This window comes from Salvia miltiorrhiza, chromosome 5 (assembly GCF_028751815.1).
Source record: "Salvia miltiorrhiza cultivar Shanhuang (shh) chromosome 5, IMPLAD_Smil_shh, whole genome shotgun sequence".
Lineage (NCBI taxonomy): Eukaryota > Viridiplantae > Streptophyta > Magnoliopsida > Lamiales > Lamiaceae > Salvia > Salvia miltiorrhiza.
The window spans coordinates 24,456,613-24,528,123 of NC_080391.1; the positions used below are offsets into that span (position 1 = coordinate 24,456,613).

General features: G+C 38.5%; 6 protein-coding genes and 2 pseudogenes across 8 annotated transcripts; 2 read left to right on the forward strand and 6 right to left on the reverse strand.

Moving 5' to 3' along the window:
• The first annotated feature begins 9,520 nt into the window (after positions 1-9,520).
• Positions 9,521-18,354, forward strand: LOC131024178 (ABC transporter B family member 28-like; annotated as a pseudogene).
• Positions 15,594-16,678, reverse strand: LOC131024177 (uncharacterized). Its single transcript, XM_057953680.1, has 2 exons — positions 16,069-16,678; positions 15,594-15,999 (listed from the first exon to the last, which is right to left on the reverse strand). Exons 1-2 carry the CDS (start codon positions 16,528-16,530, stop codon positions 15,781-15,783), a joined length of 681 nt encoding a protein of 226 aa, XP_057809663.1. The 5' UTR covers positions 16,531-16,678; the 3' UTR covers positions 15,594-15,780.
• Positions 18,355-20,767: 2,413 nt separating the features above from the next.
• On the reverse strand, positions 20,768-25,393 carry LOC131024180 (sorbitol dehydrogenase-like; annotated as a pseudogene).
• Positions 25,394-26,828: 1,435 nt separating this feature from the next.
• Positions 26,829-33,409, forward strand: LOC131024179 (uncharacterized). Its single transcript, XM_057953681.1, has 6 exons — positions 26,829-27,086; positions 28,718-29,118; positions 30,834-31,095; positions 31,217-31,413; positions 32,346-32,533; positions 32,941-33,409. Exons 2-6 carry the CDS (start codon positions 29,024-29,026, stop codon positions 33,225-33,227), a joined length of 1,029 nt encoding a protein of 342 aa, XP_057809664.1. The 5' UTR covers positions 26,829-27,086; positions 28,718-29,023; the 3' UTR covers positions 33,228-33,409.
• Positions 33,410-33,828: 419 nt separating this feature from the next.
• On the reverse strand, positions 33,829-34,612 carry LOC131024181 (dehydration-responsive element-binding protein 1D-like). The gene has a single exon (XM_057953682.1). It carries the CDS (start codon positions 34,536-34,538, stop codon positions 33,948-33,950), a length of 591 nt encoding a protein of 196 aa, XP_057809665.1. The 5' UTR covers positions 34,539-34,612; the 3' UTR covers positions 33,829-33,947.
• A 2,354-nt stretch (positions 34,613-36,966) lies between these two features.
• On the reverse strand, positions 36,967-37,950 carry LOC131024182 (ethylene-responsive transcription factor ERF025-like). The gene has a single exon (XM_057953683.1). The coding sequence runs from the start codon at positions 37,760-37,762 to the stop codon at positions 37,220-37,222; it is 543 nt and encodes a 180-aa protein (XP_057809666.1). The 5' UTR covers positions 37,763-37,950; the 3' UTR covers positions 36,967-37,219.
• Positions 37,951-41,764: 3,814 nt separating this feature from the next.
• LOC131024183 (uncharacterized) lies at positions 41,765-43,214 on the reverse strand. 2 transcript variants are annotated; one of them, XM_057953685.1, is made up of 3 exons: positions 43,047-43,214; positions 42,419-42,602; positions 41,765-41,988 (listed from the first exon to the last, which is right to left on the reverse strand). In XM_057953685.1, exons 1-3 carry the CDS (start codon positions 43,047-43,049, stop codon positions 41,870-41,872), a joined length of 306 nt encoding a protein of 101 aa, XP_057809668.1. In that variant the 5' UTR covers positions 43,050-43,214; the 3' UTR covers positions 41,765-41,869. The 2 variants fall into 2 exon arrangements, with proteins under 2 accessions (XP_057809668.1, XP_057809667.1); XM_057953684.1 differs by having other exon boundaries at positions 42,419-42,617; positions 43,047-43,186.
• An 8,994-nt stretch (positions 43,215-52,208) lies between these two features.
• On the reverse strand, positions 52,209-62,309 carry LOC131024184 (probable disease resistance protein At1g58602). Of its 2 annotated transcripts, XM_057953687.1 has the most exons (3): positions 62,123-62,309; positions 55,932-57,002; positions 52,209-54,355 (listed from the first exon to the last, which is right to left on the reverse strand). In XM_057953687.1, the coding sequence occupies exons 2-3, from the start codon at positions 56,929-56,931 to the stop codon at positions 52,569-52,571; spliced, it is 2,787 nt and encodes a 928-aa protein (XP_057809670.1). In that variant the 5' UTR covers positions 56,932-57,002; positions 62,123-62,309; the 3' UTR covers positions 52,209-52,568. The 2 variants fall into 2 exon arrangements, with proteins under 2 accessions (XP_057809670.1, XP_057809669.1); XM_057953686.1 differs by lacking the exon at positions 62,123-62,309 and having other exon boundaries at positions 55,932-57,234.
• Between the last annotated feature and the right edge of the window lie 9,202 nt (positions 62,310-71,511).

Here is a 71,511-nt window from a genome sequence, read left to right on the forward strand (position 1 = left end):
TTTAAAACATGTGAGAGTCGGCTTTTTATCAAACACATGGCGTGCTGTTTCATTTTGGTTTAGATGTTCACCGGCGGTGAGGTTCGGTGGTTTGGTGGGCATTTTGCGGGTGGTGGTGACTGCAGTTGCTACTTTGGTTCGACTGTTGTTCTCTTGGTTGGTCAGGAGGTGGGCGAGTGTTTGGCTGTCCTCTCGGTTTTCTCGGCTGGGCAGGAGGCGAGTGTGGGTTTTTGGGGCGAGGCATGGCCTTTTTTCAGGTTTCGGGTGTGCTCGAGCCTGGGGTCGTGCGGGTCGATCCCCGTTGGTTGCTCGGCGTTGGCTCATGCCTTCGGCCTTGAGTTTCTTAGCCACCAATTGGACTGTCATTGTAGAATTGGTGGTAGGTTCTTTAGCCCCGTTTTTCATGTTGATTTTTCTGGTTTTGTTGTGGGTGGCAATGGGTTTCGGATGCACTTAGGGGTGATGGTCAGGTCGGAGCTCCTGAAGATGCGTCTACCCATTGTCGTCCTGTGGTTTGCTGCTTTTTTTAGCGTTTTTAGACGGATACTTTTTTTCCTTGCTTTTGGTTATATATATTGGTGAATCAACTACCAACACCTAAACTAGAAAGCAGTAAACGACACCGGATTTACGTGGTTCGGTCGAGAAGACCTACGTCCACGGGGTGTTTTTGGGGTTTTTTCACTATACTCCGAGAGAATTACATTTTACAAGAGATGAATGAATAATAATGAGATGATCCCCCCTAACCTACTACTAAGTCTCTATTTATAAGCATGTAAATAATCCTTAGGGCCTCAAGCCCATTCCCTAAGATAATTGGGCTTACGCCCCTTTAATACATTGAAGGGTAAGATAGTAATTTCGGTTTTACGCGGGAGATCTCCCCGCGCTTTTAGTGACTCCTCTGGTGAAAATGTCTTCTCTGGCGAGGGCGTCTTCTCTGGCGATGTTGACGTCTCTGGCGGAGGTGACTCCTCTGGTAAGCACAACTCCTCTGGTGAAAATGTCTTCTCTGGCGAGGGCGTCTTCTCTGGCGATGTTGACGTCTCTGGCGGAGGTGACTCCTCTGGTAAGCACGACTCCTCTGGCGAGGATGACCTCTCTGGCAGATACGCCTCATCTGGCGAGGATGAATTCTCTGGCAGATACGCCTCCTCTGGCGAGGATGACTTCTCTGGTTTACACCATTTCCCTACTATGCACATATCACTCCTCATCAACCACTCCCCCCCTAGTCTGGTTGAACCGGGTATTCTTCGTGTTCAACCAGCGAAGTATCGTTAAAGCCAGCGCTGCGCTGTTTTCCTTAATCCCTGCAAATCATGAAGACATAAGAGTTTTAATATTATAAGAAAGCAAAGATAAGCATTTTTCCCTTGACTTTGGAATTGTAGTTCCAAGTTAGATTTCCTTCTTGTTTGTTGAATGTTGACAAAGATAAATAATTTCCATTTCTTTGGGCGCATAAGAAAACCAGCGCTGAGAATACCCCATATTGAATACTTTGCATAGATAAGCGATATGAATGCTTTGTGTTAGATAAATCAGAAGACCGTTGCAAGAATACCCGAATAACATAGGAAAACCCTTGTTGAAGTGAGAAATATGATACTCTGATCATGTGAGAAAACCCGTCATAAATATTTATCGAGTCTGAACAATATACCCTGTTGTTGAGCGCGTAAGAAATCCAGCGCGTGAGAAGACCAATAGATAACAGTGGCACGCCCAAGAGGCGGCTTATTCCTCGCTGAGCAGCGATTAGAATAGATCAAAACAGCCCATAGAGCAGAGACGCAAAATAGTGTAGCCCGTAGAGTAGAACAGAGAAATACCCAGCACGATCAGAGCAGAGAAATGTTTATCAGCTCAGAGAACTGCCCGTCAGAACAGAGAAATACATATCAGATAAGAGAAATTCCCATCAGAATAGCCCGGTCAGAGCAGAGAAGTACCCCAGCCCGATTAGAGCAGAGAAATACCCTTTCAGAGCAGCCCGGTCAGAGCATAGACATGCCCTTTCAGAGCAGAACATTAAAGTCATGGCGGAGCATTGAAATCCCGACAGAGGATTGAAATCCCGGTAGAGCATTGAAATCCCGACAGAGGATTGAGATCCCGGAAGAGCATTGAAATCCCGACAGAGGATTGAGATCCCGGTAGAGCATTGAAATCCTGACAGAGGATTGAAATCCCGGAAGAGCATTGAAATCCCGACAAAGGATTGAGATCCCGGTAGAGCATTGAAATCCTGACAAAGGATTGAGATCCCGGTAGAGCATTGAAATCACGGACGGTGGCTGAGCATTGAGATCACGGACGGTGGCTGAGCATTGGGATCACGGACGGTGGCTGAGCATTGGGATCACGGACGGTGGCTGAGCATTGAGATCACGGACGGTGGCTGAGCATTGGGATCACTGACGGTGGCTGAGCATTGGGATCACTGCAGAGCAGTGAAATCACAGTAGGGCAGTGAAATCACGGCAAAGCAGTGAAATCATGGTAGAGCAGTGAAATCACGGTAGAGCGGCGAAATCACAGTAGAGCAGTGAAATCACGGCAGAGCAGTGAAATCACGGTGGAGTATTCCTCAGCTGCTTCCCTCCTTTGTATGCATTCCTTTGCTGCTTCCCTCCTTTGCTGCTTCCCATCCAAGCTTGAACACTCTGCGCGGAGCATGGAAGACCCGGGGGGGTGCAACCAACTTTCGCGGCTTACGATTGAAAGAACACCCTGCACGGAGCATGGAAAACCCGGGGGGTGTAACCAACTTTCGTGGCTTACGGTTAAAGCAACCTCTGCGCGGAGCATGGAAAACCCGGGGGGTGCAACCAACTTTCGCGGCTTATGATTAAGTGCTATCTCTGCGCGGAGCATGGAGGGCCCGGGTGGCACAACCAACTTTCGCGGCTTACGATTGAAAGAACACCCTGCACGGAGCATGGAAAACCCGGGGGGTGTGACCAACTTTCGTGGCTTACGGTTAAAGCAACCTCTGCGCGGAGCATGGAAAACCCGGGGGGTGCAACCAACTTTCGCGGCTTATGATTAAGTGCTATCTCTGCGCGGAGCATGGAGGGCCCGGGTGGCGCAACCAACTTTCGCGGCTTACGATTGACAGGAACCTCTGCGCGGAGCATGGAAGGCCCGGATGGCACGACCAACTTTCGCGGCTTACGATTGTCAGGAACCTCTGCGCGGAGCATGGAAGGCCCGGATGGCACGACCAACTTTCGCGGCTTACGATTGTCAGGGACCTCTCTGTTCTGGTTGGGTGTGACCCCTCTGGTCTGGTGAAGCATGATCCCTCTGTTTTTCCCTTGACTTGCTGAGAAGCAATTTTTGAATTTGAAAATTGGGGACTACGGGTATACACCCTACTCCCCCCTTTGGTGACATGTGCAATACTCTGTTATGAACATGTTAAGTGTGTGTGTGTTTGGTGCTCATGCTTGTGATGATTGTGAGAGAGTTAGCACAACTACAGTTCCCAAGCAACATAATTCAAGTTGCATTTCAAGCCCTAGCACATATGCAGAAGGTGTGCAGCTTCGTTTATTAATAATGCCATATTTCAAGTCTAAGCACATATGCAGAAGTTGTGCAGCTTCCAAGATGATGTTGTGATTACATAAATCCCATCAAAGATCATATAAGTCATGGTTTTGCCCAAGTAAAGAAGTAGAATATTTCCCAAATCCCTATCATGCTTACATGTGCCCATAAAATACCATAAGATCATAATTTTGCTTAGTGATAAAGCATAATACTCCCCCATCATGCTCACATGCTTCCACGAGATAAAGTTCAGCGAAGTACCTGAATTACCACTTACAAGTGGTTTACCGTTTTCACGTTATGGCGGTTCCCATATTTTGTTCAAAGCTTTCCCAAATTTAATTGTCCTGTGCTACAAGATCTCTTAGGCACATATATTAGTATAAATATGAAAGCCCCTTTAAGACAGGGCTGCAAAGAGAATTCGAACCCTAGATTATATAATCCATTGCCACAACTTGATTTCCATATTCATATACCGATGAATTCATTCAAATTTTCAAATCCCATCAAAGATCATATAAATCATGATTTTGCCCAAGTGACAAAATATCACATATCCCAATCATGCTCCTCCCATTGATAGAGTTCAGCGAAATACCTGAATTACCACTTACTAGTGGGTTACCCTGTTTTACATTATGGTATTTACCATAATTGTTCAAATCATTCCCCAAATTTGTTTATCCTGTGCTACAAAAATTCTTAAGCACATATATATATTAGTAAAATATGAGAGCCCCTTGGAGATAGGGCTGTAAATCAATTAACAAGTAAAGAAGTGTACGCTTTGCTTTTCCCAAGCAACAGTGCCGCCCTAAACATTTATTCCATCGAATAAAAGTTGTGAGAATCCCCAAAAATGACACATAAATTAGGGTATTTGTGTCCCAATGGCTGAAGTTCACAATCCTGAAATCACGATTCTCAAAGAGAAAGTATAATGAATAAACAATAATTATTCATCAGTGCAGAAGATATGAAACCACGAATTCAATAATGTCGTTAACCCAAAACCCATGTCACGATTAGTCTCTTTTTTGTGAGTGTGTTCAGCAACCCTCTTTTAATGCTGTAACATTCCCCAAAAGTTGAGCTTAGGACCCGAGCAAGTAACTAGCGGAGCTGTCATTTGTCCCCTTTTGTCAAGAGCTGCCACGAATAAACCATATTTGGCTCAGCTAGGCAATCGTAGTGTTCTCAATAGCGAGCAAATGTTGAAATACCCGTCTTGGTGGTCCTGAACTCACAATGTGAAATCAGGGCTAAGTTAGTCCAACAAAATGACAAAATTAATCCCCACAATCAGAGCAAAAATCATAGCTAAATCACTCCCAAGTTCAGAGTTATATCTCAACAATATCAAGTCCCAAAAACCATAATAACATCATAGCTTACCAATAAAGTAAAATTACAACAATAACAAGCTCAAAAATCCCAAGAATCAGCACAGGGCAAATGATAAACTTAAAAAAGTCAATCGCTACATGATCAAAGTGTAACACGTTTTGTCACATCCACAAGATTCAGCACCCCAATATTCATATACATGTACATATGTGATATGCTTGTCCCTAATCAATACATAAATATCAATAGTTAAAAGCCTATTCACAGCCCCTATAGCCATAAATGTAGTGATAGACATAGCTTTTTTATTCGCGAATCCAAACAAGCTAAAAAGCAACCCAAACACACAGACAAAAATAATTGGAAATTGTGAAACAGCGGACAAATAATTCCCAAACTTTTCCCAAAAACTTTCCTTAGACAACGCACAATCACACCACTAATTTCCCAAAATAACTTAACAAAATTCAAACCGATTTAACTGATTTGGTATCAAATTAGTATTTGAACAGAGCAATTTAATCTCAATTTAACAGAATTTCGTCCACACAAATTAACACATATTTGCGACATTATAAACAATGCACAGAAATCCCTAGGCGGAGAAAACAATTAACCAAGAACCGGGCATCCCTCCAACGATTTTATTTGAATCCCAAATTAAGAACATCTAAATCCCTGAACTCACTAAATCAAGAAAGCAAAGTGATCGAGATTCATGTTTAACAATAACAGCAACCCACATCAAGCGAATCAAAAATCAAGGTAAGTATATCATAGATCCCACATTAGAGCATAGAAACATCGAACACTTTTACAATAGCAGGTAGAGAACTTAGCTTTTGGTGGAAGAAAATTGTTCTTGTCCTATTCAGCCGAGCTGAGAGAGCCGATTGCCTTGTTCCTGCGCTGGCGTGGTGATCACTGGCGAAAGGTGGGCGGCTGCCTTGGAGTTCGTGGGCGAATGCTATAGACATCCTCCTTGCCCGATATTGGAGTAATGAAATGCCCTCATTGAATCGAGAAATCAGTGGCCGCGCCAGCGAAGCGGCTGGTTTGACTGAGCTACATCTCAAAGAGAAAAGCAACGCTGGAAAAAGCGGGTCGTCGGCCTCGCCGGACTAGAGGTTGAGTGAGGCTGGCGATCCTTTGGGAACGGTGACAGAATCTGGAGCTTAGGGACGGCCGCAGCCGTCTTTTTACCGGAATCCCTGAAGATAAGCGAGAGATCGAGATTAGCGAGCTGCGTTGGGTTCCTGCGCGGTGAGGCAAAGGGCGGCTCCCCATCTGTGACTCCTAATCCTGTTCGTGGAAGATCCAAATTCCCAATAGCGCGAGCTCTGCAAACCTCGAACATCGCCGAGAAGGAGAGCTATCGGGTAGTTACAATGTCTCCAATTGTAAGGAAATAAGAAATTCAGATAATATTAATGAGAGAGAGAAGGAATTGAAAGCTTAGCCATGGATTTGGGATATCCAGTGAGTCGCGCCTTTGACCGGCGGTGGATCCGTGTATCGCGAGGTGGTGTGCCGGCGGACTCGCCGGGATCGCTATAACTTCGACGTGGCGGTGGAGGCAATGGTGCTTTCGGAACCAAAGGAACATGGAGTAGGGCTCAGATTTAAGCGGCCTCTCCCAGATCTGACAAATTGAAGCAACTGCTATGTGCACCACGGCGGCGGCGTTTCCGGGCGGAGTAGCGCCGGCCTTGAGGCGATGGCATCGCCGGAGATTGCAGGATGGCGGAGGTTAAATCAAAGGAAGGAAATAGCTTGGATCAGAGAAAGATGTTGATTCCCACAAATCGGTTTTAGAAAAGTATCTCCCAATTTCTTGTAAGATTTTTGAGATAGGGATAGACTAATTGAAGCCAACATGAATCCTAGCACGAAAATGGCAATGATGATTATTAATCGGAACAAAAGCATAGAAATTCGCTAGAATCTGGAAAACCAAAAATCATCCCCCCCAATTCCCGCCCCCTTTTTTCTTCCCTGAACAATAACCGGCGAATCCTCAATTTCCCCAATGTTTGTCGATGAACAGTAACCGGAAAACCATTAATCTCACGCCTTAGCTCGATTTTCCCACAGACGGCGCCAGTTGGTGAATCAACTACCAACACCTAAACTAGAAAGCAGTAAACGACACCGGATTTACGTGGTTCGGTCGAGAAGACCTACGTCCACGGGGTGTTTTTGGGGTTTTTTCACTATACTCCGAGAGAATTACATTTTACAAGAGATGAATGAATAATAATGAGATGATCCCCCCTAACCTACTACTAAGTCTCTATTTATAAGCATGTAAATAATCCTTAGGGCCTCAAGCCCATTCCCTAAGATAATTGGGCTTAAGCCCCTTTAATACATTGAAGGGTAAGATAGTAATTTCGGTTTTACGCGGGAGACCTCCCCGCGCTTTTAGTGACTCCTCTGGTGAAAATGTCTTCTCTGGCGATGTTGACGTCTCTGGCGGAGGTGACTCCTCTGGTAAGCACAACTCCTCTGGTGAAAATGTCTTCTCTGGCGAGGGCGTCTTCTCTGGCGATGTTGACGTCTCTGGCGGAGGTGACTCCTCTGGTAAGCACGACTCCTCTGGCGAGGATGACCTCTCTGGCAAATACGCCTCCTCTGGCGAGGATGACTTCTCTGGCAGATACGCCTCCTCTGGCGAGGATGACTTCTCTGGTTTACACCATTTCCCTACTATGCACATATCACTCCTCATCATATATATATATATATAGGGTGCGGTTATAGTGAGAACATAAGAACCAATAAAATTACTGCATCTGCTATACAAATTAATGCATCCGCTATTAAATTTAATGCATCCGAAAAAAATAATTTTTTTGCTCCCTTCAGGATTCAAACCCAGCACCTGCATCCATCCACCAAGATGATGCATCCACCGTAGATCTTGATGATCGAATGGCTTAAAATGGTTCTCCGTTCTTATTTTATTAGTGGTTCTTATTTGAACCTCTCCCTATATATATATATATATATATATATATATATGCGCATTTTATTATTATTAGTATTAGTATTAGTAATATTATTATTATTATTATTATTATTATTATTATTATATGCATGTGTACGTTCACGAAATTAAATATTTTCCCTTAATATTTGAATTTAATACTTTTGTTTTTTCAGTTCCTACATTTTTTTTATTCTACATTTTCAGTTCAATATGAATACTTTGTATTTTTGTTGTACCACTTAAATACACTTACAAAATTATATATTACTCCCTCCGTCCCGGTAATCTTGTCCCCTTTCTTTTGGGCACGGAGATTAAGGAGTGTTGAGTTAGTGTTGTAAATTGTAAGGTCCCACTTGTTTTAGAAAAAGTAAGTAAACTAATTATCTTTGTGTTTATCTTCTTTCTTTTTCACCTCCTCCCGGCAACAGTAGGCGGCGGAGCCACACCTGCGCCACCTCCCTCCCTGGCGTCGGCACAGCCACCTGCCTCATCGCCGCCTCTCTCCATCCGGAGCAGTGAACAGAATTAAGCAAAAGAACAAGAATAAAAATCAAATCTTTAGCCCAAGAACAATTTCTTCAACAAATTTTTGCTAACCAAGAACAAATTTTTCATCATCTTAATTAACCAAGAACAAAATCTGGAAAAGCCAAGAACAGAAAAACGAATTTCTTCAACAAATCGTTAACCAAGAACAGAAAAGCCAAATTTCTTCAACAAGTTTTCCATCGTCTTCGCTTACCAGGAGAAGGCACCGCGGCGGCAGCCCTATGGCTGTACAGTCGCCGGAATCGAAGGGGGCGTTTGGATTTGGGGATTTAGGGCTCGGAGGTGGAGAGAGCGGTGGAGACGGAGAAGGGAAGCTGATGGAGGCAAGAGAAGAGGGAGTTTAGGGCTTAGATCTGTGCTCGACGGATTTACAGAGGGGGAAGGAGGGAGGCGGTGATGGCGGCGGAACAGAGGAGGAGAGGCGAAGGGCGGTGGTGGTGAGTTGCCACCGTCTGAGGGGAGAGAAAAACACAGGGAGGCTTGGGCGGCGCCTCTGTGTGGCGAAGGCGGGAGGACGAAGGCGAAGGAGGGAGGCGGGAGGACGAAGGAGAAGAAGGTGTTAGGGTAGATCTGTGCTCGATGGATTTACAGAGGGGGAAGGAGGGAGGCGGCGACGGCGGCGGAACAGAGGAGGAGAGGGAGGCAGAGGCGGCGGCGAGCCCTAATTCATGGGGGAGCGGATTTACAGAGGGGGAAGGGGGGAGGCGGAGGCGGAGGCGGCGGCGGCGGAACAAAGGGGGAAGAGGGAGGCGGCGCCGGTGGAACAGAGGGGAAGTGAGCGGCGGCGGCGGTGGATTTGCAGAGGGGAAATGGTGGAGCGAAGAGGGAGATGGTAGAGAGAGAGAGGCGAGTGATGTTAATTTGGAGGGGTAAGTTTAATTAGAATGATGTTTAAGTGAGAGTTAATTAGCCTTAAAATTTACCCAAAAAGGAAATGAGACAAGATTATTGGGACAACCCAAAAAGGAAAGTGGGACAAGATTATTGGGACGGAGGGAGTACTATTATCATGTATTACAAATACATATGAATAAGTAGACTCGTTGTTGTAACTCGTTGTTGTTGCTTTATCAAATTTGCAATCAAATTCAGAAGATAATCAAGAAAATTTTTCTTGCACGCATTTCACAAGCCATTTTGTTGTATTATAAATCATGAACTAACACTCGACACTCTCCAACCACCAAAAAAATGGCAGCAGCTGCAGCAACGCCTCTTGCACCTTCCTTCAACCTCTATTCCCCCAAACACTTGATTAAATTCAAAACTTCAAGATTGAAGCTCAAGCTCAGCAACAATCTAAACCGGCAGTCTGTTTCTTGCTTGCCCGCTTCGTTTTCTCGGCCAGTATCTGTTAAAGGATCAAGAGCTTTAGCAGCAGCAAGTATCATCAGACGGGCCTATGTTTCGGGCCCGGCTTTCGACGCAATCGTGTCGGAGGTTGACCCCAAATCGACGGCGCCGATATTGTGGAGCTGCAGCCGCTTGATGTAATTAGTTGGGGGCTGTTGTGGAAACTTGTTTCGCGGCATAAATGGAGAGTCTTGGCGTCAGTTCTCACCCTTTTCGGCTGTACGAGTTGTACACTGGCCATGCCCTTGTACTCTGGTATGTGGGAGTTGTACATTTTCGGAGAATTTTACTTGTGAAGTAGTTGGCTGCAATCTTGATTCTTAGATTAGGGGATTTTGTTGTGATGCATCATAACTATGTGGATGTTGTTTTAGGTTAGCGAGTCCAAGTTAATCACATTCACATTTGCTATTCTATGTTTTCTGAGCTTTGAGAAAAGGATGCGATATCTGTTTTCACATGATTTAGACCTATTCATGTGATGTAGTTCTGTAGCTTTTGTGAACAGCAAATTACTGTTTTTCCTAGGGCGTTCTTGTATGGTCTGTCGATTGCGGCATTGCTTGATGATGGTGTTTTCGGATATCTAGTTCTTGGACATTTAGATGAAATGTAGTTGGAAGGGAATCTAAATGTGTAACTCTACTTTATAAAAGCTAGTTTTAATCATATCTGTTTAATCAAATGTTTGAATGTATAGTTCGGGTAGTCTTTGTGGAAGACGAGTAAAACTAGGTCTTAGTAATTCTGTAATTGTGACTTCTCTTACTAACATATTTTACAGTTATGCGCCATTCTATTATGATAGTTATACCCATGATTTTTCCACAGCAATGACATCTTCTATCAGTTATTAGAGTATTGGAGAACACAAACCATGTGCATGCTTTAATAGAACAGGAATTATAAGTGTAAATCATAATGATAGATGTGCATCTGAAAATTGTCAAAGAAGAAGTCAACAAATGTGCCTTAAGAATTTATGTATCACATCTTTTTATGCATTTGGAGACTTGGGAAGCTAGAATGCAGTCATATGTATTCATGGAGATACTTCAAAATATACAAGTGTAATTCTGTTTATAGAACAGTTTTAGCATATAATTTATGTGAGCTTCAATTCCAAAATGTCCCTCCTATGTTTTTACATACTTTATTCAATTCATTATTGCCATGGAGAATTAGAAAGGCCATTCTTGTGATCAATATATCTTACTGCTCTGTTAATATGGACTTCTATTCCGAATTGTTGTCGAATAAAGTTGAACACTGTATGCAGTAACACCAATAAATGAATGAATAAATGAAAATAACTCTATCCTTATTTCCACAATAATCAGTGGGGGCAGAGTATGTCAATCGTGACGATATACACCAATATTACTATTACAGGCACAGGGAAATTTTTCGAAGTATTGATTGGGGCAAGACCAGAACCTATCTGGCAGCTGCTGAGTAAAGTGGGAATACTGTATACATTGGAACCCATTTTCACAATTATTTTTGTGGTAAACATGAATGGCATATGGGAGAAAGTTATGTCGAGCTTAAGAGCTCAAATATTTCAGAGGGTGTTGATTCAGAAGGTAAATCATTTTTCTTGTACTATGCTGACATTATAATTGATGACTGCTAGTGAAATAGAAGCAGTTGTTGTTGCAGAATTTCTGATGTACTTTTGGAGGCTTTTACAGTTGTATAAATCACTTTCTTATACTTATTCATCAGTAAAGAAGTGAAATGAAATTGTTGAAGAGCTGTCGCCCTCTATTTTATGCACAACATACTGCATTCATATTCATGTTTCTGTCCAATTCCTAGTAAGCGTTTTATTTTATTTCTGCAGGTGGAGTTTTTTGACAAGTACGAGGTATGAAGCATTCTTCCATGTTATTCATTCATCACCGCAATTAATTGGCAAATAATGATACTAGTCTAAACCTTATGTTACATTATTCATTTATTGTTTCTCTTCTCTTAGCTCATTCCACTTTATATCGACTGACCCCTGTGTTTTATAACTGATTTTGTGCGCTCTCTGTGTAGGTTGGCGAACTGACTTCCTTATTAACATCGGATTTGGGTTCTCTGAAGGCCATTGTTAGTGATAACGTATCAAGAGACCGTGGTTTCGGGGCAATTTCTGAGGCAATCTACTCTACACTAAGCAAAAGTGAGCTAAATTGATATTGACACCATTTCTCACCTTCTCTAATGGGAGACTTAGTAGCAAAGAAAGTTTCCTCATTTTTCTCACTGTATTTCTCAATTATTTGTCCTGATGGATATTTGGAAAAACTAAGTGTTAATCGTAAAAGTTCAAGAGCAACTACTAATAACCCTTTACAATGAATCTTATTTTCCTCCATTTCTTTGCTTGGAATGATGACTCTGAGAATATATATGTGTCGTCTCTTATGCAGGTCATTGGAACACTTTGCTTACTTTTTGCTCTTTCCCCCTAGCTGGCGCCAGTTTTAGGCCTACTTATGCTAACAGTGTCTGCAGTAGTTGGTAAGATTGTCTCATAGAGTTTGGCCAAGTGTTTTCTTCACATGGGAGAAGGGGTCCTATTTGCAGTTTGGCTTTTTGGTATGGATTCTATATTGGGGCACTCAACTGACATCTATGCTTTTATGTAGCTGTATATAAGAGAACAACTGTCAGTGTCTTTAAAGTTCATGGATCTGCACTAACCACTATAGCTGATTGTGTTACTGAAACTTTTGCTGCTATACGTACTGTGAGCTCCTGAAATCTTGATCGATACTGAATGTTTTTGTGCATCCAAGAGATTGTGTGTTTGGTAATTATAGTGAGTTAGTGATTATTGCAGGTCAGATCATTCGGGGGTGAAAAACGTCAAATGTCAGTTTTTGGTCGACAGGTAGTGCTTTTGTTTTATGTTTTCCGATGTTTTGAGAAAGTTTTGTTCCGGAAGAAGTGTAGAATCTCGGGAATTTCTCAACATGCTATTGGAACTTGTCAGGTTCTTGACTATGAGAGAAGTGGCATGACCCTCGGAGTATTTAAGTCCATAAATGAATCCATCACAAGGGTTGCCGTCTATGTCTCTTTAATGGCTTTGTATTGTCTTCGAGGAAGCAAAGTAAAAGCTGTAAGAACTTCAAGTTTCGACCTTCCTGAAAATTTGTATCCGATCTTCACTTGGATATTACTTGTTATCATGTCTAATGTCTCAATTTAGGGCAAATTTGATTTGATATTGAAGAACTCGATTTGTTGCGTATAGGGCAAACTTGCAGTTGGAACCATGGTTTCTTTTATGGGATACTCTTTTACATTAACATTTGCCGTGAGTATATTCACTTGGGATTGCATTTATCTTCTCTTATATTCCTTCTTTAAATATTAAAAACTAAAGCAAAATTTCTAGGTTCAAGGTGTGGTGAACACATTTGGGGATCTTCGAGGAGCCTTGGCTGCTGTTGAAAGAATTAACTCGGTCCTGCCTGGTGCTGAAATTGATGAAGCACTAGCTTATGCTCTAGAAAAAGACTTGAAGAGAAGGAAATCACATGATCCAAACCTCGAACCTCTATTGGCCAATTCCAACGGGAAAATGCAAACCAGCAGTGTGGGATACATGTCGTCACTAAAATCTGCTAGTGATGTGCGCAAGCTTGCAGAGTCCGGTGATATTCACCTTGAAGGTACGGACTTTGGGTTAGTAATTCTATTTCATGCTGGAGTTAATTCGTAGCACCGATAACACGCATAATAGACAAGATGAAACTGAAATTAGTAAAATATTTCTTGCAAAATCTTAATGGTTGATTGAAGTACTACCATCACAATTTCTTTTGCATAAATCTTTAGTTTGAATACGGTCATTGGCTACGCATTAAGTGTTCACTGGCTTTTTGTGCTGGAAAAATGCACACCTTCCTTGCATCATTCTGTAAGAGATATGTTATATTGCAGATGTTTCTTTCTCATACCCTCTAAGGCCCGACGTGGAAATCTTACAAGGCCTTGATCTGACTTTAAAATGTGGAACGGTCACTGCTCTGGTTGGTCCTAGTGGTGCCGGGAAAAGTACATTCGTACAGCTTTTAGCTCGCTTTTATGAGGTTATACCCGATGTTCAGCTCTAGTAGTGGATGGAAGTTTATATCATTACTTACGAGTAACTGGAGTGTTTTTAACATTGCAGCCAACAAGAGGTCGCATAACTGTTGCTGGAGAGGATCTGCGATCATTTGATAAGAGTGAATGGGCTCGTGCGGTTCCATAGTGAACCAAGTAACTATCTCGACACTTCCTCGTTAATGTTTAAATTATATCCAAAAGTATAACACAGTCTGAGTATCTATTCTATATACTTGGTACCATTTCGAAGCTTGACAGGATATATATAGTGGTGAAATTCCAAGAACAATAACCACAAAGACCAACACATGTGGGTAATTTATTGGTTATAAGTAACTAGCGCATATGAGGGAGATCCTTAAATGATTCAGATTAGACTTTAAACCTACATGACAGTAATTTAATGTCAAATAAAGAGCATTTGTTAGCTTTACTAAACACAGTATATTGTGATCTGCTGTAGGAACCTGTTCTATTCTCCATGTCTGTTGGAGAAAATATTGCTTATGGGCTCCCAGATGACAACGTTTCCAAGGACGACGTAATAAAAGCTGCTAAAGCAGCTAATGCTCATGAGTTCATAATCTCGTTGCCACAGGTAATGGAAGTGTGGTACTTCACAATAGTCTACCTTTCCCATTTGTCGTGCTTTGCTGATTGATTGTATTTCTGTAGGGTTATGACACATTGGTCGGTGAGCGTGGAGGGTTGTTAAGTGGAGGACAGAGGCAGGTATAGTATGTGGTTCTCTCTCTCTCTCTCTCTCTCTGTGCCACACCCACGCACAATGAGCAGATATGTAGCATTTGATCCCATCTTCCTATTTCCAGAGAATTGCCATAGCAAGGGCTCTGCTAAAGAATGCTCCGATCTTGATTCTTGATGAGGTAAAATCTGTCCAACTTCAGGCTCTTCCTCATCTCTCTTCATAAACGAAACAGTCTACCTTTTCAATTTGCCGCGTTTTGCTGAATGTTCCTATTTAAGTTTAAATGCTGCTGCTCGATGTCAGAGCAATGTACATCTTGATTTAGTTGTTCCTATGAAGGCTTTATTATTTCTATATCATTGGATGCTTTCGATGATGTCCACAGCCTAACTCACCCCGGTGGTTACAGGCTACGAGTGCTTTGGATACTGTGAGTGAACGTCTGGTTCAGGATGCTTTGACTCGTCTGATGAAGGGAAGAACGACTTTAGTGATTGCTCACAGACTCAGCACGGTTCGGAATGCTGATCTTATTGCTCTGTGCTCCGATGGGAAGATTTCAGAACTCGGGACACACTCAGAGTTGTTAGAACAGAAGGGCCTATATGCTTCTCTCGTTGGCTCCCAAAGACTTGCATTCGAGTGACAATCACTATGCACTGATCGTTTCACAAAATTTCTCTGCCAAAGCATGCAAATGTAAGCCTTTCTTGTTTTCTTGGGGGTTTATAGACCAGTCAATTTTCATTCGCTGCTTCTTTTCTTCCTCCCAGAAACTCGCTTCTGCAATTTGAAACAGATCGCCAATGAAAAAATCGCGAATGCTTCCGCACTAACATCATGGAAGGTGAAACGCCACTTTCTGATACACTGGACAAAACAATGTCGTAAAACCGTTACTTCATATAGTCTTTTTGATATATATATATATATATATATGCAGCAAAAACCACCTGCAACTTTTCATTTTATACTGAACTACATTGCTGTATCATTGAACATGGCTTACATCACATACGCCATACATATATATATGTTACAGATTAATATTTCATCAAGGTAAATACATGAGTATAGTTTGAGATATATGTGTATCTTTTAAAAAAAAGGGAGTATTATTCTGTGGTTGAAAATGAGATAACAGCATTCAAATTTGCGAGACATTCATGAAAAGGTCGTTGATGGGCTCAACCGTCGCCACCCCAACAAGCCTGCATTTCCCATCTCCATCCATTCTCTCTCCTCTTCCCTCTCTCATTTTTCCCTTCGATTCTTCCGACGTCAACACCGTCTCCACGAGCAGCGGCCGCGCTTTGTACAGGCTACCGACCGAGAAGCAGAACTCGGCTATGAACTTGAGATCAACCTACATGCCATGGAGTATTAATGGTTGGGGGCATTCGTATTTCATAGTCTGAGACGAAGTTAGCCTTACCTTGCCGGATTCTTGGTTGATTTCTCCCTGGAAGGCCACTGGGATTATGTCGATTTTGAGGAAAGGCGGCATCAGCAGCCCTAAGAAGGTGGTTGTGGCCGTCGATAGGGGTGGAATGGAGAGCTTTTTTACGTCAAACTCGACGTAAACTTGGCCATCAGAAAGCTTTGTGGCTGTGCCGGAGCCTGCACCGCCGGAAGCATTGTAGTCGAAGTCAGGGTATCGGGAAATGCCGAGCTTGCAATCTCCTAGAGTTTTGAAGTTAACGTTGGATGCATGAGTTGTGGGGTTTTGTGTTTGATTGATTGTGGCAGTTGAAACTGGTTCGTTTAGGTTGTTGGAGGATAGAGAGGTAGTTTTGAAGAGTTTAAGGTTTGGTTGGAGAGAGAAACGTCTTGTGTTTGGTGCGTGGGTTCTCTTGTAGAGAAATTGAGGATTGAGATGGAGGGTTTGGCACCCCATTATTTGGTGTTGTTTAGTTTCTGCAAAAAGAGAATGTTTGAGCGTTAAACTATAATACAGTACATTTTTTCAGAATATATCGGAGCTTCCATTTTAGATAGTCTAATGTGAGGCCAGTATGAGACCATGAGTTGAGGTCCTCATCCTCTCTCTCTCTCTCTCCCTCTCTCTCACACACACACACACAGATCATTAACTATTTATTGGTGAAATTCAGATATTCTTGAAGCAACTTGAACGAAAAATGGAGTCCTCTTTTTTGGTGTGAATGGATTGCTATGGTTTTCACCATTATTGTTCCGTTGCATCTTGATGCGCCTTGTGCAATACTTTCTTATTTCCTTCTGTAATTCAACTAGTTTCTGATTCTTGGAATTATACTTCTGTTTTCTGAATGAGTTGCTGAGAGGAGGCAATGAAATTTATGCATGAATGCTTTTAACTTTATGGAGACAGATTCTAACGTTACCCTTTTTGTTCTTTCATTGTTATCTAAACAGGATGGGACAATATTGGCATGGAAATTCAATGCAGCTACCAACTGATTTGAACCAGCTGCATCATTCAAGGGTCACACTCTTGCTGTCGTGACACTAGTTGTCGGTGGTAACCGAATGTACTCTGGATCCATGGACCACACTATTAAAGTAAGTTGGACATAAACTAAGGATGCTTCTTATTGTATGCCACTTCTCGCTAACGTTTTTCCATGTAACATATTAGATCTTTCTATTGCTTATTGTTCCTTCTCTTTTATGTTTATGTTCAGGTATGGAGACTGGAAACTTTGCAATGTATCCAAACTTTAACGGGACATAACCATGTTGTGACATCTGTTTTGTGTTGGGATCAGTTCCTTTTATCGGCTTCATTGGACAAGACTGTAAAGGTTTGTATTTCCTAGTTCTTACTCAATTTTGATGCTTAGTTGCTGTAAACTATTACTAAGTAGCAGTTTTATCATTTTGTGATTTTGTAGGTCTGGGCTGCAACTGAGGCTGGTAATTTGGAAGTAACATATAGCCATACGGAGGAACAGGTATGAATTTTTTCCTGGTTCACTTATTCAGTTCCTTTGTTATTTTGCAGTGGGAAATGATTATAAAGATGTCAGCAACTGCAATAATAAGAACGGGGGTCTCCAAAACCGTATGTCGTAGGTTCAAATCCTACAGAGCGTGATTTTTTGTTCATGGATCCTAATAAAATGAAATGAATTCAGTCGTATGCACAACAATTAGAGCAAGACTGATAGGAGACAAAATTTGGTTGTAGAAGTTTTGTTGCAGGGTTTAATCAGTCTATGCGGGATGCATGATTGAGAAAGTAAACCAGTGTTGTTCAATGACAATTCTGTTGGAGTCTATGATTTGGCATGGTGAGTTTTTTACTTGGTGTCACCTCTCTTATAATGAATTTCCTTGCACCTTGTTTTTGTAGATTCTCGGAGAGGGGGAAGATCTACTCCAAGGAGGCATACAAATTGGCCCCGGTGGTTGATGGATCGGGTCAAGTAAGAGTATGGAAGTGGTCGCCCGAATCAACATGAGAAGCTGGTTTTAGTCGGTTTTATTTTAGTACCGGTGCTGAATCTAAACGAGCGTCGAACAAGATTGGAATATGAAAGTGGACAGCAGAACCAACTTATTGTATCATTTTTCTCTTGTCGTCTCAAATGTACAACTTCACCTAATTCAAGTTTGAGAAATAAACCAGTTTACTCTGATAGCTTTTGTTAGTTGCTTCAGTATCTCAAATGTCTGTGTAACGCGATCATGATTGGATATTTATGAATAAAATTTCTTAAAAATTTATTGTTGGAAATATTGGTTTTAAGCCAATTTGGAAAATAATTATTTAATTAAATATTCGTTATTTAATTGAAATAATTATTGGATGTTAATCTACGTCTCGAGTAGATGAAAGTAGTATACTTGATGTCTTAAAACCGATTTCCGGTGAGTGAGGTATTGTATGTTAAAGATTGGATGTTGCGTAGGGAAATAACACTTGGAATGTGTTATTGTCCCACATTGAAATTTGAGAGAAGTCTTCGCATGTATAAGAATAGCTAAACACAAGGAGCTAATAACTTGTGGCTTGCTAGTGCTTCAAGTTTGTTTTTTAGTTTATTGTTATTATGTTTTTCGTCTCCTTGTTATTTCTAATCTTCTTGCGGGAAGAGTAGAGAGTTGCTTCAAGTTTGTTTTTTATTTTATTGTTATTATGTTCTTCGTCTCCTTGTTATTTCTAATCTTCTTGCGGGAAGAGTTTCATCTCGTCTCTACGTGAGCACTACCGGGGCGATAATCTTCTTGCGGGAAGAGTTTCATCTCGACTCGGCGTTGCTTCAAGTTTGTTTTTTATTTTATTGTTATTCTGTTCTTCGTCTCCTTGTTATTTCTAATTTGTTTATTTTCTTAGTTCAATTTTAGCTTCGATTGTTTAGCTTGAATTGTAAAAGTTTTTGAACGTGTACCCGGTTGTAACATTTCTCTAATAGAAATCCAATTTGGGTTTCATGTCAATGTTATACAATTTTATTAGGGCTAATTGCATATAAATTAGTATTAAGTTTTTGACAAGTTTTTATTTTGCACACTAATTTTAAAATTTATATTAAGATTGTTCAATTAATTTTTTTTTCATTTACATGTTTTGATGTGGTGACGTGACCAAAATGTGCTCGTGTGGTAAAAATATGATTGCATGGAAAATAAAACCAACATCATATTGTATAGTTGGATGGAAACGATCTCGTTTTAGGCATAAAGTTTGACCAAAAAATGGCCAAATATATAAAATGAGAAAAGATTAATAATTGAGTAATTTACAGTTGATTTACAAAATGCGAATTTATTGAAAATTTAATAATTTACATGCAATTCGGATAATTTCACCTTAGGCTTGGCCTTTACATGGATATGAGAAAGTGATGGTATCTGTATGACGGAAGAATGAAAAAAAAAATTAAAAAATGCAAGACCAGACATTAAATGTGGTAATAAGGTAGCTAAAGTTGGCACTAGTAGAAAAGGCTTTCATCAATAAAGTTGCACATACACATACAGATCTGGCTTCCAAAGATGAATTCATCTTTATTAACCTCTTTCTAGGTATAAAAATGAAAAGCCTAGACCAGTTCTACAGTAATTTCAGTTATGTTTTCACCATTCCACAGAATAAGCACTAGAGATTGAACATGACCTTGATAGCAGCCCCGTCTCAAAAGCATCTTCTGAGTAGGGATGGCAACGGGCCGGATCTGGACCGGGTCTGGCCAATACCAGATCCAGATCCGTTTTCATATATCAGATCCAGATCCGGATCCAGATCCGCGGATCTAAAAATTTTGGATCCAGATCCAGATCCGTCAGATCCACGGATCCGCGGGTCCAGATCCATGGATCTAGTGTTTTCAAATTAAATTCAAAAATCAATTCAGAAAATCAACAACATTTAATATCAACAACAAAATCAACAATGAACGACGGCGGCGGTGGAGTGCGGCGAGCCGAACTGGAGTGACAGAGGCGGCGACGGCGGTGGAGTGCGGCCAGCCGAACTGGAACGACGGGCGAGCTGCTGCTGACTGCTGCACTGCTGGCGGGCGGGCGAGCGACTGCTGCGCTGCTGCTGACTGCACGGCGGTGGAGTTATCCTGTGCTGACTACTGCACTGCTGCTGCTGCTGCTGCTGGCGGGCGAGCGAATCGGAGATGGAGGGAGAGAAGCAGGGAGGGAGGAAGCAGGGAGGGCGGAAGCAGGGAGCGAGCGAGCGTGACTCCAGCGGCGGGCGGGCGAGCGAATCGGAGATGGCGACCGGCGATGGAGGTGAGGCGGCGTGACTGAGGCCGAGAAGGAGAGAGGGAGAAGAGGAGATGGAGGTCAGGCCACAGGCGGCGCGAGAGTGAGAAGACCGAGAGAGAGAGAGGAGATGAATTAGAATTAGGTTTTTAAAGTTAATCCTATTTTTTTTTAATTTTTAATATACTATCTAATATTATTAATAAAATAAATATAAAAAATAAATTATATAATTTTAATTAAATCGGATCCACGGGTCGGATCTGGGTCGGATCTGGATCTCAAATGTCAAGATCCAGATCCAGATCCGTTTTAGAAAATGAGATCCAGATCCGGATCCAGATCCGCGGATCCAAAAAATTGAGATCCAGATCCGTCAAATCGGATCTGGATCCACGGATCTGGACCGGGTCCAGGATCCACTGCCATCCCTACTTCTGAGTGAATCCGAACCTGTGGGTGATCAACGGCTTCACATCTATCTTCCCACTCTGAAGAAACTCAATGCACCCGAACAAGTGGCACCTAGAGCTGTTGACATCGTCTTACTAAAACCAGCACAGTCGAGAGCTATGTCCACACTAGCCCCCATTGCAGCCTTAATACGTTCGACTTCTGCACGTACATCCTGTTACAAAACCTGTCACAACATGATGTTGAGTATATCCAACCAACAATTCAACTTGTTTCAACCCATCTACCAATTGGTTGCCAAAAGGAGTTCGACTAGTTTTGGAATTAACTTCATCATATCATGCATACAAGATACAAACTGAAATTATTAATACAGTATTTCATACTTTTTGGTTCCAAATACAAATCGCATAACACTTACTAGTAAAAATAACACTACGCACTACATTTTAACCTTATTATCAGAGGAGGATATGCTGATGTTTGGGAATTAGTGATGGAATGCTAATTTTGTACGTTTATTGATGAATAATGACCTCAATCTCTAAGATCCTCTCTCAAACTTTTTCCTTTCCAAGTATATTCAGTGTATAAATACATTGTCCAATTTCAAATATTTTTAGTAACAGAATTATTTTTTGTAGCTTTGCAACGAATCAATGGTGTGAATCCATCACATTTTTCTTCCATGGGAAATTCTTCAGTAACATAAGAGGGACTTGGAGGTTTATTCACCTTTGAAGCCACAGCTATAGCACTTTGTCAGAATCAAATGCCTTAGTAAGAGCATCTCCAATGCTCGTTGCTTAGGGGGGATCGACGCGGGTCGATGGGAGGGCGGCTGCGGTGGAGACACAGCCAGGTGCGAAGCGGTGTCTTGGCGAAGACCCGGGGCGAAGGAAGGAAATGGTTGGTGCGTCCTCCGGACGCGCCCCATTTAAAAAAAAAATTCGAAATTCATTTTTAAAATTAAAATAAAGCCGTTGCAATTTTTTTTTAAAATTCGACCGTTGCTGTTAAACGGCAATTTTTTGTTTTTTTTTCCCTTCTATAAATACCACTCTTCCACAATATCAAATTCACCACTTTCTCAACTACAATTCTCTCTTTAAAATTTTTCTCATTCCAACAACAATTCTCTCTTCTACATTTTGCTTGTAATGGATCGCGAATTCGATGAATACCTCGAGCAACAAGGCGGTTCGAGGCTTCCAATGATGGGATTTGCTCCATTTTCGCAAGCCTCCAATGTCTTGGCTACGGGAAATCTTCCCACGCCGGCGGCGAACGCCAACGTCCAAGAAGAGCCGGAGGTGGTGAGGCCGAAAGCCAAGGGCACCCGCGCTTCATATTCTAGCGAGGAGTCCGAGCTCGTGGCAATCTTGTGGGCGGAGGCAACCCACAATCCTATTTTGGGGACCTCCCAAAGGTTGCTCCAATATTGGGGAGCAATCGCGGAGAAGTTCAACCAACTCAATGAGTCGGGAGCAACGAAGCGAAAGCCGGAACATCTCAAGTCCCACATCGCCCGTGTTCAAAAGGAGACAAAATTCTTCGATGGCTTCTACAACACTTGCAAAGAGAATTGGGGGAGCGGTATGAGCGACGACCAAATCACCCAACAAGCCCAGACGATGTTCGAGGCGAATTTCAAGAAGCAATTCTCCTACATCAAAGCTTGGAAAGTGCTACGCGTGTGCGAAAGATTCATGTCGCAAGCCGGGGATGTCCACTCCGCAAAGAAGTCGAAGGGCTCCGATGGTGGAGCAACCACCACTTCTTCGGAGCCGAATATCACGATGAGGCCCCAAGGCCAAAAAGCGGCAAAGCGAGACAAGGGCAAGGCGAAGAAAGGAGAAGGGTCTTCGGGAGGAGGTTCGACGTTCTCCGACGCCCTCGAGAAGGTGGCCGAAAGCATGAATGAGCATGCCCTCAAAACAGGGGAAATCGCCGAGGTCAAAAAAATGCAAGTCGAGATGAAATGAGAGGAGATGGATATGAAACTCTTGAACAAGGACACGACGGGTATGACGGAGGCACAATTGGCCTTGCATAACCACCTAGTCCAAAAAGTGATCAAGTGTCGAGGGCTTATTTAAATTAGAAAATTATTGTTATTTTTTATTTTATTATCGTATTTTAATTATGTTTTTAATTTTATTTTAATTATTGTAATGTTTAATTTTATTTTAATGAAATTGAAAATTTAAAAATAAAAGCATAGAAATATGAATTTTGTGAAAATGAAAATCTAAGACACCCTCTAAGCACCAATGTATTGGAGAGGGATGTGTCTTAGGTGGGGACCACCATCTAGGACACCCCCTAAGACATCATGCATTGGAGATGCTCTAAATCTTTTAAGACCAAACTTATTTGCTAAATTAGAAATTTCAAAGGTTATACTGCAACACCACATGAATAGCTCTTGCAAATGCTAACTTCAAGGACAAATATAAAGACAAAATATGTACTGGACCAAAAGGGACCCACAACTACTCCGTTGGAGAAAGCTGATCCACACAATGAGCTTAAACTTTCATATATAGAAAGATTAATATTTGCTTCTCCTCTAGCTTATGAGGAATCTTGATATGCGATGCTCAGTTGATAATAATAATATGATTAATTTATATTGGATGCATTGATGCAAAAGAGACTTACGTTTACACTAGTTGAAACTTTGACGGTCTCATCTGCTCCAAGCTGCTTAGCAACTGATAGACGATGATCATCTACATCCACCCAAAAGCACGAGCTGCTAGCAATGTTACAAGTCCTATAGGTCCAGCTCCCAACATTGGCACGGCACCAACACTCAAGGGCTCACACATCGCGCCCTCTTCCAAGCTCACATTATCAGGGAGTTTGAAACATAAATCAGCAGGATGCACAATCTGTGAGGAACGGTCAAGAGAATTCAGTTGCAATAACATCACCAAGTCATGACAGAGAAATTCACATAGTTGAATTAAACTTCACACGATGCAATAAGAAGCAGTGGAATCTTTCAAAATTCCAGCCATGATAAAATAAAATCTGATCCAATTCAAGCAAATATCCAGCACTAAACAGAATAATGAAAAGTTTTGGGATTCATAATCTCCAAAACAGGATAAGGCGCAACAGTATAATAATTACAGAATATAAAAACACAATAGAACAATATGAGTAATGGGAGTCAAACAAGTTTATGAATTCATTCCTGGTACTTTTCACTGTTCAAAGTAGAGGAACACACAAATTGCTAAAACTAACCAATGATGTTGGAAGAAAGCAGTTCAATGACCTTTTTCCTAGCAGCCATAATACTAAAACTAATAGACAAAATCGGAAAAACTCTATTTAGAGAAGCACAGCTCTAGTAAACCTGATTTGCAAGGGAACCATGAACTGGAGGAGTAGCAAAGAATTTCATCTCAGGACACAAATTATATCTTCCTCCCTTGCATAGATTACACCGCCAACAACTTATTCCCGGTTCAATCGCGACGCGGTCACCAGGCACTACGTGCTTCACTTCAGCTCCCACTTCCTCAACAACACCGGCACACTCAGGCCCGATCACCATTAGCTCCGTGACAAAAAAATCTGCTAACTTCATTTCCTGAAGCATGATACAGCCACCACTTACGATTCTTCAAGGATCTTTATATAGAAGATCACTTAGCTTCAAACTTATTTTTGTTTTGGTGACTATCTTCTTTTTTTCTTTTTCTTTTTCATTTTGTCATGTACTTTTAATTTAGGTTTCAAATTAGACTCTTCATATACTATTGTTAATTTTTAAGAAATATTTACTCTTTTACTTTCATTTGGCCTTTTCACTTTGTGCTTGTTTCCATTTTTTTCATTATATCTTTCTGTTTTCATTTGACTACTTATATTATTGCAAAATCTATATATTTTTGAAATGACCAACTGCAAGCTAAACAAAGGTAAATGACCAAAATGAACACAAGTGTAGAGGTGAGTGCTTCTTAATAAATAGTAAATATTCATGGATCATTAACTAAAGTAGAATCGAATGAGCATAATATTTTCCATTGATCAGATTGAAAAACTTTGTTTTGCTAGAATTCGATAAAGAAACAGCCCTCAAACTTAGTGATTAGAAGATATTAAATGATCACAAGAGGTTTACAGATAGCAGGTCCAAACATGGCAAATAGAAACTGTTGAAGGAAAAAGTGATCAACATAGACAAACACTAGCAAACAAAAGTCCATTAATCATTATTGATTTACTAAGATAAGGAAAAAAGATTTACCTTGAGATAGTGAACATCACTTCCACAGATACCCACAGCTTTCATTCTGATTCTAGCATCGTGAGGGCCTAAAAATAACAAAACTTGGTGATATGCATAAACAAAAATACTCATTGAGAGTTATTATAGCAGAGAGAGAGGGAGAGAAGATACCGAGAGGAGGGAGCTTAAAAGGAAGAATCTTGAGGTTGTTAACACCAAGAAGCCAAGCTGCCATATTCTCTTGTTCTCCATGAGATCCCATGTCTCAAAAGTCAAAATCCTTCTCATTTGCTATATAAAAAAAATTTAAAAAAAAAAGCTTGGGATATTCTCTTCTTCTCCATGAGATCCCATGTCTCAAAAGTCAAAATCCTTCTCATTTGCTATATAAAAAAAAGGGTTAATAGCCAGAAAATACACGAACTTTCACGAAATTTGCAAATTGCACACGAGCTTCAAAAATAGCCCCAAAATACATGAACTTTTAATTTAAACGCAAATTGCACCCGCGTTGACCATCTGCGTGAGCGTAGTTGATGTGGCAGCCGGAAATTGCAGACGTGGACTTCCCGCCGGGCATTTAAAACGACGTCGTTTTTGTCAAACTTTTTAAAAAAAAAATTAAAAAAAAAAAGAAAGAATGTGAACAGAAGAGATCGGCGCGGTGGTCGCCTACACCCGGCGACCCCATTACTGCTGCACAAATCAGCCCACCTCGCCATAATTTCAGACGGCTAACGGTGGCGCCGCCCGGCGCCTTCTCTCTCTCCCAGACTCCCTCTCTCTGACCCTCGACCTATTTCCCTCTCTCAGGCCCCTCTCACCCTCTCGGCCAGACGGCCATCCGACGTCGCTCCCCCTGCTCCGGCGAGCAGCCAGCCATCGCCGTCGCTGCGCCCGATGTCGTCTCCTCCAGCCCAGCGGGAAGTCCTTCTTCCTTCGATCTGGCGCACTCCTTCTTCCAACACAGCCGCTTCGCTGCCTCCACCCATTTTTCAGATCTGGCAGCGCACTCCAAATTTTCTCACAGAGGAACAAAATCTCCGCACTCACACAGCAAAAAACCACCGCTAAAACCTAGAGAGAGAAAATGCACACATAAAACATCTCCGTCGTGCAAAAACTTACAGACTTCAAATTAGCAGTGGTCCTCCAGCTCGGCGCGGCCGCTGCTCCAGCCATCGCCGCCGCTGCGCCCGACGTCGTCTCCTCCAGCCCGGCGCGGTCTCCTTCTTTCTTCGACTGGCAGCAACGGGTGCCGCTGCTATCACCTTGGCGGACAACACAGCTGCTTCGCTGCCTCCACCCATTTTCCAGATCTGGCACCGCCGCCACCCCTGTTTCTCCGGCGAGGGCGTCGCCTGCCTTCTCTCCACACCGGCGCCAGATGCTGGAGAAGAAGAGGAAGACGCCCGCCTCCGACAATCCTCTTTCTCTCTTTCTCTCTCTCTCTTATGCCACATGTATAAAAAAATTACATTGTTTTTAATTTTTATGCCACGCGTATTGCCACAGCATTAAAAATGCCACGCGTATTGCCACGTCGTTGCCGGTCAAACTTAATTATAGCCGGAATTCTCGCCGTGTGCAAATCACGATAAAATCAGAAGGTCATGTATTCTGAGGCCAATTTTGAAGGTCATGTGCAATTTGCAAATTCGGGCAAACTTCGTGTATTTTTTGGCTATTAACCCTAAAAAAAATTAAAAAAAAAGTTCGGGAACCGCCGATTTTCGGCCCAGCCTAGAACCACTGGTTCAGGGTTCGAAAATCGGTCCTTCAAATTTTAGGCGAGCCGGTTCAGGTTTGAACCGGTGACAGCCCTACATTAGAAAATTAGAAATAGGTTTCTGATTTCTTCTCCCTATTTTCTTTCTCGGTGCTCTCTCTCTCATCGCTCTCTGCCGCTATCACTCTCTCTCTCGGCCTCTCTCTGCCGTTTCCAGGTCGCCGCTGCTCCCGGCTCCTCCGGTAGCCCTCGCGGCGCCGCCACCCTCGCCTAGCCTTCCCCGTCGCCTCGCCCCGCCTCCTTCGACCTCGGCGCCTCCGTCAGCAGTTTCCAACGCCAAAGTTCCCAACAGTAGGTAAGCGGCAGGCTGTTTGCGTGTTTTGTATGTTTGATTTTTTTTTTTCCGCCTTACTGCTGAAGTTATAGCCGTTCCACCGATTAAATAGACAAAAACTCGATGCAAGTTTTAGATCTACAAAAAATACTAGATATATTTTGTAGATGTATCAAAATGTTCGGACATAAGACAGAGAAATTATAGTTTGGAAGTTCTTCAATGTGTATCTAATTACTTTAGATCCACAACTTAAATTATTTACAGTAAAAATTAACTTCATTGCTTTATTATGCTTCAAAAGCTTCAGCTTGAAAAGCATACAAAACAAATAGTTGATTTTTTTCCTCTCCAGAATCAGTATAAATATTGTAAAGTTGGTTAGATAGTGGGAGAGATTATATCAAAAAATGTCCTATGAACTGGTATTGGACCAACAAATTCGAGTCTTGCTTTGTTTTTCTTGGAGCCAAAGTCTTGATCTTTATTGCTTTACTTCATGGATAAAGTTGAACAATGGTTATTAACCAAGAAACAAAACTCAGCCAACAACGTTGCAGATTACACAACAGATATAAGCTGACATTCTATTGGCGCTAAAATGGCCAAAACATAGAGATAGTGATAGAGATTATTATTATTATTATTATTATTATTATTATTATTATTATTATTATTATTATTATTATTATTATTATTATTATTACTGTGAGATGACTAAAAGATTATAGGATGAGATCACATACGCGTATGTTTATAATTAAAGCAATTTAATTTAAGCACGGACATCACTCTGAAAGTCATGCAACATTTAGGACAAAAGATACTCTCACTACTTGTCTTACGAAGCCTAAGCTATTATTTTTGACATACTTATTGGGTTGATTTGATAGTGATCTTGCCTCACTCCATTCTTTGTGGATGTCTTTTTGCTCCAATACCAATACACATATTTCTTATATAATCAAAACCAGAAAGAAATAGAAAAGAAAATTTGTGATCAAATAGCTTGAGTCGACACACTGTTTACCTGTTATCTTCAAATGAGCCATTGCACATGTATTCATCAACAAGTTATCCGTGAGTTCCTTCTGTACAAGATCCCAACAGATTTTGGTGCTTTTGCTTATAGACGTCAGACTTGAATTCCTTCTCTCCATGAAGGCTGGCAGCTTTGAATTGCTTAATGGCTACTTTTTAGCCATCTTTGAGCTTTCCCTTGAAAGCTAAGCCACATCCATCTACTGATAAGAAGTTCTTTCTTGAAAACCTGTTTGTAGCCTTATCAAGCTCTTCGTAAGTAAATTCTATGTGGCTACCATTTATAGGCTGCCTGTTCTTACGTCTAGAACAACTAGGATTTTCAAAATCCTTCAATTTATGCCTGTATATCCCATTGCTCCCCTTAAGTTTCAGTAGTTGGGTCAAGTTTCGACTCCCCGTAGTCCTGCATGCTCCGTTTTGGTCATTTTTTGGATATTAGCCTGCCAGGATGCTTTGTCTGCATTGAACAAGAAGTTGAACCCAAAAAGTGGGAATTGCCCTGCAAAAATGTACTAGAATAACAAGATGCTGCTTCTTTGCATGAGTTTTTTATAAATGTTTGACAGAATGAATGTTCACCTTACAGCTTTTGATGTATATTATTGCAGTTATGGTGGGGCTCTCTCCAGGGGAGCAAACATTCATTCTCGTCCACCATTGACACGCCCCTCTCCACACAACCAAAAGAAGATACCGAGAATTTAAAGAGAAATATCACCAGCAGTAAATTCCTATATTTAATCATTATTCTAAATTTGTTTATACAGATACTCCCTGTAGATTCATCTTCCCCAGTTGGAGGGGAAGTTGCCGAACCAGAATCACATCTTCTATTGAATGAAGTAGAGAAGTTGAATCCTTTGGAGTTTACTTCTATTCCTTGGTCTCTGGAGCTGATTATAATTCCAAATCTGATGGAACGGCGTCGTTTCGTTCTCTTTCTAGCTGCCCTCTCATGCTTTGTCGGATTTTACGAAGCGAGCCCCGGTGACGCTGATCCAGTGTACAGGTAAGAAATTTTGAGTTTGTTAGCTAAGAATCTTGAATTTTTTCTTTTCATGGATTTCTGTAATTGGAATTTGGCTACGTAATTGAGTTTTTGAAGTGTAAGTACATGTAGGGTAAGGCTTGGCAAGTGCTGAAGTATCGATTCTGTGGTAGTTGAACTTGATAATTGAGATATTATCTAAGGTTTCGAATTGATTGTAGGGTAAGGTAGTCATGATATGTGGACAGTTGATTGATCCTCAATCAAGTGTAGTTGTATTCAATTACTTCAGGTTCGAGTTTGGTATGTGGATAGTCTAACTCTGCCTATTGCAGATCTTTGTGTTTGATTAATGCGAATCAATAATGTTTTGGTTGCTTCTGTGGAAGGGTTTATTGAATTATTAAACTATGAGTCGATTTTGTGAAATTCGACAAACTATTGCATGTTATCAGGAACATTTCAAACAATTAGCTTGTTGAGTAACTAAAACTTGATTATCATTCTTTGATCTCGAACCCAAATAGACTACGAATCCTACTTCAAGAGAGCATCATAGGAATGACCATTTTAGTTGTTCTACTGCTCAAGAGTTTAATGGATTTTTGTCTTACTTGTGGGCGTATGAGACTTTCTGTTTTGCAAATTTAGCACTCTTAACTTCCTTGGTATGTCATTAAGCCAACAGGCTGTGGAAGTAATTAGTATAATATGTGAACCTGTAAAATTATCCTTGTCACCCTGCATTTAGTAAAATGTTTCTTCTTTATTTGTTGTCTTAACTGCAACCGGTTATTGAAACAGAAACTAATCTGATGGAACAGGGAATGGTGTGATTTTCTTTCATGGGATTGAGAATTATGATGAAAGTCTATATATATCTAGTGGATTGTTGTGTAGCTTCTCATTGTTATCTTGCACTCTTATCCATCTCACATCTCATCAAAGTTCTCCGCAATATTTCATGTGCTTTCATATCTCGTGATTTCTATCATTGTTCTTGGCAAGGTTTTAATATGTAAGCCTCGAAGCGTTTTCCTATGATCCCACGAGGCGTAAGAGCGAAGTGTTTTCATAAAAACACATGAAAATCATAACTATTACTCCCTCCTTCCACTAAAAATAGTCCTAAAGGTGGACGGCACGGGTTTTAATAAAAATGATTATTGTATTGTGAATGGAGAGGGAGCCCCACTTAAATAATGATAATTAATTGTATTGTGAGCGGAGAATATGGCCCACCATGTGATAGGTAATTTCCAAAAATGGAAAGAGACTCATTTTTGTAGACATCCAAAATGGCAAAAAGGGACTATTTTTTGTGGACGGAAGGAGTATAATAAAACACATAGAAACATAGCAATTAGCAAATTATGTGAAAACACATAAAAACTTAAGTATTTAACTATTTATTATATTTCTCATAATGATTAGCCATCAAATGTACATGAAGCTCAAATCATACTGATCTCCATCTCCATCTTCAAGAGATAGAGCAACTTTTCTGTCTCATGATGCACCAGTCTGCCTATTGTAGTCGTAGTGTAGTATGACCCATTGTGCGTTTGAATCTGAACTTGTGTTTATTTTACATGGTTGTGATATTGGATAAATTTAGAAACAAAGTCATGAATCAGTCTGGATAGGTATTTGGTTGAGACATCAATTATGTTTTCATATGGGTCATTGTGCTCATGCGTTTGTTAATTTATTTAATAATTTGGTTGCACTGCTAGGGCTTGTGTTTTGCAATGCGAGAAGACTGGATGTGTGGGGGAAAAGTGCTTTCAACACTGTAATTTTTCCTCTGATGGAAACCCCATTGATGGTCCATGGTATCTGCAGGAGCCACTTTACATTCAGTGGAAGCAATGGGACTGCCGCAGTGACTGTCGTTACCACTGCATGCTCTCTAGAGAAGAAGAAAGACATGAACTTGGCTACAAGCCTGTAAAGTACCATGGCAAGTGGCCATTCAGGCGTATTTATGGGATCCAGGTAAAATGACGCGTTACTTTGTGCAGAAAATGTTCTCCCTCAGTCCCTCATGTACTGTTGTCTTTTAGCCATTATAGTGTTCACGAGTGATTTAAGTACACTAAATCTAGTTAATCTTCAGGAACCTGTTTCTGTTGCTTTCTCTGCTCTTAATCTTGCGGTACAGTTTCATGGATGGGTATCATTCTACATCCTTGTAAACTACAAACTGCCCTTTAGACCGAACAAGAAGACATATTATGAATACACAGGCCTCTGGAACATATATGCAATCTTCGCAATGAATGCGTGGCTTTGGAGTGCAGTTTTCCACAGTCGGTGCGCACCATCATTCCTTTCTTTCCTCTCTCATATTTAATGCATATAACATTCCTGTAGTAACATTGGAGGAATTTATCGTATTATACGTAAGATGAAGTGCTTATCAGTTTCTCCTCTGATGACTAGAATTCATTTCAATGTAGAATATTCTCTGTAATGCTTAATTTAATTTTGCTATACAAACTCTTACGAGATTAGGTAAGAAGTGGATAGGACATGATACATATAAATGGAGTCCGTAGGAATGAATCCCACGAATGTGGAGTAAAAATTACTTTGAAAATATGACACTCCCTCCGTCCCCCAAATACCTTCCTATATTTCCTCTTTGGAACGTCCCCCAAATAACTTCCTATCGATTTTGGGACATTACCCTACCACTAATAATACTTTATTTATTTTTACTTTTCAACATTTCATCATTCCCAATACTATATATGACACATTTTCACCACTTTCAATACTAATTATACTCCCTCCGTCCCATTTGTATTGGCCCTTTACTTTTGGGCACGGAGATTAAGAAAACCTTTATTTATGAGTTAAGTAGGTGGAGTGTTTTACTTTTGCCCACTTAGAAGCCCTTATTTTTGCTATTTTAAGAAAGGGGCCAATACAATTGGGACAACCCAAAATGGTAAGGGGGCCAATACAAATGGGACGGAGGGAGTAATACTTTTTCTCCACTACCAATACACTTAATAACTTTTCCTTAAAACCCGTGCCGTCCCCTACTAGAAAGTTATTTAGGGGATGGAGGGAGTAATTGTTATGAGGGAAAAGTAAACCCTTTGATTATTTTCCCCGTCATAATAGTAAAATAAGGTGACAAATAATTTCTTGTTTACAATTTTTATGGGGGTTGTTAGACTAGTATGAGATATGCCTTTTATGTTCTAATTTCAAGGTATTCTGCAAAATGCATGCAGAGATGTTGATTTGACTGAGAAGCTGGACTACTCATCTGCAGTGGCATTACTTGGATGTTCTCTTATGCTGGCTATAATACGAGCTTTCAATGTGAGGCTTGAGGCTGCAAGAGTCATGGTTGCAGCTCCCCTAATAGCATTTGTGACAACTCATATCTTGTATTTGAACTTCTATGAACTCGACTATGGTAATCCTTCTGAATCCCATTACTCTCAAGCTAGATTGAATCATTTTCATCTTAGTGAGAAGTAGTAGTTTGACCATTTGAATTGACTTCCGTTTGTTTTTACTTCAGATAGAAGTTTTTCTTAGTTTTTGTAGGATGGTATAAGCAGAAGTAAAACTCTGAAAAAATAAAAAATGCAAAAAATAGAAATCTGAAATGGAGGAAATCGGGTATAATTTGCAGTATTCTTCTATGATGATATTATAGTATCCTTTTATAACGGATTGTCTTACCTCCTCTTGATGACTAACAGTAAAATACAAGTGATAATACTGAAACCTTTTATGAAATGGATGGATATTTGTCTGTCAATGTTGCATAAAATTTATACAACACTCTGGAGCCCAACCAAGATGTGCGTTTTGCAGGATTGAACATGAAAGTTTGCGTGGCGATGGGTGTCGTACAGATAGCTATCTGGGCAGTCTGGGGCGGTGTCTCTGGCCACCCTTCTCGTTGGAAGCTGTGGGTGGTTGTACTCGGAGGTGCTCTTGCCATGCTCTTGGAGATTTATGATTTCCCTCCGTACTTGGGACTTGTTGACGCTCATGCCCTTTGGCACGCAACCACAATTCCGCTCACATACTTATGGTGGAGTTTCGTAAGAGACGATGCAGAGCATAGAACCTCGGTTCTCCTCAAGAAGACCAAGTAGTAATTCTATTGACCTGTTTGTGACGCTTCTCCTTGATGTGCCGTTGTATGTTATTTGTTTTTTCTCACAGTTGATGCATTTCCCTGAAGTGCTACTAATTGTGGGTTTCTTTGGCTTTGGTTATCTGAAAATATTGAGTTGGGATACTTGTGATAAGGTTAATCTTTTCTGACCACCAAAAACGTTTTGGGCTATCTTCAATTCTTCGGAGCTTACAACTTGCCTTCTAATTTATTCTGCTTGGAAACATTCAAGTTCAGGATCATGTTTCGTTCTTCGAATACTTGTTTATGATATTCTTATGAACTTGATAATATGGTTATGGCCATTTGTCAATTTCAATCTCGTGCTCTATGACTATGTATTTGATAATAATTTTAACCTTTACCTATACCCGATGATGATTAATTGATGACTTTTCAAGAGTTTAGGTAAAAACTTGTGTGCATTCGAATATACATAGTATAATACATACTCCTATACTCTTAATTAAATTCAATTAGGTTAATCAGTTTTCAATAAAAAAATTATTAAATCGTTAATTATAATTTAATTTGGATGGCTGCATTGGAATGTGTTTATATTCATGAAGCCAAAACAATTAAGCATAATAATATCATTTTGTTTTATTAAATGACATTTACAATTATTAGATCACCTTATTTTCAAAAAAACGTATCACGGTGCGAAATAAAAGAATATTCCTAATTCACATATATATCAACTTAAAAAGCTCCATAACGACACGTCAGCAGAAACTTCCACGTCATCAGCGTAGTAGTGAGGTGGCGGCAGCATCATCCCCTCCGCCATATTGGTCAGCAAGCCATGCATCCCAAACACTTCCTCCTCGTCCACAAACCACACAATTTCCGGCGACTCTGGCCGGAAAGCCTCCGCTGCCTGGACTGCCGCCCTCCTGATGTCCTTGGCGTCCGTGGACGTTGGGACGGGCAGCCGCCACGCGGAGTCGGCGAAGTTGAGGCACGCGGACCGCCCCCGCAGCGCCAGCGCCGCGACGTCGTGCGCGCGCGCCGCCATGTCGACGGTGGGGAAGGTCCCCAGCCATATCCTGGACTTCTTGTTGGGCTCCCTCACCTCGCACACCCATTTTCCGGAGCTCCGCCGCCGCACGCCGCGGTAGACAGGGTGGCGCGTCTCCCGGAACTTCTTCCTCCCCGCCCGCTTCTTCGGATTGTCGGAAGCAAGAATCACTTCGTTTTCCGACGTGGAATGCACACGTGGAAGATGATTGTCTGAGGCGAACATCTGCTTTCTTTGCCGAATAGTAGAATCTTGCATTATATGCATTGAAAAAGTTGATGAATCTTGAAAATTGTGTGTGCAAGTGCAAATGATGGAGAAGTGTGTAATTTATATGTGAGAGTGCAAGTGATTAATCATTTAAAAATTATAGATAAATCATAAATGACACACGGAAATGTTGATAAGGCGCCAGGCTAGCTAGCTGCCCACGGTTTGCACCTTTTTAACACTGATAAGATACGCGAAAGAGTGATTAATTAATTAAAGGGGCGGATTCATGGGCCATGTGACGAATGGGTTTGGCCCATACCGGTGTTTATTTCTAATTGACTAATGAGGGCAGTATTTAATTAGATAGTGACACTTGTAGTTCACTGTATCACTCTTTAAAGCAAGCAAGAAACCAGAAACTTCCTCCATGCACAAAACTAGTATCTTCGCGTAAATGGTCGAGTTGGATCGAGGATCACTAAATTCGAAGTTCATTCATTTTCTATTATTAGTTTCAACATCGCAAATTTTAAGATTGACTCATTAACAGGGAAAATAAGCAATTTAACCCTATCATAGAAATCACTATAATCTTTAACGAGTACCTGACCCGTCGAAATTCGACGGGATCTATTAAAATACTCCCTCCACCTCACGAAATATAACACAGTTTCCTTTTTGGTCCGTCCCACGAAGCATGACACGTTTCTAAAAATGACAAAAAATTTACCTTTTATTCACATTTTCACTTTTTCACTTTTTCACCTACCGCACTTAACACACAAAATACCAATTTCTTAATTTCCGTACCAAATTATTAATGCATTTTTTATTTCATGAATTATTTTTCACAAAAATAGAGAATTTAATAAAATTGTTATAAAGTAAAAAAAGTTATAATATTTATTTAAAATTGACCTAATTTAAATGTCTTATAAAATTTATATGTAAGAAGAGTTTCGATCCAAAAAATATTAAAAGAGAAATTGGAACAATTATTTGAAATGTATCTATATTAGATGTCTGTAGTTGGAACCAATAATTAAAAATTAAGAAAAAAGAAATAAATAATATCATTAATCACTTAAACTTTAAAAGTTTGAATGAATTATTAAATTTGCAATTACCTCATAATCTATCGAAAATTTCATCATACAACACGTTAGTTGTTGTGTCTTGCATATGACATCTTTTTTAGTGACTTTTGAGATTGCCACGTAGAATTGTCCATAACTAAGAATAGGTTTCGGCATATATAATCCTACATTTGAAAGAGATTGTCCATGACTTTTATTTATTGTCGACATAGCAAAACAAACACTCATAGGGAATTGCCTTCTCTGGAACTGAATTGAAAATTTAGTGAAATGCGATGAAATCGTAATCATTCTAGCTAGGGGTGGTAATCGGTCCGATTCGGTTATAACTGAATCGGTTTGCCGGTTAACCGAAACTGATTAATAACAAAAATGCTAACCGAAAACCGAACCGGTTTTTAGTTTGGTTAACCGATTAACCGATTAAATACATGGCTGAGCAGAACTTAGCCTTAAGCATGGTGATTGTTGTCTCGGTTGAGTGATTTGGGGGTGAGAATCACGGCGGCGGCAATAGCTGATGGACAGCTGCTGTCCGGCCGAGTGAGAAGGGAAGGGGAAAGAGAGAAGAGGGGTCGGTGGCTGTTCACAGCGAGGGTAGAAGAAGGAGAAAATTAGGGATTTGATTTAGGGAGAGGGGTTTTTTGAAATTGGAGGAATTTTGGGGTTTTTGGTGTTTTGAGTCGGGGTAGGAGAAGAAGGAGCCAACGCCGGGACTGAGAAGTGGCGGAGGCGCCGCCGGTCGCCGATGCATGTGCTACGACGAGGAGACAGAGAGGGGGTGAGAGGAGAGGGGCGGAGGCGACACGCCGGCTAAACCGTTTTTGGTTTTAACCAGTCCGTTACCGGTTAAACCGATTAACCGGTTAACACCGAAAGTGATAACCGATAACCGAACCGAATCGAAAAATTCTGGTTATCGGTTAACCGATTAACTGTTTTTTTGGTTCGGTTACGGTTATAACCGAATAACCGGAATCGTTTTACCACCCTTAATTCTAGCTATAGAAAATTTATTGCGCTCATTTTTTTTTGAAATGAGTTTCCCTTCACTTACGTGTTCCCCAAGTTGGGTTACTATCAGCTTGGTGCCATTGCAAAGCTTATTAGATTGATTATATTTTTTAGAAGCGTGATTATGCATTCCTCTTTCAATTTAATCTCACGATTTGGCAATGAGACGGAAGAGTAAACTAAATTGTACTTTAATTAATTAATTTATGCTTTAAGGGGGTACTTTAATTAATTAATTTATGCTTTAAGGGGGACTTGTAATATAACCTTACCTACTACCACAAATGTATATATATGCATTGACAAGGAATTTGCAACAGAGAATATATACAATCCCGTTGTTGTCAAGGAAAAAAGTAGAGTGATAGCCATAATGCAATCATATAACTTACTCACATTGATACTTATAAATTCGTAAAACATGATAGCTCTGCTTGAAGCAGAAATATCCTTGTGTACATTTCCTCAGCTCTTATTCATATAAAACGGGCCGCTACCAAAGCCACATTTAATGCAGCTGTCTGAGGAAATTCAGTGCCGGCGGCAAAAAGACCAACTAAAAACTCACAAATGGAGGATTTGGTCATAAATATTGCGGCCCAACCGCACACACACATACATATATCAAGGATATTTCCAAAGACTGTCGTTTTTGGAGTAATCCTCCGGCGACTCCGCTGCGGGCTTCATCCGCGGCGGGCTGACCAGCATGCCGTGCGCCATGTCGTCCAAAAGCTTCGGCATTCCAAACAGCGCTTCCTCGTCGACGAAGTCATGCGCCTGACTGCTCGACGACGACGCCTCGCCAGCCGGGGGCTGCGCCTGACGTCCGGGGCCGGCATTCCGTGGCGCGATGGCTGAGGCGGAGGCTGCGGCGGCCGCCCTTATGTCGTCGTCGGAGAATGAGGCCGGCATGGGATACGTGGGAGCGAGGCCGGGGAAGTTGATCATGGCTTCGGGGCCTCTGAGGGCCAGCGCCGCCACGTCATAGGCAGCCGCTGCCATCTCGGGGGTGGGGTACGTGCCTAGCCAAATGCGCGCTGTCTGACGCGGCTTCCGGATCTCCGACACCCATTTCCCGCTCCGGCACCGGATTCCGCGGTAGCTGGGATGACGGCCTGACCTCGGCGAGGCGGGCGGCGGGAGGGAGCCGTCTTCAGCAGCCATGCACTCGAATTTGGAGAAAAAAAAAGAAGGGATGAGAGTATTTAGATTTGGTGCGACAATGTAGCCTAAGTTGGACACATAGGATAAATTAGTTGGAGGATCCTATTATATAAGGGCAGGGGGAATATGTAATGTAAGACAAATAGAGAGATGAGAGAGAAAAGGCGCGGGAAAATCGTGGACCCTTATTTCGTGGGACAATTCTTGTTTAAGGTTTGCTGTGTATATGATGATTGTCTCACTCTCACTCTCATTTTCACCATCACACTCGAACTCTCTCTAACGCGCATACACGGGTGGGACAGACACTTGACACTCTCACTACTTGACCATTTAATTCAATCCTTCTTAGATGTTTGATTAATCTTTGAGTCGGTGCTCTAGTGCCATGTGTAGTTCGTCTGATTTTTTTATTTATTTTCCTCACGTTGGAATAATTCGTTGCCGTATTTGGGAGAAATTTAGATCGGTCACTACAAAAAAACGCGCAAATAGCGACGAAAACTACCGACGGCGGCGCCGCCGCCGGCAATTACCAACGGCACGGCGGCGGCAAAAACGGCGACCCGCCTTTTGACTATTACCGGCGAATTACCGACGGCAAAACGGCCGCCGCTAATTAGCGGCGGTTACGCCGTCGCTAATTTAAATATATATTAATATACATATATATTATTTATTACCGACGGCATTTGCCGTCGGTATTTACCGGCGGCAATCGGCCGCCGCTAATCGCCACCGCCGGTGACATCCGGCGATAGCACAACCGTCGTCCGGCCAACGTTACCGACGGCATTTTTCCGCCGCTAATTACCGACGGCAAATGCTAATTACCGACGGCATTTGCCGTCGGTAATTAATTTTATTTTTTTTAATTTTTTTTTAATTTTTTTTAATTTTTTTTTATTTTTTAATTTTTTTTTCATTTTTTTTTTCATTTATCATCTAATAAATTGATCAAAGATAAAAATACAAAAACATTGAAATCAAATATATATTGAAATACAAGTGAAAATTTAAACATTGATTATTACTAATCTAAGATTATTACTAAGAATTCAAGATTTTTAGTAAGAATCTTATAATTATAACTTAAGAATGTTAATTTGATTAGTGATTCACTCATCAATCATCACTAATCCAAGATTATTACTAAGAATTCAAGATTCTTAGTAAAAATCTTATAATTATAACTTAAGAATGTTAATTTGATTAGTGATTCACTCATCAATCATCACTAATCCAAAATTATTACTAAGAATTCAAGATTCTTAGTAAGAATCTTATAATTATAACTTAAGAATGTTAATTTGATTAGTGATTCACTCATCAATCATCACTAATCCAAGATTATTACTAAGAATTCAATATTCTTAGTAAGAATCTTATAATTATAACTTAAGAATGTTAATTTGATTAGTGATTCACTCATCAATCATCACTAATCCAAAATTATTACTAAGAATTCAAGATTCTTAGTAAGAATCTTATAATTATAACTTAAGAATGTTAATTTGATTAGTGATTCACTCATCAATCATCACTAATCCAAGATTATTACTAAGAATTCAAGATTCTTAGTAAGAATCTTATAATTATAACTTAAGAATGTTAGATTGATTAGTGATTCACTCATCAATCATCACTAATCCAAGATTATTACTAAGAATTCAAGATTCTTAGTAAGAATCTTATAATTATAACTTAAGAATGTTAATTTGATTAGTGATTCACTCATCAATCATCACTAATCCAAGATTATTACTAAGAATTCAAGATTCTTAGTAAGAATCTTATAATTATAACTTAAGAATGTTAATTTGATTAGTGATTCACTCATCAATCATCACTAATCCAAGATTATTACTAAGAATTCAAGATTCTTAGTAAGAATCTTATAATTATAACTTAAGAATGTTAGATTGATTAGTGATTCACTCATCAATCATCACTAATCCAAGATTATTACTAAGAATTCAAGATTCTTAGTAAGAATCTTATAATTATAACTTAAGAATGTTAATTTGATTAGTGATTCACTCATCAATCATCACTAATCCAAGATTATTACTAAGAATTCAAGATTCTTAGTAAGAATCTTATAATTATAACTTAAGAATGTTAATTTGATTAGTGATTCACTCATCAATCATCACTAATCCAAGATTATTACTAAGAATTCAAGATTCTTAGTAAGAATCTTATAATTATAACTTAAGAATGTTAATTTGATTAGTGATTCACTCATCAATCATCACTAATCCAAGATTATTACTAAGAATTCAAGATTCTTAATTAGTAAGAATCTTATAATTATAACTTAAGAATGTTAATTTGATTACTGATTTACTCATCAATCATCACTAATCCAAGATTATTACTAAGAATTCAAGATTCTTAGTAAGTATCTTATAATTATAACTTAAGAATGTTAATTTGATTAGTGATTCACTCATCAATCATCACTAATCTAATATTATTACTAAGAATTCAAGATTCTTAGTAAGTAACTTATAATTATAACTTAAGAATGTTAATTTGATTAGTGATTCACTCATCAATCAACACTAAGGTTATGAATGGTGTATAAACTAGATTGATAAAAAAAAAAAAAAAAAAAAAATTAATAATAAATTAATTAATAAATATTTTTCCGACATAAAAATAAGAACGGAAACGAGCCCAATCCGTAATTAACAACATTTTTTGTATATCATCTCGACATATTATAAGGTTATGAATATATATGATATTGTATATTGAAGTAGACTTTAAATGAATTAATAGATACTATATATATCAATAATACGAGTGTTCTGTACTGGTGACCATTCGAAAAGAACTTCAAGGTTAAGCGTGCTTGACTTAGAGCACAACTAAGATGGGTGACCGACTGAGAAGTTCGTCTAAATTATGCAATACTGTATAAATACCGAAATAAATTGTGGATATACAATAAAATAAATAAATAAATAAAATAAATAAATAAAAAAAATAAAATAAAAAAAATAAATTAAAAAATATTACCGAGGGCAAATGCCGTCGGTAATTACCGACGGCATTTTGCCCTCGGTAATATCGTGAACAACTCCGGCGTGTGCGCCACCACCGTCCGGTGGAAATTACCGACGGTGATCTCGCCGCCGCTAATTACCGACGGCAAACGCCGTCGGTAATTTTCCGGCAAGTCTCCGCCGTTGAACGGCGGTATTTAATGGCGGAAATGCCGGCGGCTTCGCCGTCGGTAATGGCGTTGCCGACGAACCGTTTAGCGACGGCGAGTTGCCGCCGGTAACACTATTTACCGGCGGCCGTCTTTTGTTACCGACGGCATTTCGCCGTCGGTAATCAACGATTTTTTTGTAGTGGGTGGGCTCCATTGTTCTTATATCACTAAATATAGAATACTAGTATTATTGTTGCACACGAATTCGAACAGTTGGATTTGCGATTTATTCGTTAAGTGTAACCGGAGTGTCGGTAAATTAAGAAAAGTCCGTCTAAGTTTTTTCATGTTCTTTAATATGTGTATACCTCGTTTTGTTTTAATATGTGTAATACCCCTTGCTGAGTTTTAAAATAATTTTAAACTTTAAAATATAAGATGATTCATGCCAGAAAAATAATTTTTTTATGATTTTAATTTCAATAAAATTAATTATATAATTTTTTTATAAGTTTTTAGTTATTTAAATTTTTATGCATTGCATATTTATTCACTACAAAAAAAACGGTAATAGACAACAGTCAGAAACCGTTGTCTATTAAAAAATAATTGTTGTAAATGAGAGTATTGTCTATTGAAGGGCGGTCATAGACAACGGCTGGAAACTCGTTGTCTATTCTCTGATAGACAACGATCGGAAAACCGTTGTCTATTCTCTAATAGACAACAATCAGTAAAACCGTTGTCTATTCTTTTGTCTATATTACAATTTTTATTTTGTATTTATATTTAAAATTTCCTATTTTTTCGATCTATATTTCATTAAATCTAAAAACATTATATAAAAAGCCAAAAATACATAAATTAATAATAGAAATTTATACATTAGTATCAAACATCATCATCCTACATCCATTAGTATCAAACATCATCATCCTATATTACATTGAAACATAAGTATAACTTTTTTGATCAAATCTTTTCGCAATACTATCTGGAGCTGTAGATCCTCTATGGGCAACTTTCTTAACCAGCTTCATGACAATACTATTATGAATATCTGCAAATTGAGAGGAAAAATTAGACAAAAATATTATATTCAAACATCTCAGTTGCTTCACCAAAAAATTTAAGAAACTTATAAGAGATGCTTATCAAAAATCTACACTGAAGATAACAGCAATTTGTCAAGAATGTAGATAGCAACATGAAGTGACTTATCGTTGTACAAAACCACCCTTATCCCATAATTAGAATCCATTAGCTTATTGAACGAGTTCATGAAAGGTTACCTTGACTAAGCTTAACAACCACAAATTTGTCTATTCATAATTCTACAAATCAATTCTAGCTCAAGCTAGCCAACTAATCATCACACAAGATTCTAATCAACTCTGCAATTCTTCATGATCTTACGTATCATAAACTAGCATAATTTACTCCAGGATTGATAAGCATTTTGTATTTTTTTTTCTTCAACTTATAGTTACCTGATTGTTGCTGAATACATTCAGCATCAACGTCATCAAGGTTTACATCCTCATCCTGTTCACAATGAGGTGCCTTATAATCTTGAATTTTGCAAGTGCAATACTTGATAGGATCTGCACGTAAACCCAATAATAATTCTAACCACCTTTTTTGACACTCAAACATAGGCGATGGGTTTATTCCCTGCAACCAATGAAACTATTTTTCAAATTTAGTTATAATATAACTCTATTTAATGAACTAACTCATAACTTTAGAGTGTCTTGTGCTATTAACCTCTGGCTTTCATTTTCTGAATAGGTTAGGTGATCAACAAGTTGGCAAGAAAAATGCATGGTTACCTCAGAAGTACTATAACCAAATTAGAATAACTCATATTCATGACTACTATAACCACAACAAGTTAATCAAATCACAAATTTAGAAAGCATAGGAATCAATTCAATTCACAACGATAAATTCATGAAATTTTAAAGAAAACATTGCAACAATAAATTCATGAAAAAGATCGCAATATTGGTGATTCAAACGATCACCACTGCCTAATCCCATCATCAGATCAACACATTTGCATTAGATCACGTTAATCTACCCAAAGTTGCAACTCAAATGCAATGTAGACATTACCATGAGTGCTGATGCTACTCACAAAGCTATCAACTGTAGATCTTGAAGTAACACAGCAGCCAATAAACCTTAAACTGATGCAATATCCACTCTCCTTCACTGCATCTTCACCATCATCTATTTTCTTCTTCCTCCCCTTGGATTTCAACCACCAAACATTTTGACTACCAGAACGATATAGATTAAATTCAAGGAATATGGTTGTTAGTACTAACTGCTCATACTGACCTGCTCATACTGACCGCATAATGAAATTGGAATTCTTATCAAAATGATAATCAATCAGTCTGCCAAATAATCTAGAATATAGTCAGACCAATAGCAATTTTATTAAATACAATTCTACATACCAGCAATATGGTATTGGCTAAGGCTAACCTATTAATTTGTCAAATTAGGGCCATTCTACTATCCAAAGTCGAAGCCAGTGTATATGGATCATAGTTTACCTTTCTAATGTATCACTATGACTCCTTCCAAGGAATTAGTGAAGGATATTGATTCTAAGACTCATACCTGTGGAACTCAATGTAGCGAGTGAAACAATGCCGTGTTTGGTTGGTCGTCGGGAACCCAAAACCAGCAGGTGCGAAATTCAATCTGACAAAATCAATTCAAACACTAAAATTTAGCAAAAAGTCGAAAGACTACATCTCTATCACCAAATAGAAAATGGGGAGAAAAAGCGCAGATGTGAAACAATAAAGTTATTCTTATTAACCCTAAATAATAATCGAATTAAAAATCAATCAAGATGAAATTGTTCATCAGAAACATGGATTACTAATCGAACAAGGATAGAGAGGCACAAACCCACCGTCGCCTGAAGTGGTGCCGCCTATAATCGATAGAGCCGCCGTGGAGTGGCGCCTAAAATCGCATCGCCGCTGTGCCTTAGCACCTGAACTTACGCCGCCGCCATGCCCTAGCGCCTGAACTCGAGCCGCCGCCGTGGAGTCACTGCCCTAGCGCCGGTGAGGATGGTTTTCCTAGCACCTTGTGAGGCGACGGTGGCTGGGGCTTCGACGCTGATGGGTGGCGTGGGGAAGGAGGCTGGGAACTTTGGCGAAAAGAATAGAACGAAATTACGACTTAGAAACTTCAACCACCCACTGAACGGCGGATCTGGCGCGGGCAACGGAGGATAGGGTCGGACGGCGGTGGGTGGCGTGGGGCGACGGTGGCTGGAGCTTCGATGCTGATGGTGGCGTGGGGAAATAAGGAAGCTGGGAACTTAGGCGAAAAAGAGAGAATGAAATTAGGGCTTAGAAATTAATTTTCAAAAAATTTAAGCAGACATTACACAACTTAAAAAAATTACGTTGTCTATTATGATAATAGACAACGGCTTACAGAAATGGGTTGTCTATTTCAGGCGGTCATAGACAACGAGTCTAAACCTCGTTGTCTATTAGAGAATAGACAACCGGTTTTAGGACCGTTGTCTATGACCGCCTGAAATAGACAACGTGTATCTGTACGCCGTTGTCTATTATCATAATAGACAACGGGTTTTGAGGCGCATTGTCTGAATTCTCGTTGATAGACAACGGTCATGCTATACACCGTTGTCTATCAACGTATAGACAACAGTTTTCCAAGCTTGTTGTCTATATTCTGTTGTCTATCAGCTAAATTCTTGTAGTGATTTAAGTTGAAGTATTTAATTCGTAGATAATATACGCCAAACTATTTAATTAGCGGAACCAAAAATATTTATTACAGATTCATAAAACAAATAAAAAGATTTTAATTGGCATGTCATGTCATGTGATCACCTCCTTATTTTCGGCAACTCTTATCATCGTGATCAATTCCTACTACCACTTTATAACTATCTAATGAAAGAGCTCAAGTTCAGACAAGTTCTCCATTTTTTATTCTACACAAATCATTTAACAATTCATCACATTTCACTCTCGCATGAAAGAACTCAAGTTCAGATAGAAGCAACAACACAACTTAACCAAAACTCTTCAAGGTTTCTTTCTAACTCAATAACACTTATAAATCTGTTCATGGCCCTTTTCGTTTACAATATGATGCATATATTATTGAATAACAAATCTATACATATTCAAACTTTGCAGTTGCCTAAAAGGTAGTACACTATATTGCTTGGTGTACTTGATGGTTTTATGTGTTGAATAAAAACTTTCCATAGCCATTTTTGGTGGTCCTAGTATGAGACGGACTTGATGGAAGTTGTATGTTGATGGAGGTTGAGCAATTGGCTCTTAATGATTCGGTATATTATTTGTGATGTGCTATTGAGAAGCACTTGTGATGAATCATCTAATGAGTGTAGAGAATTGGCCATTTCCTATGAAATTATGTATGATTTCTAGAGCACTCATGAGATCCAAAGGTGTTTTGTGTGGCCATGTTTTTTGTATGTATCAAGGAGACATTTGAATTTTAGGGAAGTCACGTGTCGTGAGATATTGTCACAGGAATTCGCTTAGTTCAAGAATTTTATTCACTTTGTGGAAATCTTGTGTCAACTCACTTCACTAAATCGAAAGATTATTGATACTTAAGTGATGAACCTTCTAGTGCTCAGTACTTTTGTTATCTAACCATTTATGGGGGATTGTTGAAAATGGTTAGATCTTTTGGGCTTATTTCTTCTTATACGTTGTGGGCTAATCTTATTTTTTATCTTGGGTTGGGCTACTTCTTAGAAGCCTCCTTAATCCCTTTTATTTATTTTGAGCCCAAGAAAATCAAGGAGGACTGAGTCATAGCTCGTTGAGTGCCCAACGTCTCTTCTGTTTTGGTTTTTTGCTTTCTCTAGAACGTTAGCACATCTCCTTGGCTGTGATTATTTATCTCCTGCTTTTCCAATTGAGAAAAATGACTCTTTATTGATCATCTTCTTCCCTTTTGCTGAGCACTAGTTTCACTTTGTCTCCGAATTAAGTAAAGTAGATTGTGCATACTTTGCTTAATTGTTGTGTTAATCTTGGGAAGCGATTGGCCAGCGGGACTAGCACAACTGAGTTGACCTAAATTGTTTTTAGGGCAGTGGTTCATCCACGGCGCAACCTAGAATCTCTTTCTTCTTTGTTCTTGTTGATTTTTCTTTGTGACCTTTCATCGAACAGGTTGTCTGCGTGTTTCTGTTGTGCCGGTTTCATGTCCATTTTTCTTTGGTTTCAATGTTCTTGATAAGCTCTTGGCAAGGACGTTCTGGCATTAGGTTTGTGACGTGAAGTGCAACGCTCTAACATGGCTTAGTTATGGTCGCCGAAAACCAAAAGAAGGCGACGACGCTCTTCGCAGTTGAAGAAGATATAAATAGTCGATGTGTTTGTTGTGATCTGTGACAGAGGGAGGGCTAGAGGTGATCGACGACTGTGAGTTTGTGTTTGTGTGTGTGTGATTTCAGCTAGAGAAAGAGTTCAGTCGTGAGTTAAGCATGAAATGATTTGCATTATGCATTTTGCAAATAAAAGCATTTATGATTTAAATTGATTTACATAAATAAATTCAATTATCAAAGAAAAGTCGAGCAAGGATATTGTTGGTGTCCTTAACCGAGAATTTTAGTTTTCAATATTGATTTACATGCATTTTTCACTCCATATGTCGCGTTATTCTTAAGTATTTTGGGTGTTTCTTATCAAGTGTTAAGTCGTCTATAGTTTAAATTGCATATTTTTGTGGAATAGACTACTCGTCCGTGCTCATGCTATTTTTATAGGTTTTGGACTCAAATTGGGATGATTTTGATGATAGTAGAGAGAAGTACTTGAAGAGACGAGTTCGTAGGCGCAAACAGAGGTCAAATCGGACACCGAACGAGGAAGAACGAGCATCGGGAAGTTCTCCGGTCGGAGCGCACGCGTAGGAGGTCTCGCGGTCCGCGCAACGGAACAGAGAATTTTGGAGGACCACGCGGGGGCGGCGCGCGGCCGCGCGACTTCGCGCGGCCTGGCCATGCAACTTCGTTTTGATCTTGTTTTATGTCCATCAGGGAAAGGGCTGATTTCCCCACCCTTCGCGAACTCGCGAATTGTCTCAGAAAACATGTCTGCAAGTCTTCGAAAGAATGAATGGAATTTGGGGCGAGTGTTCCAAACCACAACTGGACGGGTCCAGTCAGAGTGGTAGAGAATATTCGGCATTTGATGCCTTCCGTATACATATGCAGTGTGACTAATCCCTCAAACCGGTTAAGGTGCACCTACGGATCAGTGGTACCGTCGTAGTCCAGTGAAATAGGCTTGTAGCTTCTTGGCAGAGTATCTGCCAGAATGTCAGCGGAGAATGGGCTCTGGCTGGTAATGGTATGGACCTTTGATGTTCTGGCCCGCTTGTCGTCCTTGTACCTCCCATGCTCCCTCATTTCCTTTGGCGAGTCGTGGGCGTGATGACGCTTGTGACCCTTCCAGAGGTATATTCCTGATCCCGTCCCTCTGTCCGTTCAGTCTGTCGTGACCTCTCTGACCGATGCGATTTCTCGGACCGATACGATTTCGCTGCTCGGTGAGATCTCTCTGACCTCTGTACCCTCTCAATCCTCTGGGATTTCTCCCTCAAAGTATCCTCCAGATCCTTGAGCTGGTTCTTCAGTTGCGACACTTGGTTTTTCAGTTTCGCGTTTTCCCTTGGTCTCTCCTCCTCGAACATGGGAGTGATAGAGCGACTGTCAGACTCATCTACCCCTTCCTTCCTGACAATGCTACTCAGCATGATGCGGCTCCCTTCTGGCCTCTTTTTCGGTTCCCTCTCAGCAGGGAACCTCTGTGTTTCCTTAGGCAGTGTGGGCTGTTTGTTGGCGAGTTGGTCACTCACCTCCAGAGCAGCGGAAGGCGGAATTTCAGTGCCCTGTTGGTTGAGCATTCCCAGCAAAGGAGTCGTGGCGGGGACAGTCGATAGCAGCGGAGTTCCTAGTGCTTGGCGTACGGCAGCATAGTTAAGCAAAGCCATCATCTGTTCTGCTAACACGAAGTTCAGCGGACTGCCACCAGATGTGGGGACCAGATCTTGCAGTTCAGATCCAGTGGCCACCAGAGCAGATCTCTGGGGAGTGATGTTCTGACCCGTCAGCGGGGTAGCAGAAGTGCTGAGAAAACCCGACGATGTAGTGAAAATAGTGCTGACTGGCAGACTGTTGAGCAGCGAGGTGGGTATCTCAGTGCGGGCACCAGAGCTGAGCCCAGTGTTGTCGAACTCCTTCTCGAGAGTGCGGCGAGCATCAGAGGAATCCATAGTACCTACATGTGAAAAATGTGAGAAAAAACCTTGATAAAAACAAATCGAACCACCCCTTATCAGAGGAATCTGCAGTATAAGATATCCCGGACACTGGCGCGGACACCATTATGAAATCCCGACTGAAATACTTCCATGCCCTGGGAAATAAACCCAGGGCACGGATTCGAACACAGAGAGAGAATAACGGAGATTTCCTCACAAATCCGGAATCAAGTTCGGTAGAAAGAACATATTACCCGATAAATCAACCATGAAAACCCAAAAGCACGAAAAAACAGAGCATCAATCAGAAGATCGTTAGTAAAACACGTTAGACTTGTCAGAAAAACAGAGATCATGTGAGAAAATACGATAATCGCACGCAATTATTATGACAGTATGGAAAACAAACATAGATCTTCAGAGTTTTTCCAATCATTTTTTGAATCTAATGAATTGTATTTTTTTCATCCAAGAAGTTTGACCCCCCCTCTAATTTTTTCGATCTCACCCATTTTTCCAACATGCACATGCGAGAAAAATAATAAAACCACGAATCTTATGAATTTGCAGACAGATCGGAGCGAGAAATAGATTTATCGGTCCAGATTCACTTGGGTAATCGAAACAACGGATCAATCGGGGCCTGCGCACGCAAACCCGCTCGCGATTGCAGATCTGCATGCGCAGGTGGTCGAAACTCACGCCTTAACTCATAATTCCCACAGACGGTGCTAGCTGGTGAATCGTGAATGAATGGGTGGAGATTTAATCGGTGAATTATAATTAGATTATGAAATTTACCTAGTGTTTGAACGTAAGGATTGAGAGCAAAGAATTAAATTGCCGAGAACAAAGGAAATGAGCTGTAGTATTCAAGTAGAGAGCGCGTGTTTACAAGATACGAGTGTATGGGTATTTATAGATTACATGTTATGGGTAAAATAGTAATTTCATCTCTAAAAACATGCTCCCCGCGTGGTCAAGGGCATGGTAGTAATTTTGCCCGTAGGTAGGCGATTCCTCTGCTCTGGCGCGTGGGCAAATCATCCTTCTGTCTTTAATGATTTTCCTGACGAAGGTCATTCCTCTGGCGAAAGCCGTTTCTCTGACCCTAAAGATTCCTTTGTCTGCGTTCATTCCTCTGCTCCGCATATATTACTCCTCATCACTCTTTTGCAGCCTTCCACAAACGGGTGATAGAACTCCGACAACATTCCTATTTCTCCATGGCTGCCTTGGCCGTCCCATAGTGAAGCTTCCCATTTGATGAGTTTTGAAGAAGAAACAAAGCAATAGCTTGTCGTTCGGCCCCGCTGAGATCTTTCCTTCTTGTCATTCTCTTTTTTTTTTTTTGGTGGAAGCAGTTTTTTTTAGAATAATTTGGGGCGAAATGCTGCCCAAATTTTGGTGTAGTAAGAATGTGCAAACACCCCCTTTTATAGGGTTGTAAACATAACTTTTGGTGGCAATTTTAATTGAAAAGTGGCGCCAGTTTTTTTCATGTTTAATGTGTTCATTTTTTTCGGCTATTTGGAGGGAATTAGGCAGCGACAATTTTGGGAAATGAACAAAAATTTAAAGAAAAAAAAGGAATAAATAGAAATAAAAAAAATGTGGCAGAAATTAATTTAATGAAATTTTTGAATTTTAAATTTTTTAAGTTTAAAATTTGAAGTCAAAAGTTAAAATAAAGGTTAAACAATTCATTAAACAATACCTAATCAAAATATTAATGGAGGTGGGCCATATCACTTTAACATCTAAACCACTACTCCTTAATCTCCGTGCCCAAATGAATTGTGTCTTAAATATTGGGACGGAGGGAGTAATACATTATCATCAAACTAGTTCCAAAAATTTAATTCAAACTGTGCAATCAATGATGTAAGAAGCGCACCGCTGCTTTTGAGCATGAGAGAGAATATCAAAGTTTAATTTGTATTTTCCCCATCCACAATAAGTGTGATGTGGATGAGAAGGCAAAATTTTTAAAAAATGTTGAGATATGTTTATAAAGTCATAAATTGGAGAAAAGGAACGCATCAAAATTGATTTGTTACATAATTAATAAATAATTTGTGAAATAGTTTTTTGTAAGCATTGTGTGTGAATATGGTAAAAATTATAAAGTGAATTTTAAAAATAGCCACTTTGAAATAATAAAAATAAAAATTATCCACGAAGATAAAAAATTTAAAAATTGACCACAATTATCATTTTACCCTTCACATAAAAAACGTAAAAATTATCCACCGAATTCAAATTCACAACCAAGTCTATTCTTAATTGTGAATTCTAACTTTAAAACTTGAATTCACAACTGATATCTTAGTTTTGATTGTGAATTCGAGTTTTAAAACTTGAATTCACAACTAGAAATAATGTTAGTCGTGAATTCAAGTTTTTAAGCTTGAGCTTGAATTCACAACTCTAATTCACGACTAACACTATTTCTAGTTTGTGAATTCAAGCTTTGAAACTCGAATTCACTACTAGCACAATTTCAAACTGTGAAATCAAATTTTAAAACTTGAATTCACAACCAACACCAACGATTCAGTTGTGAATTCATCAAATTAGTTGTGAATTGAAGAACATTAACAACTCAAACTCACCTTTATATTCGCAGCTTCAGAATTTGATATTTTCATGTCAAAAATTTACAAAATAGAAATACACAAATATACAAAATCATTAAAAATATAACAATAAATGTTGGTGAAACTTCATTAGATTGTGAAATGAAATGATACAACAAATTAAAACCCCCCATTCGAAATTTACATAACCTAATCTTTGCAAGGTCTCGTTGAAGCAACAATTTAAATTTAAAGGTCTACAAAGCGTGCACCAATAAGGTGTTCTCCGTCGTTTGTAAAAATCACAGAAGCTGGTCTACTTGGCTCAGGGCTGCGGCGCTGCAACATTTCTTCATAAGTATTTATTTGTTTTGTTTGTTTTTCCTTGTGTTGGAAGTTATGTGAATGAATAAAAGGTGATGGGCAGAGGTGGCATGTTGGATGATCATTGAGAGAGAGAGAGAGGGAACCGGAGAGAGAAAGGGACGTAAGATTAGAGAAAGAGGAGAGAGAGAGAAGTAGCGAGTGGAGAGAGATGGAACGAAAAAATGTAAGATTGTTAGAATTTGCGGTATTTTTTTTTTTAATTTTTTAGGGCATGGGTAGTTTTGATTGTTTGCACAAAAAGTGACTAATTTTAAGTTTTAAATTTGACTAGACAAATTTTAAGTTTATTATAATAAATAGGTCAATTCCATATATATATTGACTCAAAATTATAATGGCATCTGTCTTAAAATAGAAAGATCATGGACGACGAAACTGACAAAAAGATCAAACTTATCATGGACGAAAGGAATATTATTTTATTAAAATTTAAGATTGGAGGATATAAGGGTATATTAGTATATTTATATTATTTTTATTTTTGTTTTATTTATAAATAAGAAGTAGTGAGTAAATTAGGTGCTATGTTTAGAATTATCCTTTTAATTTCTATACTTTTTATTGGTTTGCACCATTTCCCGGATATTTGTAGATTCTCATCAATTCCAGTATTCAAGTTACTCACCAAGTCCAGTGCCTTCAAATTTTACACCTGAAGATAAACGAAAAAGGCAGGAAATGGAAAGAAGATTAGGGCGGAAAGTGGAGATGTAGAGAACATTTTCCAAAGGAAGGAGTTGAGGATGCTGAAGAACCGTAACATGTCATGACACATGTGTCGAGAATACAACATATATTTTCATAGCTTCACCATGGCTTTAGAAGAAGCATATTCAGAGAATAATGCTTCTTAGGGTAGTTTCCATTGAAACAATGCAACTTGCAACTTGCTATTTGCTAAGTTTCTTTTTCTTTTCTCGAGCCGCTCCAGAAGTCTGCCCAGTAACTGGTGGTGCTGATTTTGTTTTTCAAATAACCATTTTAATTATACATGAAGAAGAAAACCCAATCATGTTCTTAATAGCTGTAATCAGTGAAATAAGATCGTATAGAGAGGAACGCTACAGACATGACTATAACTCAAAGGGAAGAAACAAAATCTACAACAATCTCACAATGAGCCGCCGAGCATTATTAAAACCTTACCAAAGTACATATCCACTCGAGGAAACAAACATTCAGTTATAGGTGCTAGGAGCAAACCTTGTGTACCACTTCCAAACCACAGTCAAATCTTTATACGGAAAATAACCAACCTAAATTAATATTTGTTGACTAAAACTTAAAATCAAATTAATATGGATTGGAAATTTTGAGAATGATAGTGGTGCAAGCTTTACCTGAGTGGATGCTAATCATGGATGACAATTGAAGGGACATGGCGGATTTTGTAAAAATCGTCTCCTGATGCCGAAACCCTTTTCCCCAACTCCGGCATTTCTGAAATTATGACTATTTCCAGAGTAGAAATGCAACTCAATCCATCTGGAACCATCTCGAGATGAGGGCAACATTGGATATGTATTCCAAAAAGAAGTGGCATGGCTCCTTGCTCCACTCTCCACTCCCTCAACCTTGGTAAACGATCTAATACAAGACTCTTGAGGCGAGGAAAACTGAATGCAGGGCACCTCATCTCCTCCCCAACAAATGATCTCTGCCTTAAATACAATTCAACTAAGCAAGGAAGCCTTCCCAGTATTCCCATAGGATCATCCTCAATTTCACAAAAAGACAAGCTCAACGTAGCAAGTTTTGAGCTAATGAAGTCGCTACTCACTGGTAGCTCCCCCAACTCAATAGAAATTCCCAAGTAATTAAGAATGGGACACGTGAATAATTGCTTCAAGATCATCAGCCCTTCCTCACTTGTTACCTGGCAACCATCTTTAATCTCAACTGCACAATACTGTAACTTGTTCCAGTTTGTAGCAATGGCGTTGACAATAGCTGACAAGCTTTCATTGTCGTGAATTTCTGCTGAAAAACGTCGCAGATTCTTCATTCTAGTAATACGTTTTAATTCATGCACAGAACTATCTAACCCCATCAAACTCTCCAACTCATCTACACCCTCATCCAATCTCAATCGATAATTTCCAATTGTTTCCTTATCATAATCAGGAAGGACCAAGTGTTTCAATCGGAACAACTTGTTCAACACATTGGGAACTCGAACATTCGATGAACCAAATAAATCAAGAGTATCTAAGTAGACGAAATTTCTTATGGAAGATGGTAGCTTATCGAGTTCACATCTTTGTAAACGCAAACTTCTAAGGTGAACAAGATTTGTGATTTCTCTAGGCAACTTTCTCCCTACAAATCTGAACCTCTCAATAACTAGATCTCTGAGCAATTTGAATTTCTGAAAATTAACTATACTTTGAGGAGGAAATTCAAAAATACCCAAATCTTCATGAATGATCATTCGAAAAGATCTTAAATGTTTGCTGGTATCTTCTGCACTAGTGATTGTAAGCCCCTCATGTTCCAGTTCAACTTCTTCTTTGAAATGGATAACCAAATGTCGTATTTTAGTGTGCAACAACACTCCTGGTGGTAAGGTACTAAATTTCCTACCTTGATACTCCAAAATTTGCACACCAAAGTCCTCCTTTTCCCCCATTTTCAAACATAGTGCCCGTACTACATCATGAAGTTTGCATCTCCGATATTTTCTTGAAGGTATAAGATCATCAATTTCAACTTGGACGATGGACCTAGAGGCCAACTCACTTAAGTAGAGCTCGGCAATGTCCATTAAAGTTTCATCCCTTCCTCGAATATTCTCATTTGAAACCATGCCTTGTGCTATCCACATCAGATATAGATGATCAACATATATGCTTTCGTCCTCTTTGAATACACCCATATAGAGAAAGCACGGCTTCAAATAATAAGGTAGATTTTCATAGCTTAAATTTAGCACTGCATCAATTTCACTGTCCCTTCCATCGTGGCCTTCACCTCTATATATAAATGTATTGATATTATCATTTACTAATTCCCAATCCCTGATAGAACTTTTCTTTCTCAAGACCCCACCAAGTAAGGAAATTGCTAATGGCAAATAGCCACATTTCTGTACCATTTCCTTCCCAATCCTGTCTAATGCTTTTTCTTCGAATGCAAACTCTGTACACCAAAATTATGAATGCTAATTAATTTAAGAGTACTTGTAATTGACATAATCAAGATATATGTCAAATCATTGGCAGAGCACAAAATTCTAATTTGAATCTGTCCATTTAATTTGAATGAATTGAGAATCCACGATACAACAAAAAGCAACTGTTTGCAAGTAAATAAGTTTGATAATTAATTTGTATATTAAATTTCAATTAGAAAAAAATCAACTTTACATCAACGAGCAAAAATGCATTTGTGTGACACGAGTAACAACGTTATTATGCGTACTTCATATTTCATATTTCATTTTGTTCTTATAGTAACATTTATTATTTTTCATTACAATTTATGAATCCAGTGTTAGACATTTAATTCACTTAATGTTTGAATATTCGTTTGCATTAAATAAGTATAATAAATACTAATAAATATATAAATAAGAGAAACTATTTTGTAAGTATAAAATTGTTAACTAAATATATATTTTTATTAATGGGATCATATAATAAATGTTATAACAAGAGTAGCGCTATCATTATAAGTAAATAGTTAAATTATATTTCTAATACAAGAGTAAGGTTTAGTAATAAATTAATTGGGATGTTGGTATATATATTTATCATCAAATAATTATATATTAGTTTATACTAATACTATGGTTAATTCATACCTATTTCTCTTTCCTACATGCCGATCACGTTCATGGAAATCATCATTTAATATCTAAGACTTATAACCATATAGCATGAATACTCAAGTACATATTATACGTTAATATGATTACTCAAGTATACACATCGTGACTTATTTCCACTGACCATGCATAACAGAAACATAAATGCTGAAATTCAATCTGATCGAGCACGTCCTAATATTAATAACAACCTATCTAAACATCTCTACTTTCACCTTTACAAAAAAATAAAAAAGATCTCCAGTGTTCCAATAAATATATTAAGTACTAAGTAGTACTGAGTAATGTAGCAAGAAAAAAAGCCATGTAATCTCTCTTCAACTAAATCACTTTATAAGAAGAAATAGAAAAAAAAAAGTACCAACTGTTCACTTTATCAAAAGTAGGCAGCTACAATTTGCCCATTAGATTATCAAGAAATTAATTAAAAATTTGAATTGAATAAAATTATAAATTCTTTTATACTTACATTCTTACTCTTACCATTATGCTAGGGGTATATTAGGAAAGACAATTTGTAAAAAATAAGATTTTTTTATAACATTTATCATAATCATGAGTCTTGTAGCTTAGTTGTATTCCTCCACTCTTGTAAGGGGTGACAGACTCAGGTACGAATCCTAATCCCCCTATCGCTCAACTTACTAAAAGTTTTTTTTTAATAATAGTCGAATAATAAATGAATTCTTATGTATGTGGAATCTCATGTGCAATTCATATTCTACACCGTCTAAAAGTTATCCTGTATGTTATATTGGATCTCATGCCAATGTATGAGACAACATTATAATTTTGGGCATACATAACGAGTATATATGAAATGATGAAATATGAGATGTAGCATGCATGAAGTGTAACAGATATAGAATCTGAAGATTAATAACTGACCAGGACTCCTGCCGTGGGGAAAAGCTTTCTTCTTGAGTAATTCCCGTGCATCCTTCATATTGAGAAGCCCAAGTTCAACTGAAAATCCAATCTCTGCTACATCTTTTTGGCGTGTGGTCACCAGGATTTTGCTTTGCAAATCTTGGACGTGGAAAGCATGCTTTAAGCCTTCCCATTGAGAAGTTTCCCAAAGATCGTCGAGAACAATTAGGCATTTCTTAGATCTTTGTACCTGGCATAGTCGCTTGATCAACTCCGTGTCACTCACACTCGAAAGGTCCTCCCCTTTTTGTGAGAGCTGCTGCATGCTGCTCAGACTCAAAATCTCCTCATTTATTTGTGGGATTAGTTGTTTGAGCACATCCTCCAAAGTTGATCGAACCCGACATTGTTGAGTAATGCAAACCCATGCAAAAGATTCAAAGCAACCTTTTTTGGTCTCAACTATTTGGTTGTAGACCCTTTTGACAATGGTGGTCTTGCCTATACCACCCATCCCCCATACTGAAATAACTCGATGCTCTTTGTCATCGACCACGAGGGAAATGATCTGCTTCACATCATCCTGCTTCCCAACAAAACAGTCGTCAATCTCAAAATTGGGGAAGGTTTTCCTTGTCCAGTTTTGATTGTCGCTAGTGGTCGAGCGTTCCGTTGCATTGATGATGCTCCTCTTTATGCCATTTTCTTGCATGTCCTTATCTATCCTTGCAAGCTCGGATTTAATACCTGACACCTCAGTGGCTAGTTGGTGGAGTGAGTAGCATTCTTTGAGGATACAAGTGTATTTGCCGAGGAGCTTTTTCAGGCCTTGTCTTCTCCTTGAAGACACTCGAGCAGCATGTATTTCAATGGCAGCTTCAGCCTTGTATACAAGATCTCTGATCTCTGCAATCCAATTGCCAATGGTTTTGCTTTCATGTCGTCTTCTGTCAGCATCTTCGAGGAGATACTTCATCTCTTTCAGCTGCTTCTCAAGCGCCTTCACTTCACCACCCATGCCAGATAGCAGCTTTCCTTCCTCCACCAGCAAATTGCGGATTTCTTGCAGAGCAAAGGAGACCACAGCCTCTGCCATTGCAATAATTTTATTAGATGGTTTGGAGTATTTTTGTTGGTGTGTTGTGTGAGGACTTATTTAGTATACACAACAAATACTTTGATTTGTTCATATGTTTGGTGATCGTTAGGACGGAAAATCAATTCAGTAACAGTGAAAGCAAGATTTTTTTTTGAGGCAAGAAAGCAAGATTGGAATAACTTTGATATGGCAAACTAGACGATATAATAATCACTTTTTGTACAGTTAAAAGTAATTAGGATGTCAGGATAATCCTAATGAAGAAAGGAATCAAAACAAAAGAAACAAACTTTACTGGAAAAAGAGAAAGCTTAATTAACAAAGCGGGAATGAATTCCTTCACCTGAAATTTGGCTCAAATATTATAAGATACTTTTCAGTGGTGCTCAGCCTCTTGGCTTAAATTAAATAAGACTAGTCTCGTGGAAGCTAAACTTTAATGGACAATATTTGATGCTACATTACTACAAAATGATGACAGAATAAGAATAACTTGACATGGCAGATTAGTTGTTGTAATCACTTTTTTCTTACAGTACGAGATGGTCCTATTGAAGAGAGGATAAATGAAGTAAATATAACAGAAGACACAAAGAAGCAGGCTCTCTTTTGGTAAAATAAATTAAAATGGCTATGAATTCCTTTTCTTGATAACATGGCATTCAAACTTTGAGCAATAATTTAATATTACAAATGAATTCTTTGATTAAGACACTTCTAATAATATTCTGTTATTCCTAACTATTGCATAAGAGGGAGAGTTTATCCAATAAATACTCATATACCAATATATTGAATATCTTCATTAATTTAACAAATTTTATGCTTGCCTCAGACTAATTTTATAATGGGTAAATATCGTGAAAACCCCTGAACTATACTCATTTTACCAAAAATATCCTAAAACTTTCGAAATATTTTCTAAACCCTCAAACTATCAGGTTTTTATCAAATATATCCCGCATTTATTTTTCAGTTACCAAAAACGTGACGTGGCTCGCCGGATGCCACAATGTAATTTATATTCTATTTTTTTTAAATGACATGGAAAAAACGACTTCGTTTCGTACCATATTCTACCGTGTTTATCCCTAATTCTAGGTTATTAGTATGAATTTCAAACACGATAGGAGTCAATTTTAAATTTCAGAGTTAATTTTTTTTAAATAATATGGTACGAAATGACGTCGTTTTTGTCATTGCATTTAAAAAAAAAACAAAATATAAATTACATTGTGGCATCCGGCGAGCCACATCACATTTTTGGTGATCGAAAAATAAATGCGGGATATATTTGATAAAAATCTGATAGTTTGAGGGTTTAGAGAACATTTTGAAAGTTTTAGAATATTTTTGATAAAGTGAGTATACTTCAGGGGTTTTTGTGATATTTACCCTTTTATAATATACATAATTAAGTATTTTTGTTTTCATTTCTAGGATTTTTCAATCATACTCTTTTCAATTAAATATTGATCAAATAAGTTAGCTCAAATTACAGAAATTTGTTGGAATATAAGTATATATAATGGAGAATTTATTTAATTGGTAGGAGGAAATTTGGAGAAATTGGTCGTGGACGTGTGTGTGCTTAAGAATTTGAGTGGGAGGATTGGAGTTTGCTAACACAATCTTTTCTTCAATTCACTTCATTCTAAACAATTGATACAACCTCCACATATATATAGTAGTCAAGTGAGAATTCTAGAATTCTCTTGATTTCTATCTAGATTTTTATACTTATTTTACTATTACAAAATATCTTCACTTAGTCACTTTTTCTAGAATTCTCTATATTTTTCTTTCTTTCTTTTTCTTCTTAAAATATCTTGATTCTAGATATTTCTAATACAAATATCTTCACTTAAAAAATCAAGTTTATTTTTTATATTCCAACACTCCCCCTTAAACTTGATTTTTCATTCCGAGCAAACTTCTGAATTTGGCGAAATCCTTTCACGACGTGCCTTGCTTTATATCTTTCAACTTCACCTTTGGAATTCTTCTTAACCTTATGCACCCACTTGACTCCAATGGCCTTGTGCTTTTCCGGTAGTGTCACGAGCTCACACGTATCATTCTTGTTTATAGCTTTGATCTCTTTGTCCATTGTAACTCGCTAATTTTCACTATTTGCTGCTTCAGGTTCATAATCAGCAGATAGGCAAAACAAAGTGAGATCTTCTAACCTTTCAGTGTCTTCATATATCTCATCCAAATTCCTTGCTCGTGGTGTGGTTCTTTCATTTAAGAAAGATGGTGGTGAGTCTTCAGTAACTTGTATAGGTGAAGCTGGTGGAGTCACTGGCTCTTGTTGGACTTCTCCAACTTGCTCTTCTGCTCTTTGTTCTTCTAACTGTGGGATGTAGGTGAAGTCACCGTTGGAGCTGAAATCCCAGACTCCTTCTTCGTCGAACTCCACGTCTCGACTTATCACTGTTTTCTTGGTATTTGGATTATATAACTTATAGCCTTTAGAGTTAGAGTCGTACCCGATAAATATGAATGCTTCACTTTTATCATCAAGCTTCTTCCTTCTCTCATCTGGTACATGCACGTAGGCTTTGCTCCCAAATACCTTTAAGTGAGAAATTCCTGGCTTTCTCCCGCTCCAGGCTTCTTGTGGAGTCATTCCCCACACGCCCCTTGTCGGCGATCGGTTGGACAGGTACACCGCGCACGCCACTGCTTCGGCCCAAAACTCTTTAGGCAGATTCTTCGTCTTTAGCATGCTCCTCGCCATCTCCATGATTGTCCTATTTTTCCTTTCCGCCACTCCATTTTGTTGGGGGGATCTCAGAACTGTCAGGGGCCGTCGAATTCCATTTGCTTCGCAAAATTCTAGAAACTCCCTTAATGTGAATTCTCCACCTCGATCGGACCTCAGGGCCTTGATTTGTAGTCCGCTCTCCTTCTCGACGGCAGCTTTGAATTTCTTGAATGCATCAAATACTTCTGATTTCTGCTTCAAGAAATATACCCAAGTTTTTCTAGAAAAATCATCAATGAAGAGCAGAAAATAATTATTTTTACCAAGGGAGCTTGGATTTATTGGCCCACACACGTCAGCATGAATCAACTTCAGTGGCTTTTGAGCTCTTGAGCTTGACTCCTTTGGAAACGACTTTCTGAACTGCTTCCCGAGTAGACAACCTTCGCAGAGTTGATCGGGATGTTTGATGGATGGTAGGCCTCTCACCATCTCTTTCTTTGATAGCAACTCCAAGCCGCCAAAATTTAAGTGCCCAAACCGTAGGTGCCATAACCAAGACGGATCTTTATAGCAAGCTTTCAAGCATTTGGCCACATCATTTCTAATATTTAATAGAAACATTCTATTTTTCGACATTGGCACCTTGGCAATAAGATTATTTTTGCCATCTCTTATTGACAGGTTATAATCTCTCATGTGAATATCATAACCTTTCTCTAAGAGTTGTCCCAAACTCAAGATATTATTTTTCATATTGGGCACGTAATAAACGTTGGAAATAAATTCATGATTTCCATTCTTCAAGCGAATTAAAATTTTCCCTTTTCCTTTAACTGGAATTTTAGATTCATCACCAAAGGAGACGTTGCCACTTACCGACTCATCGAGCTCCACGAACATGCTTCTCTTCCCGCACATGTGATTGCTAGCACCAGTGTCGAGGTACCACGTGTCATCTTGTCTTCCAGCTTCTCCTTTATATGCCAGAAGTACACTACCAATATCTTGATTTGTACTTTCGGCGTAATTGGCCTTCTCTTCAATCCTTACTTTTTCACTTCTGCACTCGGAAGCATAGTGCCCAAATTTATGGCAATTATAACACTTTATCGAAGATTTATCGTACCTCGACTGCGGGTTGCTCCTTCCCCGACCACTTGTATACTTGTTTCTTTCATTGTTGTTGACGAAGCCTCCTTGTCCTCGTCCACATCCACGGTCTCTGCCTCGATCTTGACCTTGACCACGTCCTCTTCCGAATTGTCCATGGCCATTGCTCTGAAATTTCTTGCTTCTTCTTTTGCTTCTCCTCATACAGCGACCCCAACAAGAGATCAATTGTCATCTCCTCCAAATTTTTAGTTTCTTCGATCGTCACCACAATGTGCTCAAACTTTGGGGTTAGTGAGCGCAATATTTTCTCCATAATTCTAACATCTTCCAATTTTTCACCATTTCTTTTCATTTGATTAGAAACCGCCAAGACTCTTGAAAAATAATCTAAAATCGATTCGGACTCTTTCATATGCAAAGACTCAAACTCTCCTCTTAAAGTTTGAAGTCGTACCTTTTTTACTTGCTCCGCTCCTTTGCACGCGTTCTGGAGCTTCTCCCATGCTTCTTTGGCGGTACTCGCATTTGAGATCTTCTCGAAATCGTCGTCCCCCAGCGCTTGATAAATGAGATAGAGAGCCTTCTTGTCTCTCTTTCTCGCGTCTCGCAATCTATCATTTTGTTGTTGAGATAGTGCGGCCTCGTCCTGTGGCTCCTCGTAGCCGTTTTCCACGATCTCCCAAACGTCGTGGGCTCCCAATAGCGCCTTCATCTTGATGCTCCAATTGTCGAAGTTGCTCTTGTTGAGCATGGGGACTTGAAACGATTGTAGGTTGGCCATTCCACAGGTAGGATTTTATGGCTCGGATACCACTTTGTTGGAATATAAGAATATATAATGGAGAATTTTATTTAATTAGTAAGAGGAAATTTGGAGAAATTGGTTGTGGACGTGTGTGTGCTTAAGAATTTGAGTGGGAGGATTGGAGTTTGCTAACACAATCTTTTCTTCAATTCACTTCATTCTAAACAATTGATACAACCTCCACATATATATAGTAGTCAAGTGAGAATTCTAGAATTCTCTTGATTTCTATCTAGATTTTTATACTTATTTTACTATTACAAAATATCTTCACTTAGTCACTTTTTCTAGAATTCTCTATATTTTTCTTTCTTTCTTTTTCTTCTTAAAATATCTTGATTCTAGATATTTCTAATACAAATATCTTCACTTAAAAAATCAAGTTTATTTTTTATATTCCAACAAAATTATCATATGAGATATATAAAGGTTCAAATTCATCTTACAAATAAAATGCAATTGGGATCGAGAAATCCAACCTCTTCAATAAATTCATCTTCGTTCCCGCGCACCCATTTATAAGTGATTGCATCGAAATTGAGGTCGCTTTGCAGCACATGATGTCAAACTAGCATTTCCACAAAGAAAATTCTTTCTAGTTTTCTCGTACCGATCAAACCCGCCCTTAGTTTTCTGAGGAGAACTGCAAAAAATTCTAACAGAAAAAGAAAATCTATTTATTATGAAAGCACAGGTGGCAAAATGACAATTAAAAAATTCAACAAATCCCATATATTTTCTCTCTTATCTCTCCTTTATCCTCTTTCTTCACACGGTTTCTTTCACTTTTTTCTATACATATTCTCTCTCTCTCTCTCTCTCATATTCTCTTTTTCATATTTTTATGATTTAAAAAAAAATCAAATTTTATTTAAAAAAATATTCAATATATATCTTAAATTAAAGATAAATGTAAGATCTTTAATTTGGTATAAAAATTCAAATATGAATTTAAAATAAATAAATTATTATACTTTAAAATTTTAAGATATTTATTTTTTCTCTCTCCTCTCCTTTTTTTTTCTTATCAATTTTTCATATTTTTTTTTTATCTTTTCTTATTAATATTTTTTCTCTCTCATCATCTGCTACAAAATTTTGTTTCTACTCTCTTCTCTTTTGATAAAAATAAATAAATATCATTGAAATATTATATTTATATGTTGGATTATTTTATTAAGCATAACATAAAAGATACATTTAATTCTTTTGTGGAAATATCACATCTCCTTTTTTTTGAAACAAATATCACATCTCCTTAATACTAAACAAACGTTTACTTTTTCTCTTTGGTTTACTACTGTCTGTATATAAATTTAGTGGCCTTTGCACATCAATTTTGAAATATATATTAAAATTATCCAATTATTATATATTTTTTATTTTGCATACTCACTTATTTTTTTGGTTTGTGCTGAATATTTATATGTTGGATTATTTTATTAAGCATAACATAAAGATACATTTAATTCTTTTGTGGAAATATCACATCTCCTTAATACTAAACAAACGTTTACTTTTTCTCTTTGGTTTACTATTGTATATAAATTTAGTGACCTTTGCATATCAATTTTGAAATATATATTAAAATTATCCAATTATTATATATTTTTTATTTTGCATACTCGCTTATTTTTTGGTCAAATTTTGTGCTGAAATACTATATGAAATCCTATGTACCATATTTGTCGATTACTAATACAATGTTAATTTGAGCATATTAAAATAATGTCATTTACGTTTAAAATTAGCATCTAACTAAATAAATTAAGAGTCGAAGTATTAAATTGAGAGAAAGTGAGATGAATGAAGCTGATGACAGAAAATGACAAGTAATCCAAGAAATCAAAGTAATAGATAGAAACTCTTTTTGCTGCAACTAATTTGATTAGATATAAAGATAGGAGAAAACGAAAATAGGAATGAAAATGATTTTAGGATTTTTTTAATTGTCTAACAGCGTGAAACGACGTTGTTTCCATCAAACTGACGTTAATTTTTATCTATTTTACCACACGATCATATTTATGTCAAGTTGGGATTATATGAAAAATATAATTTCAATTTTTTTTATGATTGTGAATGAAGGTATTTAATTACTATATAATAATAATAATAATAATAATAATAATAATAATAATAATAATAATAATAATAATAATAATAATAATAATAATAATAATAATAATAATAATAATAATAATAATAATAATAATAATGTGTGATGTCAATTGCCATTATAAGTAATTTAAATAGTTTACAAATAATTATAAATATACGTTTATATACCATGTTCAAAATTATACACAATAAAATTTTATAAACTTTGAAATTATACCTTTTTAGCAAAAAATTAATTTTAGAAATGTATTTAAATAAGTATGTTTGAAGGAGAAAGCTAAAGCAAAATGATATATTTCATTTTTATTGGGATTTGTTTTTGGCATCAAATAATTATTCAATTCTTTTATTAGTATTCTAAAAAATTCTAATAATATAATTTATTTTCCTACTAATCAATTGAAGCTTTTCTAATAAGATGACATAGGTAATGAGCTACTTAGAAAAAATAATTTTATGCATGATTAACTCATATTTTTTAAATATATATTGTGAAGTGAATATTTTTTTTTATTATTTCTTCATTTCTTTTAATTTGAATGATGTGTTTATTCTATAATTTTAGGGAAGAAAACAAAGTTTTCCATCAAATACGTGGAAAATTAAAAACGATACTTTTGAAAATTATAAAATAAAATTAAGGATCTTTACTGAGTAATTGATGTAGATTATTTTATTTTTTAAGAAAAAATAATTTACATTTAATTATATTTTAACTATATTTAATATTTATTTTTTTTATTTATTTGATACATCATTTAATTTTTATTTTTATTTTGATAAATTAACATGATTAAATAAAGAAATTTAAAGGCCGCGTCACAGGGGCTCGAACCCAAGACCTTCGATTTTAGACATTAACCCCTAATCGCTTAGCCGATACACACACTACATCGTTTAATTTTGATGCAAAGCTATATTCGCCGTGCACGGGCGAGTGTACTAGTAAAAGAAAAATAACATTTTGTCCGCCAACTCAGCCCATTTATGTGGGCATAGATGGGCTTTGGGATGGGCCTAGTTTTGAACTGGACTATCCATTTTAGTTTCTATACTGTATATTGGTTTGAAGTTTGAACCATTTCCAGGAAATTTGTAAAATCTCCGACCTTGGATCTTACCACCGCTAGTTCCAATCGACTCCGGCATTCAAGGTGACTATTTTCACTCTCGATTTGTACTCCACTTTGCAGGTTTTCATTTGATATCGTGAAATATATTGACGCTCATTTTTTTGTAGACGTTAGGGAGCGTTTACTTCGAGTGATAGGATGGATAGTGTTGAGTATTTGATACTCAAGTTTGGTTATTGTCATTATGTAGACAAATTTGCTAGTGTTACTCTCAAAGTATCTGACAGAGTTGATACTTCGGCTGGTACTGTTCATTACGGGAGTACTGTTCATTACGGGTTTTCAGCTTTGCGATTTTCCAGCTCATTAGTGTTTGAGTATATCACGTTTCTTATGGTTATATCTCACATTATATCAGCTATATGCTCGAAATATTGAGGGTTTATGATTATAGATTGAGTATATCATCTTTATTAGAGTTCTACTCAAGATATAACTCTTTCTAGGGTTTGCCTATTTAAGGAAGAGAAGGAGGACGTTTTTGGTGGCTGATTTCATTGATATTCTTCTACATATTGGAGAGTAATTTCATGGGTTTCAGATCATACAATTTCGTGAGTGTGTGTGATCTTGTTCGATTGCTTTTTCGTAGGTTTATTGAGCAATCTGTTGGGGTAGTGTTTTCTTATTCGTTTGTTGCTTTCTCCAGCCTGTTGGTGGATGTTATTTTCGTGGGTGTTGGTGGTGAGTGAGGTTCATTCACGCTTAGAGATTAGATCGTTGTTCTTTTCTCAATTATTCATCGTTGTGAGGGTTTGGGAAGATATTGAGGCTAGAAGGCTAGAGAGTCTGTCGCATAAGTCCTGTAAATATCTTATCTTCACTAGTGGATAATTTACCCTGGGCGTGGCCCCCCAGACGTAGGTGTTTTATCACCGAACTGGGTGAACAACTCTTGTGTTCAGTGTTGTTACTTTCGTTGATACTTTGTGCTGCACGTTTGCTTTTTGTGTGTGCGACATATGAAATTGGATAGGTAACTTTTCAATTGGTACCAGAGCGGGTCACCTAAGTTATCGGTGTTGATCTTGGTGTTTTTCGCGATCTATCCTGTTGTCGTGCTCGATGTCCTCACAAAAAGAAGGTGGGTCAATTGTCAGACCACCATTACTGGATGGAACGAATTATGTGTACTGGAAGCATCGAATGGCCTTATTCATTCGAGCGGTGGATGAAAACTCATGGACTTCTGTTGTAGAGGGCTGGACTTCTCCTGTGGATGATGAAGGAAAACAGAAACCTAGAACCAAGTGGACGACCAAAGAATTGGCTGCATCGAATGCAAATTAAAAGGCGCTAAATTCTATTCAGAATGTTGTTTCCATGGAGGTATTTACTCTGATCTCTATGTGTGCTACTGCGAAGGAAACTTGGGATGTACTTTAAAACACATACGAAGGAAATTCCAAAGTAAAGAAACAGAGGCTTCAACAACTGACTTCGAGGTTCGAAGAGCTAAAGATGGACGAGCATGAAAGTATCACTATGTTTCATGGTAAAATTCTTGCTATTGCAAACGAGAGCTTTTCATTGGGTGAAAGGATACCTGAAGAAAGACTTGTTCATAAAGTGATGCGATCGTTGCCTGAAAGGTTTGATTATAAAGTTACTGCTATCGATGAAGCTCACGATGTCTCTGATATGAAACTTGAGGAACTTATAGGGTCGCTGAGGACGTTCGAGATGAATCTCAAATCTGAAAAATCTGGTGAGAAGAAGTGTATTGCGTTTGCAGCTGAATCTAGAAGCAGTAAATTGGATATGGCGAATTTTGATACAGATGATCTGGTGGAATCGTTTGCCTTATTTACTAAAAAATTTGGAAAGGCATTTAATAGGTTCAAGAAGAAAAGAGGGACTCAAAAGGATTTCAATAATTCGAACCATATGCAGAGTGAGAAAAATTCTTCTATGACAAGCATTCAATGTTATGAATGTCATGAATTTGGTCATATTCAATCCGAATGCGCCAATACCCTGAAGAAACTCAAGGAGCAGAACAAATCCTACAACGTGTCTCAAAGTGATGAAGAAACGGATGAAAGCGGGAGTGGTTCTGATGAGGAAACTGTTGCTCTGGTGGTAAGAACTCTGAAACAGGTGAATAAGTATGAGGATCCTCTAAAGCTTGAAGAAATAACTGATTCTGAATCTGTGAATGTCAAGTGTGATAGTGAGCCAGACAAAGTATCAGATGAAGTAACTACTTTGATGCGAACTTCGGAGAAAACTGATATTGATGTTGTGGCATTTACTGTCAAATTGAATGATCTAAAGAATTCTGAGTCAACCCAAGATATGCTGAAAGATGATGATGCTGTGGATCCTGATGAAGATTATCTTGTGCAAAATTATGAGCTTATGTATCAAAAATGCTTGGTTATGCTTGAAGTTAACAAAACGCTTTCTGTCAAGCTTGGAGTTGTCACGAAGGAGAGAGATGAGTTTAAAGGTTTATCAGATAGTCTTCAGAAAGATGTTAATGCTCTACAACAAACAATGAAGTTGAAAATTAGTGAACTCGAACATCACCAGAAACTAGTTAAGATGATGAATTCTGGAACTGAAAAACTTGATGAAATTCTGGAACAAGGGCAAAATACAGATGATAAAGCTGGTATTGGATTTCACAAGAAACAATGGGTTCCAAAAGATGAGATTTTGAGTACAAACAAAGTTTGTAATCCTTCTAAAGATGTTCCTCCTGCTCATGTTGCTCATGCCTCGTACAGAAACTTACCTCTCAAAAGGAACCTTCCATCTAAGTTTGTTCCAGTTTGTCATCATTGTCAAAGGCGCGGCCACATTCGACCTCGTTGCAGATTTCTTATAGCTGACAGGAAGGCAAATTTCAAAAACTTGAGAAAGTCCTCCTACATAAATCACAGAAGTTATGTTGTTCGTACTTCTTCTTGGTCAGGCGCGCAAGATAAATGGTATCTTGATAGTGGATGCTCAAGGCATATGACTGGAAACAAGAGTTTATTGACAAATATCAAGACTGTATCCGGGAAAGGAGTTACTTTGGGTGATGGAGTTCAAAGTAAAGTCATTGGAACAGACGATGAGACTGGTATGACTGGAAAAGGTACTGTTAGTATCTCTCATTCCTTTCGACGTGGAGTTGTTTCTGGTTTAGCTAATGGTGTTCATGGCAATGGTCTGCTAATTGCTTGATCTTTTTGTGATACATCCTCTATTTGCTCTTGATGTGAGGGGGAGAAGTAGCGTTTGGTACTCTACTGTTGTTGCTGCTACTCTATGATGATTCTTCCTAGACGATAATGCTCTTGATTATCTGTTGATGGTCTTTGTTTTTTTTCTGATGGGGATGTATGATCTTCTTTGTCCTTGATGTTTGACAAAAAGGGGGAGTGAGTGGATGATCTTCATTTTTGACGTGTTTGTTGGTTGATGGAGGTTTGTTTATCTGATGCTATCTCTTGGTTTATGATTGATGATTTAAGGGAGAGCTTATGATTAAGGGGGAGCTGCTTATGCGAAGCTTGTGAATTGAGGGGGAGCAATTATAATGCTTGCTTATGGTGTGATCTTGTTGTTTGTTGATTCTGTTGAGGTTCTGCTGGTGCTGCTGTGTTTTGTCTACATCAATGACAAAGGGGGAGTTTGTTGAGTATTTGATACTCAAGTTTGGTTATTGTCATTATGTAGACAAATTTGCTAGTGTTGCTCTCAAAGTATCTGACAGAGTTGATACTTCGGCTGGTACTGTTCATTACGGGAGTACTGTTCATTACGAGTTTTCAGCTTTGCGATTTTTCAGCTCATTAGTGTTTGAGTATATCACGTCTCTTATGGTTATATCTCACATTATATCAGCTATATGCTCGAAATATTGAGGGTTTATGATTATAGATTGAGTATATCATCTTTATTAGAGTTCTACTCAAGATATAACTCTTTCTAGGGTTTGCCTATTTAAGGAAGAGAAGGAGGACGTTTTTGGTGGCTGATTTCATTGATATTCTTCTACATATTGGAGAGTAATTTCGTGGGTTTCAGATCATACAATTTCGTGAGTGTGTGTGATCTTGTTCGATTGCTTTTTCGTGGGTTTATTGAGCAATCTGTTGGGGTAGTGTTTTCTTATTCGTTTGTTGCTTTCTCCAGCCTGTTGGTGGTTGTTATTTTCGTGGGTGTTGGTGGTGAGTGAGGTTCATTCACGCTTAGAGATTAGATCGTTGTTCTTTTCTCAATTATTCATCGTTGTGAGGGTTTGGGAAGATATTGAGGCTAGAAGGCTAGAGAGTCTGTCGCATAAGTCCTGTAAATATCTTATCTTCACTAGTGGATAATTTACCCTGGGCGTGGCCCTCCAGACGTAGGTGTTTTATCACCGAACTGGGTGAACAACTCTTGTGTTCAGTGTTGTTACTTTCGTTGATACTTTGTGCTGCACGTTTGCTTTTTATGTGTGCGACATATGAAATTGGATAGGTAACTTTTCAGATAGATAAAAATAATCCAAGCTAATCTACAATTTACTTTGATGGATTGATTAATTTTGGGCTTGTTTGACTATCTTATCCTTCAATTACTCAATCTTATGTTTTATCATTCCATCCAAGTAAATTGTAGATTGGCTTGGATTATTTTTATCTATCTATCATATCACTCAATGTAAACGCCACCTAAGTATATTTGTTATGAAAATGTTAGGCATCCTACTTGTAGATTTTATCTGAAATGATTGCTACGAACATTTGCTTTTCCCAATAATAATTCCTAAGACAGAATGATTTACTAAATCTAATATTATGTTTCACCTCTTCCCCTCTCAATATTATGCATGGCATATGGTCATTCATATGCTATGCATACCAGGCTACCACTGCCGATTTCCAAGTAGAAGTTACTCATCTAGGTCCAGTGCCTTCAAATTTTATACCTGAATATAAACGAAAAGAAATAAAAAATGGCTGGAAGGTTGAGCCATGTAGCATCACGAATCATGGGTGGTAACAGTGTCGTTTCGCGCTCCATGGCTTCCTCTCTCCAGCGGCGCTCCGGCATGGGCCTCCCTGTCGGAAAACATATTGTCCCTGACAAACCGGTGAATCTTTTGATCTTTTGCATTCCAATCCATTTATTTTGAAGATATTTTGAAACCCTCGAAATTATATGGAATGTAGCTTCCAGTGAATGATGAACTAGTGTGGGATAACGGGACTCCATTTCCAGAACCTTGTATTGACCGCATTGCTGATACTGTTGGGAAGGTCGGACCGCTGTTTATGTTTTTTGTTTAAAATTGTTAATGTGTATACTTATATATATATATAGGGAAGAGATCAATAGAGAATGCTAAATATAAAGAGAATGGAGAATGAGTCTCTGTCCGTTCCGAATACACCAATAATTTTACTGAACAAGCATTTCTAACCGGGTTCAAATCCTAGAGGTGGCATGTTATATGCGTAAATGTTTGTTCATGCGATCTCTTGATTTATTCGAAGAAGTTATTGACTTATTCGAAAGGATCAATAGAGAATTCTCCATTGAACCTAACCATAGTGGCAATGATTATTTTCATGAGAAATGAGAATAACAAATAAATCAATATAAATCAATGAATAAGCTGCTTGTACTGCACAAATAACGTATCCATATAAAATGGTGAAATTTTCGGCCCCTTTAGGACTCGAACCCATATTTTAACGGCTATTTATGCATTACAAGAGGCTTATTCGTAGGTTTATATGGGCTTATTCATAGATTTGTATTGGCTTATCCGTTATTTTCCTTTTACACGATAAATTTTAATAAATTAGTTATAGATTCATTCTCATTTCTCACCATATATATATATATATATATATATATATAGGGGGCCGCTCCAATGAGACCCCCTAATTTTAGTGAGATCTAGGACACGATCTGGTGCGTTTATTTTATCAATCCTATGGCTGATATTGTATCTGGAGGGTGATTTTTTTTCGCAGGGTTCGAATCCTGGAGGGAGCAGAATACTTTAAATTTTGTTATTCATCAGTATATACTGCATTGTTCATCAGTATATATGGCCCTGTTCATCAGTATATATGTCTTATTCATTACGAATTTTTTAAATTTTATTTTTCAACAGTATATACATCTTGTTCATTAGATGTACGTTTTGTTCATTAGTATTATATGTCTTATTCATTGTATTTCACTATGTATTTTGCTTGCAAATATTATGGTTCTGTAAGTAATTGGATTTCTTTATTGCTTCACCTGTCTCAGATGTGGTTTCCTGTTCTGGTTGAGCCAACTTTTAATTTTAGACATGTTTCTTTAATCATTGCAGTAATATCATACTTTGTCGATTTGTAGCAAAATAAACACACCTAGAAAAATTGGTGATTGGAAGACGATGTGGTGTAAATTTTTTTCACCCTGGCATAAACATGATCTGTGCTTGAATGCTGGTATTGAGAAAAGTCACGCCACATAAATTGTCTATATTTTAGTCGTATCTATTTTGCTACGACTTGACAAAATGTGTTATTATTGCAATGGTTTATAAAATATGTATGAAATCAAAATTGAGTGTGGGTTTGATCTTTTAAATGCATGTTATTTTGTTGAACTTATCTAAAATTCATAAAAAT

Bases quoted from the DNA above. Each gene is read 5' to 3' on its own strand.
- LOC131024177 (XM_057953680.1), bottom strand. From the start codon at position 16,530: ATGGGGTGCCAAACCCTCCATCTCAATCCTCAATTTCTCTACAAGAGA. The intron at 16,000-16,068 runs GTAAGGCTAACT...CATGGCATGTAG, and splicing joins TCAACCAAGAATCCGGCAAG to GTTGATCTCAAGTTCATAGC.
- LOC131024179 (XM_057953681.1), top strand. From the start codon at position 29,024: ATGGAACGGCGTCGTTTCGTTCTCTTTCTAGCTGCCCTCTCATGCTTT. The intron at 31,096-31,216 runs GTAAAATGACGC...GTTAATCTTCAG, and splicing joins GGCGTATTTATGGGATCCAG to GAACCTGTTTCTGTTGCTTT. The intron at 31,414-32,345 runs GTGCGCACCATC...AAATGCATGCAG, and splicing joins AGTGCAGTTTTCCACAGTCG to AGATGTTGATTTGACTGAGA.
- LOC131024181 (XM_057953682.1), bottom strand. From the start codon at position 34,538: ATGCATATAATGCAAGATTCTACTATTCGGCAAAGAAAGCAGATGTTC.
- LOC131024182 (XM_057953683.1), bottom strand. From the start codon at position 37,762: ATGGCTGCTGAAGACGGCTCCCTCCCGCCGCCCGCCTCGCCGAGGTCA.
- LOC131024183 (XM_057953684.1), bottom strand. The intron at 41,989-42,418 runs GTAACTATAAGT...CTCAATTTGCAG, and splicing joins ATGTATTCAGCAACAATCAG to ATATTCATAATAGTATTGTC.
- LOC131024184 (XM_057953686.1), bottom strand. From the start codon at position 57,009: ATGGCAGAGGCTGTGGTCTCCTTTGCTCTGCAAGAAATCCGCAATTTG. The intron at 54,356-55,931 runs GTCAGTTATTAA...TTTGGTGTACAG, and splicing joins TCCCCACGGCAGGAGTCCTG to AGTTTGCATTCGAAGAAAAA.